This window comes from Hylobates moloch, unplaced genomic scaffold (assembly GCF_009828535.3).
Source record: "Hylobates moloch isolate HMO894 unplaced genomic scaffold, HMol_V3 SCAFFOLD_11, whole genome shotgun sequence".
Classification (NCBI taxonomy): Eukaryota; Metazoa; Chordata; class Mammalia; order Primates; family Hylobatidae; genus Hylobates; species Hylobates moloch.
Window position 1 is genome coordinate 90,805,564 of NW_026652286.1, and position 71,624 is coordinate 90,877,187.

The 71,624-nt window shown below is 46.1% G+C and overlaps 2 protein-coding genes across 3 annotated transcripts in view; one reads left to right on the top strand and one right to left on the bottom strand.

The window, feature by feature from the left end:
- IL10RA (interleukin 10 receptor subunit alpha) overlaps positions 1 to 532 on the top strand; it is a 15,121-nt gene extending 14,589 nt beyond the window's left edge. For both annotated transcript variants that reach the window (XR_004250318.2, XM_032167548.2), the window contains one exon: positions 1 to 532. This exon is cut by the window's left edge. The gene's annotated coding sequence lies outside the window, so the exon portion shown is untranslated.
- Positions 533 to 12,869: 12,337 nt separating this feature from the next.
- On the bottom strand, positions 12,870 to 57,433 carry SMIM35 (small integral membrane protein 35). The gene is made up of 6 exons (XM_032167554.1): positions 57,312 to 57,433; positions 32,932 to 32,948; positions 30,478 to 30,609; positions 14,814 to 14,930; positions 13,828 to 13,861; positions 12,870 to 12,969 (listed from the first exon to the last, which is right to left on the bottom strand). The coding sequence occupies exons 1-6, from the start codon at positions 57,431 to 57,433 to the stop codon at positions 12,870 to 12,872; spliced, it is 522 nt and encodes a 173-aa protein (XP_032023445.1).
- Positions 57,434 to 71,624: the final 14,191 nt, after the last annotated feature.

Sequence of the window (71,624 nt, forward strand, 5' to 3'; positions counted from 1 at the left end):
AGTTCAGTCCACAGGCATGGAAGCTGTGAGGGGACAGGCCTGTGCGTGCCATCCAGAGTCATCTCAGCCCTGCCTTTCTCTGGAGCATTCGGAAAACAGACATTCTGGCCCAGGGAATCCAGCCATGACCCCCATCCCTCTGCCAAAGTGCTCTTAGGTGCCAGTCTGGTAACTGAACTCCCTCTGGAGACAGGCTTGAGGGAGGATTCCTCAGGGTTCCCTTGAAAGCTTTATTTATTTATTTTGTTCATTTATTTATTGGAGAGGCAGCATTGCACAGTGAAAGAATTCTGGATATCTCAGGAGCCCCGAAGTTCTAGCTCTGACTCTGCTGTTTCCAGCAATATGACCTTGGGGAAGTCACTTATCCTCTTGGAGCCTCAGTTTCCTCATCTGCAGAATAATGACTGACTTGTCTAATTCATAGGGATGTGAGGTTCTGCTGAGGAAATGGGTATGAATGTGCCTTGGACACAAAGCTCTGTCAATGAATGATACATGTTTTTTATTCCAATAAATTGTCAAGACCACAGGAATCGTGTGAAACCAGTCAGATTGCTGATGGCACAGTGGCTCATGGAGGACTCGGTTGTTGATAATGAGGAGGGTAATAATGGGTGGGATGTGTGATGTCACTTTAAGGAAACAGGGCTGAGGACTCAGGCTTAAATCTGACAGATCCAGGGAGTCCTCGTGCTACCTGTATTGTGACGTTGGGCCCATTACTTATCTTCTCCAAGTTTTCGACTAATATCACACCATTTCAGACCTGTCACGTGGAGATGACAACTCCCCATGAGGATGTTGTGAGGTTTAAATGAAATTGCACATAAAAAGTTTAACATGGTGCCAGGCATGTGGTGGTCCCCATGTGCCACTAGCTTTCATTGGCTGTTGAGGCTGTAAAGAGAAATGGACAGTTTTTCTTGGAAATAGGTGAAAATGAAAGCAATAAGGAGTGTGCAGCGGGGCTCTTTCAGAAGACAGAAAAGGAAGAGGGGGAAAGCACAGTGCAACGTTTTGGATGTGAGTTCTGACAATGTGGAGAGAAGAACCTGGAAACCCCTCCTTTCCAGGAAGACAGCAACCGGACCTCCCCGGAGCTCTGTCCCCAGAGCCCTGTCCCTGGCTCCCCTTGCCCAGGAGGCATATCCCAGCGGTGGTTCTCCTAAGTGCAGAAGCCATCTGCACTCTATTCCAGAAGCAGCCTGCTCCCTCCATGAAAAACCCCATGTGGGTTTGACTTTCTCCCTGTGCTCAGCCCAGTGGGTAGAACAAACCCAGGCCCACGGCCTGAGCTTCCTGGGTGTGCTTTTCTCTTCATCCTACCTGAATCCCCTAGAAGGTGACTGGGGACACCTCACCTCTTTTCCCCTGTGTCATCTCCAATCTTACCTCACCCTGTTCATTCTGAGAAAATAACTAGTTCTGAGGAAGTGCTGATCCTATCATCTTCAGAGAACTCGACTAATATCACACCATTTCAGACCTGCTCAGGCTTTTGCCCTAGAGCCCTCCCTGTCAATACCGGAAAGAAAAGTAGTGTTGGTCACTTTCTCCTGGAAATGAGGTGTTAGCGACGGCTTATTCCCCATGGAAAAGGCCCCTAAGGTCTAAATATAAAGATTCAGAGAGTAAAAGGAATTACATTCAAGGAACTGCAGCCAGTTCGGTTGGATACGACAGATCAAGGAGCAGCTTGCAGGACAGAAGGAAATCAGAAGGCGCAGCCCTTGCTGCAGGCCCTGCCTGCTCCGTTTCTGTGGAATGAGTAGGAGTTTGCGCTGGTTCACCTCTGCTTTGAGGCTGCTCTGTAACCACTCACCACAGATAGGCCCTTGGGAGAAACTAAGCGAGTCCTTCCAAGCAGCCGGGGCTGATGAGACACTTGCAGGTTTCTTGGGAATTTGGATCACAGTCCCCAACAGAAGGCCCCGGCTCTTCTTCAACTGAGCAATCTCCTTCAAGGGCTTTTCCAAGCCGAGGAATGCGTAATGCTGTCTTTCTGTGAGCTAATGGAACTTCCTGTTAGTACAGAGAGGGGGGTAAATGGGCCACCATGGAGTGAAGAGGAAATTCAATAAACTGTGTTTTCCCAGCTTTGTAAATAGCTATAGTCAGGGTGTGCCTTGTCTACCCAGCATATATCCATCCCCCCGCCTCAGTGTCCACACTTTCACGAAGACACACAGTCCCTAGGAGGCTGGGTCCCACCCCCAGAGCCCATGCTGCTCTGCTGGGTGGAAGGTCTCTGAGCCCTACGTGGGAACAGCACAGCAAGGGAAGCTGTAGGCCGTGACCACCTGGGACCACTGACAGGTCTGCTGCCTAAGTGGCAGGTCCGGGCAGTCAGGGCTGATTTGATCAAGCCTCAACCTAGAGGACCCTAGATACTAGGAAGCTTGACTCATTCATTTCCTGTTGTGCTCATGGGTTAAAAAAGCAAACCCACAGTTTTGGGTTTGAAGTAAACCCCAATTTAAAATTAAATGCATTGTTATTAATGACACACAGCACATTTTCCCACTATCATCTCGATCCTAACTTCACTTAATTTCCCATAAACCTCCGAAAAGGGTGGTGGGACCCAATGAACACTTTGCCAAGGAAGGATTGGGTAGGATAAAACTTGTGTTTTAAGAATATGGCTCTATCCAAAGCATCAGACATGAATCAGAAAGGATGAGGCAGGGGGTAGAGAGACCTGGCTGGAGACTTTTACTGTAGTCAGCATTTCATTTTGTCAAGAAACATTATGAAGCACCTGTTATGTGTTGGACATGCAGCCCTGGGTACAGAGTGGTGAACCAAACAAGCATGGCTTCATGGAGCCTGTCATCTGGTTGTGAAGATAAACACCAAGCAAATAAACACAAAAATGTATTACTACAATCAGTGATAAGTGGTGTGAAAGAAACTAGTATTCCACATGAAGGATGAGGCAGGAGGCAGAGAAACAGGGTAGGAGGCTGTCTTAGGCTGGGCTACTGTAACAAAACACCATGGACTGGGTGGCTTAAACAACAGACATTTATCTCTCCTAGTTCTGGAGGTGGGGAAGTGCAGGATCAAGGTGCCAGCTGAGTGAGTTCCCTAGGAGGGCTCTCTGCCTGGCTTGGAGACGGCCTCCTTCTTGCTGTGGCCTTACACGGTAGAGATAAAGAGCTCTGGTCTCTCTTCCACTTTCTTACAAGGGCACTAATCCTATCATGGAGGCCCCATCCTCATGACCTCATCTAAACCAATTACCTCCCAGAGGCCCCACCTCCAAATACCATCACATTGGGAGTGACAGCTTCAACATGAATTTGGGGAAGACAAAAATATTCAGTTCATAAGAGAGGCTTATACAGTAGTCTAATCAAATGACAGGATTGAGCAGGGGCAGTGGGAACAGGGAGAAAGGGACAGACTCAGACATTGTAAAGGAAGAGTTATCAAGATGGGGCGACAGGCTGGAGTGAAAGAAGAAAGTCTCAGAAGTGCCGGTCACACTTGAACCTGATGATGAGAAAAGCGAGATATGGACATGGAAGGGAGACACAGGTGTGGAGGGAGAGGGGAGATGATGAGTTCTGGCTTAATAATGACAAGTCATCCAAGAAAAGGTCTTTCAGCAATTGGCAAGGCTGGCCTGGATCTGTGAGGCTCAGGGCTGGGGATTCCCATGTGAGAGTGAATGAGCCCATAGCCCTTAGTGTGAAAGTAAGGACGCCGGCTTGGAGAAGATCCCCAAATCCCTGCAGCCAATATGCAGTTAGAATATTCACGCGATGACTTCCTGCCTTGAGGAAAAGCAGGCTGCCATCCTTCGACTCATTGAGTCACAGGAGCCATGGCTGTGTTTGGCATCTGTCTTGCAGAGCCCAGCCAGGAGTCTCACTGGGGCTCCTTGGTCAATCACAGCCCATCATCAAGGGTGCAGCTGAGGGCTCCCTTTAGTAAGTTGTCCAATCTGTAGAGCTAGAGGCTCAGGGAGGGGTACAGGCTAGTACATGATCTGCGAAGGCCTGGGTGTAGGGTGCCACACCTGTCTACCTCTACCCACATGGGGCAGAAGGGCATGGTGGAGATTAAGACCGCACAGTGACCCTGGAGAGAACAGGAACATTCTTCAGGATCCTACTATCTGGTCACCCCAGCCCTGGAAGTGACCCTTGCCTTCCACCTCTGCACATCCCCTCTACCTGTCCCCTAAGGCAGAGTTTCTCAGAAGATTGCCTCTATCAGAATTACTTGGGAGTATTTGTCTTCCTAAGCTGCTCCCCAAGGCCCAGAATTTCTGAATGCCGGTTCCCAAGGACCTGCTAGGGAAACAACTTATAGCGACCACATTGCAGGTGATTCCAGCACACACTGAGTCACCTCTTTAAGGAACAACCTGATGATTCACTGCTTGTTCTGTTAAAATCAGTCCTTTTTCTCCCCACTGCCCCCTACTTGTTATCACCCAGTCCACACCTTTAAGTGTTATCTGGATGCTGGTGGCTTCCAAATGTCCAAACAGGGTTTCTCTCCAGAACTCTATCCAGCTGCCTCATCAGCAGCTCCATCTAGCATACATCTCAAAATTATAGTGTCTACAACAGAGCTCATGATTCCCCCGACACTCCTTCCTCCCCTAGTCTTCCCCACCTGATAAATGGCACCACCCTTCCCCTAGTTCAGGCCAAAAATCCAGGAGTCAGCCCTTCCTGCCCCATCAAACTCCTTAGTAAGTCCTATCAGCTCTACTTTCCAGATAGATGGTGAATCCAATCACTTGTCACCACCTCCCACTGTCATCTGGTCAAATTCATCTTCACCTCTCCCCTGGACCACCATGAGGCTCTGTCCTGCTTCTCTGTATCCACACCTGCTCCTCAGTCTAGTCTCCATACCACAGTCCTCCTGATGCAGTGTACAGGGCTGCATGGGCTTCCCCAGAACTGGAGGAGCTGGGCAGTAAGCAGATGGCAGGCAGTGGGCACTGGAGACGAGACTTTGTCAGGCCAGGAGGACAGGAGGCACCGACTGTACAGGCTGTCATGGGGATGTGCACAGGGGTCGACGGCGTGTGGAGAGCGGGCATTTGGCCCAGCTGGCGCTTTCTGGGAGGGCTCCTTGAGGAAGACAAGCCAAGGGTTCTGAAAACTTCCTGGCCAGCACCACCTTCTCTCCCATCCTTCACAATCAACTTTTTGAAAGAATTGAAAGACTCACTGGCTCCACTTCCAACTGCTTCTGTAGCACTGACAGCTCCAGGGACACCCAGCACATGGTAGGCTATAATATGCGAATGGCCGGATGGACTGCCACAGCAAGCTTGTTGGTCTGGAAATGCTCCAAGGGCAAACAGGAAGAGGCAACAGCCCCAGGGAGTAGAAAGAATGCTCAGCCACTTTCTGTTCTCTCCACATGAAACTGTCATGTCAGTTCTGGGCCTCAGTCGTCTCATCTGTAAAATGGACAGAGTAGTCTTCAAGTTGACTTCTTTAATTAGTGCCCTGGGCACATTGCTATCCCTGAGTGTGCTACATGCAGTACTGACTGTAGGCTCCTGGGCAGCAGAAACCCCTCTGATTTCTCTCTGTGTCCTTTGCACCCAAGCAATGCCTAACACATCGCAATGGGTGCTCAATAAATTTGTATGAATAAATGAATGCATGGATGAATGAATTTCTTCCATTTGTGGGAAGGAACTTGAAGAAGCATAGTATCCAAACATGAGAAGGCAACAGTGCTGATGGTAGCTTGTGACTTACAGATACTTGGGAGGCCTTTTGACTGAGCCTAAAGAAAAGCAGGCTGTACATAACTATTATTTTAAATTTTATCTTCAGGCTTGTCATCTTCCTAGCTGAGTCATATTATACCATGCTGATTCCCTTCCCTGATATTTTCACCCTAAAACTCTTGGGTGTTGTCGGAAGTCAGGGCTATAGATCAAACAGGAAGGCAAGGGGATATGGTCAAGAGACAAGGCAAAGGACCATGAAAACATTCAACACGCATTCACTCTTTGGGCAAACACTCATTAAGCCTCTGTCATGGGCAGGCCCTCCGGAAATACAAAAGGCAATCAGACATGATCCTTCTCCTTCTTGGCTCAGTTGTGTAGTACACACACATGCACACTTGCACACACACATGCACACTTGCACACACGCACACACACACAGGGGTGTCTCCACCCATCTCCTTCTCCACTCCCCACCCCCACCGAGCACTGTGGAACTGATTAGAGTCCATCTGGAGGGAGAAGTAGGTTCTGGGGGCCAAAGATGTCAGAGTAGCTGCCAGTTTGGACTGAGGCTAGAAGTGGGTGAAAAAGGATTATTCAGAGTTACCTGAGCTCTGAAATAGCCTCCCAGCTGGAAGGGACCTCAGAGTCCTCAGGTCCAATGGCAGCCTTATACAAACAAACACAGCATCAGGGGCTCAGAGAGCTTGCGCTCACCAGCTACAAGGGGAGGAAATGGGACTAGAATAGAAGATGTGACTTCTTTTTTCTGAGACTGAGTCTCGCTCTGTTGCCAGGCTGGAGTGCAGTGGTGCAATCTTGGCTCACTGCAACCTCTGCCTCCTGGGTTCAAGAGATTCCCCTGCCTCAGCCTCCCAAATAGTGGGGGCTACAGGCACGCACCACCATGCCCAGCTAACTTTTGTATTTTTAGTACAGACAGGGTTTCACCATGTTGGCCAGGATGGTCTCAAACTCTTGACCTTGTGATCCGCCCACCTCGGCCTCCCAAAGTGCTGGGATTATAGGTGTGAGCCACCGCGCCTGGCCGAAGATGTGACTTCTTATACTGCTCACCATCATTCCCCCAGTGGCTCCCTGCTTATCATGAGAAACCGCATCCTCCTGATTAGGGAGGAGTAGACCAGCCCAATAGCTTTGCAGATAAAAACTCGCCTCCAGCACTGCCCAACCTGTTTTTTTCTTGGTTTGTTTTTCTCTTTCTTTCTTTCTTTTTTTTTTTTCTTTTGAGAGTCTTGCTCTGTCTCCAGGCTGGAGTCCAGTGGCACAATCTCAGCTCACTGCAACATCTGCCTCCAGGATTCAAGCAATTCCCTTGCCTCAGCCTCCCTAGTAGCTGGGATTATAGGCACGAGCCACCACACTCGGCTAATTTTTGTAGTTTTAGCAGAGATGGGTTTTCACCATGTTGGCCAGGCTGATCTTGAACTGCTGACCTCAAGTGATCCACCCGCCTTGGCTTCCCAAAGTGCTAGGATTACAGGCATGAGCCACCGTGCCCGGCCACACCTGTTGTTTTGCTGGCCTGCTGCTACTCTGGGCAGGCAGAACATTTTCACTTCTGGTCTCCAAGTGTGAGAATTCACCAGGCCACTGGCTTCCTGTTTTGTACCAGATCTGTTTAAATATCACGGCTTCTAGATGGTTTTCGATCACTAAGCAGTTTTTAGAAATATAATAATGATCCTCCCATCTGCTCCCACTTTGAGTTTCTCAGACTCCTGGAGCAGAGAGTGGGGCACCATAGACTCTGGCCTCCTGGCTCCTGGCACCAGGCCCCCTCCAATGCCACTGGCATAGGACAAGACCATTAAGACTTGAAGAAGAACCTAGAGGAGAGAAAAGCTCCCTCTTCACCTGCCAGCCTTGTCACGGTTTTGATCATTCCTTAGGTTATCCTTTAAGATAGAAAAATCGTCATCTGTATGCTCTCTCTCAGAAACGTAACTGATCATGAGCACGAGGTTGAATGTAGTCAAGGATGGGGAGAGATCAAAAGTTTTGGTTTTCAGAGCACCTAGGATTGCACCAGGGATGAAGCAATGCCCAAGATGTTCTGAAGAGAGATTTCAACACAATTTCCTGAGAAGTTCCTGGCTGTGGCCAGAGCCATGCAAAGTACCGCGGAGAACTCAGAAGAGGTTTAAAACCTGATTCTGCCTGCAAGAAATGCCTGTCAAATAGGAGAAAGCAAGGTTAATTTCAGGGAGACTGGATGCCCTCATGGTGCCTAGCATAGTTCCTGGCATGTTATGGAAGCAGAGTGAATAAATGAATGCAAAGCAATAATCAATAACAAAGTTATGGGAGCCTGAGACTATCTGTATTTAAAATCAGCAGAACACAAGATCCATGGGTCTTACAGAAGTCTCCCTGGAGAAGGGAAATTTGAGCTGGCGTGAAGAATGGGCAGAATTTGGTGATTTGGAGGTCAAGGAAGGTCTAAAAAATAAAAGGAAGAAAGAGGAGTGGGTCAGTGGGAAGCTCAGAGCTGAGGATGGGGCCTGGGGAGGACTGGGCTCCTGAGCGCCCTTCTCACCACACAAGGAGACCCCAAAAAGAGATTAGAGACCATCAGGAGGGAGGAGTATGTTCTTGGGGGCCAAGGATGTTAGGATAGCTGCCAGTTTGGACTGAGGCTAGAAGTGGGTGACAAAGGATTATAAAGAAAATAGATTCTTGCTTGGCCTTGAACAAATCACTTCACAGCACTCTGGGCCTCTGTTCCCTCACCTGTGAGGCTGTGAGGCTGTGAGGATGAAGACGTGCATCATAAGCCTCTGCCCTGCACGGATATGTGCTCAGCAAACGTTAGCATTTCACCCTACAGGTAAAGAACGATTTGGTTGGCCATGGGCCAGACTTGGAACCTGGTCAGACACGTGCAGAGTCAAGGAAAGGCTAAGTAATGCTTAGAATCCTAGACCACTAGGGAACTGCAGCCATCACCTTTCAACTGCCATCTCCTAAAATGGAAAGATATATTGACACTTTGTACTTGCATCTTTTAATTGTTTACTGAGCACCTACTATGGACCTGGCTATATGCTAAGAACTGAGAATGCAGAGGCTTTAAAAAAAAAAAAAAAGTAGGTAAGGTCTTTGCTCTCCTACAGGTAAGAACCAGGAGAAGCCTTGGAAAAATAGTCCAATCTTTTGATTCCAGATGCTGAAATAGATGCCCAGAGAGGTGGAGTAAGTAGCCCATGACCACACAGCACGTCAGGGCAGGGTCAGAACCAGACCTTATACTACATTCAGTTCTCATCCTTACCCCCTGATGTCAGCTACATCCGTGAGGGTGCAGACTCTGCTCAGCTCTGGTGCAGCCAGTAGCCAGCTGTGGAACTTGGGTAAAGCATGCTGCTTTTCTGACCCAAGTGTCCCCGTATGTAAAACGAGACCAAGAATAATCTCTGTGTCTCAAGCTTGACATAAGGCTCAAAACGCAGTACCATGCAAGAAAAGGCTTTGTGTTCTGTGGACTGTGGACTGTGCAAACAGTCTCTGCTCCTCCTTTTGATCACTAAGCAGTTTTTTAAAAAATAATAATGATCCTCCCATCTGCTCCTACTTTGAGTTTCTCAGACTCCTGAAGCAGAGAGAGGGGCACCATAGACACTGGCCTCCTGGCTCCTGGCACCTGGCCCCCTCCAATGCCACTGGCATGGGACGAGATCAATAAGACTTCAAGGAGAACTTAGAGGAGAGAAAAGCTCCCTCTTCACCTCCCAGCCTCATCATGATTTTGATCAATTTTCTAGGACAAAGCAGCCTTCTGTGGCTACATTGGGTATCTCTTCTCTACTCGGCAAGTAGTTACTGACCTCCTCCAGCACGCTCCAGCTTTAGGAGTTACTAAAGACCTATGGGACATAAATTTGCTGGCAGAGGGCTCAGCCTGGTTGAGGAACAGCACAAATGGAGGACATGTGGCCACCTGCAATTCAGATCAAAATGGGTGGTATCAAGTCTCGAGCCCTGAGCAAAGTCACAGCAAAGACGGACTTGAGCCATCCCACAGAGACTAGATATGGCTTGGAGGGGAAGGGGTGCGGGGACAAGAGGGTACCCAGGCTGGAGAATAGCCCCAGAGAAGGCACCAAAGGGTGGCATGGGAACCGGGACCAGCCAGCCCTTGGGCCCCCAGCCCCCGTGACTGCCTCTGGGCTCTTAGGGCCGGTGGAAAGAAGAACCGTAAAAAGGTAGCGGGAAGGTGTTGGGAGAGGCCCTGGCACAGCCGTGGTCTGGGTCCCAGCCAGTGCCTGGCTCAGCCAAACCTGTGGCTGGGTTTCCAGGCATCTGCTCCCGAATCGTTTCTAAACAAGCTGGAATCTGCCCTTTACAGCCCTCAACAGAAACACGCAGAGTCCAGGGGTAAGGCCCAGGCCCCAAGGGTGAAGAAAGCTGTGCTCGCCAGTAGCCTGCGGAAGTAAGGAAAAGAGGGGGAGGCTGAGGGGACAACGGGTGCGTCAGAGGGCCCTAAAAGAGGAAGTCGCCCAGTATCAGTTCTGCTCCCGAGGATGGGAAATACCCTCCGTGCTCCCAGCCCCGGGCAGCTGTCCCCGTCTCCTCACCTGAAGCCACAGACCTGGGCCCAGGGCCACCTGGGTCCTGGGTCCCATCCTCCCTTTCAAGATTCCCCAAGGCTACTGAGTTCTGAGCACTTCCAGGGGCTTAGGGTGGCCAGGCATGGACTGCAGACCCAGTGTCCCTGCTAGGCAGGGTGCGGATACAGAGTTTTATTGGGGCCGGGCCAGGTGCAGCAGCTCACATCTGTAATCCCAGCACTTTGGGAGGCCGAGGCGGGTGGATCCCTCGAGGTTAGGAGTTCGGGACCAGCCTGGCCAACATAGTGAAACCCCATCTCTACTAAAAATATAAGTTAGTCGGGCATGATGGCGCACACCTGTAATCCCAGCTACTTGGGAGGCTGAGGCAGGAGGATCCTTTGAACTTGGGAGACAGAGGTTGCAGTGAGCCAAGAGCCCGCCACTGCACTCCAGCCTGGGCAACAGGGTGAGACTCCATCTCAAAAAAAGAAAGAAAGAAAGTTTTACTGGGGCCCAAACCTCAGGGGTTAGGAAAGAGGCCCCAGTCCTCAGAATTGAAATTCAAGGAAGGAAGCCGAAGACAACCCATCTCCCCTCCCTGCTATTCCAAGAGGCCTTCAAGGAAGGGAGGGGTCTCAGAACCATTAAGGGGCCTTCCTCACTCCCACTTACTCAGGGGCAGAAGACTCAGTTGAAGACCTCCAAATCCAGAGACTTGGTAATTAAGTCAAAGCCTGGCTATGCTGGGAGAATGGCCTCCAGACCCTGGCAGAAAATGGGGTAAGGGCTGGTGAGGCTCCTCACCTTCCTTCCTCTACAATCTGCTAGAACCCAAAACGAGAAATGAGGCTTCAGGAAAGGGAGTATAGAGAGAGAAATCACACAGCTTCCCTCCTCCTCCCACTTGCTGCACTGGGCTCCTGCATCTGTTGCTGGGCTGCTAGCAGAGGTGCTGGCAGCTGGCTGTTCTAACTGCAGGTTTCAGCAGTGACAGGCTCCCTTCTCTTGCCCTACTCCATCCACAGGAGCCCCGAGGACTCTGCCTCTCTGGTTTGAACAAGTCTGCACTAAGCACCTTCTGAGCTGATGTCCTGTGGACACTCCACCTCCAGTCCAGCAGGGCACAGACCGGAGAAAGGAGTGATGACTCACGAGGGAAACTGCCCTGCTGTCCACCAAACTACAGTGGATTCTTGGTTTCCCTGGTGCATTATCTGGTTTGTTCAGCCTCTCCTGGGTTCCTCTTCACACTCCCACCATTTCCTGCCCACTTTTGCCACAGGACAGGCTTTGCACAAGAAATGCAGAACACGGCAAGGTAGCACTCACCCAGTCCCCCATGCCCACCCCATCGCAGGAGCCTAGGCGACAAGAACATGTTTCTAGACTGTTCTCAGCACTGCACATCAAAATTGGGAGTTGGCCATGTTTGGGAGGCACTGAGGCCTTGAGCAGTAAGAGAACAGGCCCACATTGGGGACGGGGCAGGGGGAGGGTTGAAAGTGCTGGAACCAAGTACAGAGCGGGGCAGGGCAGAGTCAAGGCCCAGCTCAGGCTTCAGGGAAGTTGGCCTCAGGTGGGAATGTTAAAACCATGTCTGGAATCACCTCAGTATAACTTCACCTATTGAAGCTATGACTGGCTTTCCAGCCGCTGGTCAACCCTACAGGGGGAGATAACTGGAGATACCACATAAAGAAGCTCCCCACTGGTGTCTGGAGGCCTCGCCCACACTGGACTGCACTGGGCAGGGCTGGTTCTCCAGGACATCTGTGACCTGTCCTACAGGCTCAGGGGCTTCCCGGGATCCAGCTTCCTCCTGAGGAATGGTGGCCTCTTTTAGTTCTGAGAGAAAGCCGCTGCTGCCCAGCCAGACTCCATCCCCAGAGGCCTGACTCCCCAGGACTCCCATATCATAGGCTGGTGGTGTATCCAGAGGAGACCCCCTCATTCTTCACAGTGAGGGGCCAGGCCAGGCCTTGAAGATCCAAGGGGATGAGGGCAGTCCAGGGGAGCCTGAGAGGGGCAAGAACTGCCCGAGGAAGAAATGGTTTGGATGGGAAAAAGCAGCTGAGATGTGGGGAAGGGACAGGCTTGAAGGCAGGCGAGGGAAGGTGTGGCCAAAGGGTTGGCGGGCCATGAAGCAGGGGAGGCTCCTGGGCTCAGAAAGCTCAGAACTGAAGTGCTAGAGTGATGCTTCTTGGAGATATTGGCCATCTGGAAATTTCATCTCAGAGCAAGAGTTGAGATAAAAAGCTCTGCTCTAGGAGCTTCCACCTTGAATACAAACAGAACCTTCCCAGGAAAGAAAGGCCAGGCATGGATTGGGTGGACAGGAGGAAACAGGGCAGGCCCAGTACCAGAAGTGGGTGGGAGAAAACATGACCCAAGCCTGAGATCAGCACCAGAAGACAGGGGATGAACCAGATAATCTCTTTGGGTTCCAAGTGGTCCTTGGTGCGAGGCTTGGGTGACTGAACCCTCTTAGGACCTTACTTGGACATCAGGCTCACTCGGAAGTTCTCCCAACTCCAACTCACCTCCCCAGGGCTTCACAAGTTGCTGTCTCTGCATCAGACTAGCCCATTGGAGAACTTCCTGTAGCCACCATCTGTGCTGCTGATGTGACCACTGATGGTGAAGGGTGGACCTATCTCCAGATCCTTCAGGTTCCTGAAGAAGATGATCCAATCAGGCTACTGGAGTGATAACCTAGCCTCTCCCTGGGTCCCCATCTCCCTTGACTCCAGGGCACCAATTCACTGACTTGTCTTCCAGAAAAGGAAGTGGGCCACTTACCATATTCATCTCTCAGGGCCAAAGGAGGTACAGCCCTGCCTGTGGCAAGTAGAAGAGATGACCAACGCCAAGAGGACTTCCGGCTCACACTCCCTGAATCCCTGATTTTCTGATATGCTCTTCTTTTTCATACTATCTTGTGCCTGAGATTACATTATTTGTAATCAGACCTGTCTCCAGCAGAGACATGAAATGCTTGAAAACAGGGGCTATGCCCAGTCATCTTTGTACTCTTTGAAACTAATACTGCAGTAGGGGTGGTTATGATAGCATCTTTCTGAATAAATGATAAGGAAGGAAGGAAGGAAGGAAAGGAAAGGAAAGGAAAGGAAAGGAAAGGAAAGGAAAGGAAAGGAAAGGAAAGGAAAGGAAAGGAAAGGAAAGGAAGAAAGGAAGGCAGGCTCTGTCTGCTTGGGGGAGAGATGGATAGATGGATGGATGGATGGATGGATGGATGGATGGATGGATGGATGGATTGATGGATGTTCCCTGCCTAAGGGTAAGTGTTAAGGAGATCATTGTCATCAGGGTTTCACATAGTCCTGTCTGTGTTCAAGTTTTAATTCATGGGACTTTTCTAAATGGATTCTTGTGCCCTTCTTTTATTTTCTTAGGGGCATGAACAGAAGACAGGAAAGGGAACCAGTCAGTTCTTACTCTATCTTTGATTCTTTTTCCATTATATCTACCCCCAACCCCCACCTCACCCAGATATTCCCTGAATTTACTCACTGGATTTGATATAAGTTGAAGACAAAATTAGGCCCTAGGAAGACAATCCAAAAAGAGAGGGTTAGCACCTCCAGGGGAAGCAGTCCATCACCCTTCTAAGAACATCTGGTACTCCCTCATCCCTGTCTGGAGGAGGAGGGTGGCTGGGCTGGACCTCAGGATGGTGTGGGAGCATCCCAGCCTCCTTCAGGGCCCCCCATTAAGGGTCCTGATTATCCTGGGATGAAGGCAGTCCTAGCCTGGACCCCAAAAGAACCAGACCTGGGCTTGAATTCAGACTCCACGTCATTCTGACTCCACGACTTTAGCCTCATGTCCCCATCTATAAAAATGAAGGCTATAATAATGTCTTCCTCATGTGGAATTTCAAAGAAAATCATATTAGACAAAAGTGCATTGGCACATAGTAGGTGCTCAACAAATATCCATGGACTCTGTTAAAGTTAACTGCAGATCTAGGGAATAGTTTCTACCCCTTGGCACTCCAGCACACCCTTCCAGTTTTCCCAGAGTCCAGTGAAAACTGCAGCTATGTCTCAGAGTTGAGAACACCACAGCAAATTCCAGGAGACTCCCAGTGAAGCTGATACCTCCACAAGCTTAGGAGAGGGCCCCAAGACCCACAGGCAGGGGCAGAGACACACGAGGAGCCAGTTGGAGCTTGGCCTGTCTAGGCCATTGCTCTTGGCCTTGGGGGCCCACAGAGACCCCTGGCATGGACTCCTATGGGCTTTGAGGGAGGAGGAAGCTGGCTGCTTGCTGGGATGGGAGGAGCCCCCATTCCCTCGATAAAAGTACCATTGCCCCACCTCACCACCTCAACTGCTCAGCCACCCACTCAAGTCTTCAACCACTGCAACCACCACAGGAAATATTTTTGCATCCCACCATGCTGAAGAGTTTGCAGCCCTGCCAGGCATTGCCAACTGCTATGGGAGAGGAGGAGCTGGGCAGAACTGGGGTGACAGGGCCCAGTGCACACTCACCCTCCCAGCAGTACCCGCGCTGGTACCACTTGGCCAGGCTATAGCCGAGGATGGACATGAGCAGCAGCAACAGCCCCACGCCAAGGATCAGGCCCAAGGTGCTGATGGAGTCCTCACCTGCAGAGAAATGCAGCTCTGCACCCTCCCACAGCCCACAGCCCACAGCCCACTGCACCGACCCACCTGCACCATGTTTCAAAGCTCTCCTCCATTCCCACTGCCTACCAACATAACTGTCCCCTGGGAGCCTTGCTCTGAGCCCAGTGATTCGGCCCAGCTATACTAAGATGAAAATGTCTGACACCTGAATTTTTAGAGTGAGCCTATCCAGTATTTGGAGCTTGTTAATCCAAAGGAATAATCCTCTGATAGTAGAGATTGTTTGAGGTCTTTTTGAAGCCACAGGCATATTCTACCTGGAAAAAGCTCTGCCTGTGTGGGGGAGAGCCTGGGAGGTCCTGCCTCAGCATGAGCCAGGTGGTCAGGGGCCACCTGGAGGGTCCAAGAACACAGACCAGGGAGCCTCAGTCCCCCCACCCCTTTGCAAAGCCCATGCACCCAGTGGCAGCAGGGTGTTAACCCTTGGACTCTGTTTGCTGCCTGTACTTACCATTTCTTCCCTTTTTGTGGTATGAGCTCTTAGCTAAATTTATATTTTATTTGTAAAGCCAAACCAAGAAAGAGAGAGAGAGAGAGGTTGGAAACCTGCAGGGAGATGAGATAGGCCACGGTAGAAGCAGAAAGGACAACCAGGTTCTGAGGAAGAGGCTGACAGTGGGGGCACCCTAGGGACAACCCACCTCTGCTGGGGCAGGGAATCAAGAAGGCCAGCCCCACTGCTGCCTGATGAGGAGCCAGGAGTGTGAAAGAATGGAATGATTCCCCATTTGGTGTCCTGAGGCTCTAGGGATATTGCCAAGAGGCCAGGAGGTACAGTGGTTGAGCTCAGGCTTTAGATGCAGGCTAGCATCTGAAGCCTAGATCCACTATTTGCAAACTGTGAGACCCTGACACACACAAGTCTCTTTACCTTGCTGAACTTCAACTGCTCTGATGGAAAATAAGACTAATATTAAATATACATAGATTTGTTGTGACAAAAGAGATAGCATATGTAGAGCGCACTTAGGAGAGGATCTGACATACACGAAATGCTCAATAGATGTAAATTATATCATTATTGTTGTTGTTGTCATTAGTATTATCAAATGGTACAACTGTATTTTTTAAGTATTTCACAATTCTCTCATTAAAAATGGTATGCCGATGCTACGCCCCTTGGTCCTTCCTCTCACTGGCAACCAGGTTATTCTTTACTCAGTGAAGAGAATCTGATAGCCAAATGCAGAGGGAAGGGGTCTCTCCTTTCAGTTTTAAGTTACAAAAACCCAGGCCCTTAGGGAAAGAATTCACAGCATAGACAAGAAGTGAGCCAGAACAAGAATTACCCTCCGCATCATACTAGGAAAAAATCTCCAGCCCAGAGAGATGAAAGAGATAAAGAAAAAGGCCAGGTTACAAAGATGTCGATGGGTCCCAGAGAGAGCAACCTTGTTCCCTGCTCCAAAGTCGAGCCCCAGGAAGGCAATAGAATTCCCAGATGGAGTTGTGGGATCCAAGAGCTGGGCTGAGCTCCAAGACAGCAAGAGTCCAGGTAAGAATAGTTGCATATGGGTGCCTTGCCAAATGGAGCCTCACACAGCCTTGAAGAGTTGCTGTCATGGCATGAGAGTAACCAAATGATTCCTGTATCCACAAGAGAGGCAGGGAAGTCATAGAGAGCTCCTCCAGTGAAGGGAGACAGGCAATAAGCAAAATAAAGAAATTAATTAAATAGCATATTAGAGGGTGGTAAATGCTAGAGAAAAAATTAAGCAAAAGAAAGCATTGTGAAGGGAGAGAGCAGTTTTAAATAAAGTGGTCAAGGAAGGTCTTATGACAAATGTGACAATTGGGGAGAAAAGACCTAAAGGATGTGTATTCGTTTATTCTCACACTACTAATAAAAGCATACCTGAGACTGGGTAATTTATAAAGGAAAGAAGTTTAACTGACTCACAGTTCAGCATGGCTGGGGAGGCCTCAGGAAACTTACAGTCAGGGTGGAAGAGGAAGCGAACACATCCTTCTTCACATGACGGCAGCAAGGAGAAGAGTGCCAAGCAAAAGCGGGGAAAGTCCCTTATTAAACCATCAAATCTCACGAGAACTCACTCACTATCACGAGAACAGCATGAGGGTACCCACCCCCATGATTAAATTACCTCCCACCAGGTCCCTCCCACAACACATGGGGATTATGGCAACTACAATTCAAGATGAGATCTGGGTGAAGACACGGCCAAACCATATCAGGAGGTGAGAGAAGAAACAAGCCTTAGAGGTATCTAGAGTGAAAATGTCTAGGCAGAGGGAGCAGTAGGTACAAATGAGGCAGGAGCATGCCTAGCAGGTTTCAGAAGCATCCAGGAGCCCAGGGTGATGAGCAGGAAGGCAGCAGGAGAGGAGGTATCAGGAGCCAAATAATGTAGTGCTCTGAAGACAATGAGGGAAGCTTGGCTTTTCCTCTGAGCGAGATGCGGAGTCACTTGAGGACTTGGAGTAGAGAAGGGGCATGACCCAATGTTTTAAAAGGATGTCTCTGGCTGGCTACTGTGTTAAGAATTGATGAGGTAGGGAATGACCCTGGAGAAGGGGGACCAGTCAGGAGGCCACTGCAATATCCAAGCAAGAGACAGTAATTGGAGGAAAGGAGTGCAAGGAACTAAGAGGCCAGGGTCAAAGAAGATCATCTCTGTGGATGACAGAGAGAGGGACAGTGACTCGAGGGCTCAAATCTTCAAGAACTAAGGGTTAGTGACTCACAGGTGGACGGACAGATGACAACACAGCGTCATAGTGATACTGGTGGTGTTTGTGGAAGCTGGGGTTTGAAGGGTTTCATCAAAGAAAAGTCTGTCCAAAAGTAGGAAATACCAGTAGGAAAGCACCAGCAGGGAAATCACAGGCCTTCCAAAGACCCCGAGGTGAGGGAAGAAGATGCTATGTCTCCGTTGTTATTTTTTTTGTCTCCTCTACACAGTGTCTTCTGACTTAGGTAGCTTGCAGAAACAATTACTCTATTTTACCTCTTGATCTTTCTGGGATGCTCCTTTACCTAATATTCCTTAGTCTTCTTTTTAATACTTTTACATTTTTATTATAAAATATTTCATTCATACAAGAAGTATATAAAATAGCATGAAGAACAGCCATGTGCCTACTAATTTTTCAAAGAATTCTAAAATGCTGCCATTCTTACCTATAAAGTAGCTCAATTTCAGAGTAGTCCTCTCCTATCTCTCCCTCCAAGTAAATACCCTTCCAAATTTGGTGTTTATCTTTCCTATACACCTTTTTTATACCATTACTTCATATTTTTAATAAATTCTTTATCTCTATGTAGATACAGAGATATATACCATTGTTTTACATGTTTTCAAACTTTATGAAAATTATATTAGGACCACTTCCACTTCTGGCCATGGTGGAATAATAGGGACCAGGTTTACTCTCCTACTTTAATAACTAGAAAACCAACAAACCATCTAAAACAATGGGCAAAGGTAGTACAGAATAGTGATCCCTGAAGGAAGGAAGTAAAATGAAGAGCTCTCTAGGATTGCCTGGCTTATTGCCTAGGTGAGTTCCCCGAGTTCCAGCACAGAAGGGAAAACCCAGAAAGAGCCCAGCAGTCAAATTGAGGAGTCAGAATTTAAGTTCAGGGAAGCCCAGGAAGCCAGAATTTATGGACAAAATACCAGAGAGAAGGGAGCTGGACAGAGACAAGGACTCTCAGAGATCTGCAAAAGGGTCCCCCAAAGTCTTTGGTTGTGGCTTGCCTTTTAAGTTTGCTTATAGTGTCTCTTTTGAGCAGAATTTTAACTAATATTTTAATCAAATTTATCTATTTGTGCTTTTAAAAAATCTTATTTAAGACATCCATCTCTACTCCAAGACATACGCCTTAATTTTTTTCTAAAAGTTTTAACGTTTTGTTTTTTACAGTTTAGGACTTCAATCAACCTGGAATTCATTTTGGTATACATTATCTCCATAATTTTTATATGGAAATTAATTTTCCATCCTTTTCCCCTTCATTGCTGCTGCTTTCATACATCAAGTTATACCGATGTGTCTGCTTCTTTTTCTAAGCTTTCAACTGTCTTCTATTGGTCTATGTGTCTGTCACTGGACACTAGACATGTAATGACAAACACTGCTACATTATCTTAATTACTATGGCCTCATAATAAATCTTGGCTGGGCGCGGTGTCTCACGCCTGTATTCTCAGCACTTTGGGAGGCCGAGGTGGTCAGATCAACTGAGGTCAGGAGTTCAAGATGACCAGCCTGGTCAACATGGCGAAACCCCCTCTCTACTAAAAATACAAAAATTAGCCGGGTGTGGTAGTGGGCAAATGTAATCCCAGCTACTTGGGAGGCTAAGGCAGGAGAATCACTTGAACCCAGGCAGCAGAGATTGCAGTGAGCCAAGATCGCACTAGTGCACTCCAGCCTGGGCGAGAGAGTGAGACTCCATCATAAATAAATAAATATATAAATATATAAATAAATCTTGATAGTTGGTAAAATAAATGCTCCACTCTATCCTCCCTCATAAGCATGTTAGTTATTCTGAGTACTTTGCTCTTTCTTGTGAATTTGGGAATTCGTTTTTCAAGGTCAGTGAAAATCTCTATTAGAATTTGATTGAGGTAGCAGTAAATGTATAGGTTTATTTGGATAAAACTTACATATTTGAGATACTGAGTCTTCAAACTTACAAGTATGGCAAATGTTTTCATTTATTTTGGGTCATCTTTTGTAGACTATCATATGTTTTATAATTTGTCCTTTAAAGGTTTGGTACTCTTCTTGCTAGATTTATTCCTCAGTACTTTATGATGTTGTAAGTGTGAATGGGAGCTTGTTTTGTGTACATTGGTCTTCCATGTAATAGCGTTGCTGAATTCTCTCATTCTAATCATTTTCTTCTGGTCTCCCTTGGATATGTAGACTATTATATTGTCCACAAATAAAGGCCGTTTGCTTTCTTACTTTCTGTTCTTATATGTCTCAATTTATTTTTCTTGTCTAATTATATTGGTTAGAACTTCCAGTATAATGTACTTTGATATATGTATTTGATGCTCTAAATTTACCCCTAAACATCACTTTAGCTTCATTTTATAAGACTTGATATGTAACATTTTTACCTTTGTCTAATCTAAATGTTTTGTAATTTCCACTGGGATATCCTCTTTAACCCTTGAGGTATTTGGCAGTGTCTTTTTAGTTTCCAAATTCACAGGGTAAATGTTTTGGTTTTTTTTTTTTTTTAACTACTTATTAAGATGGACATGAGTTATAGAATTATGGCTGGTATAGGAAAAGAGTAACAGTTAATTTAATTTTAATACTAGCTCAATGTTTTCATCTAACTCGTGAAGTCAAAGTAAAGCCTTTAGAAGCTTACTCTGTAGGAGGTAAAACTTCGGAAATTATTGTGAATGTTACTGAAAATTCAGCTTAAAAGTTTGACATGAACAATAAAATTGTTTTTTCTTTTTACTTACTTTTGTCACTCTAAACTTCAGTCTTAGATATTTTTTTCTGACCTGTCTTCTAGCTGACTAATTCTTTCTTCAGCTGTGTCTAATCTGCTATTAATCATCCTTAGTGTTTTAATTTGTTATGGTGTTTTTCATTTCCATAATTTTAACTTAATTCTTTTTATAATTTCCAATTATTTGTTAAATTTTTCCATTATATCTAATTTTATATCATTTGCTATACATCTTTCCTATAGTTTCTATTCATTATTCTAGGGTTTATAAAATGTATCTTTAACTTATTACATTCACATATAAAAGGGAAAATAAAGATATGCCATATAAAAACTAATCAAACAAAAGCTGAAGTGCCTCTGTTGATATCAGACAAAAAAGATTTTAAAACAAGAAATATTACCAAGGGTAAAGAAGGACATTTCATAATGATAAGAGGGACAATTTATCAAGAGGACATTTCATTATATAGCTTTAAAATTTAAAAAGAAAAAATGAATAGAACTGAAAGACAAACTTTAAAAATTCATAATTATTATTAGAGAATTCAACTCTCTCAGCAATTGATAGAACAGGAAATCAGGTAAGGATATAGAGGCCACAAACAACACTGCCAGCTAACTTGACCTTGTAGACATTTACAGAACACTACATCCAACATCTGTGGAATACACATTGTTCTCAAGTATACATGGAGAATTCATCAAGACAGATTATATGCTAAACCATAAAACAATAAGTCTTTTTTTTTTTTTTTTTGAGATGGAGTCTTGCTGTGTCACCAGGCTGGAGTGCAGAGGCGCAATCTCAGCTCACGACAACCTCCGCCTCCCTGGTTCAAGTGAGATTCAAGTGATTCTCCTGCCTCAGCCTCCCGAGTAGCTGGGACTACAGGTGCCTGCCACCATGCCAGGATAATTTTTGTAATTTTAGTAGAGACGGGGTTTCACCATGTTGGCCAGGATGGTCTTGATCTCTTGACCTCATGATCCGCCTGCCTTGGCCTCCCAAAGTGCTGGGATTACAGGTGTGAGCCACCGTGCCTGGCCCAACAATAAGTCTTAGTAAGTAAATCTCAATAAATTTTTAAAAGTTAAAATAATATACAATATGTTCCCTGACCACAGAGTTATATTGGAAAATAAAAACAAAAAGATATCTGGAAAATATCCCAGTATTTGGAAATTAAACAACACACTTCTAAAAACATCCTGGATAAAAGAAGATATCATAAGGGAAATTAGAAAATACTTAGATCTGAATGATATTGAAAACATGACATATCAAAAATGTAAGTTGAGGAGACAGTCCAAGGCAGCTAAAGTTCACAAGACAGAGGAAAGAGCTGCATTGGGTAAAAAATCCAGCGATGTGCAGAGGGACCCCCTCAAGTATTCGATAAGTAACGAGTGCATGTGTGTAAAGGAGTTACCTGAGACCAGAGAATCATCTGAAAGCATTCGTTGGAAACAGCGTCTAGCATTCAAATAGGGCTAGAAGCAGTGCCTATTCTCATAAGCCAGACTAGAAAAACTCGTAATTCACAGGGTATTGGATAGGGAACTCAGGAAGTTCTTGCCTTAGTGGTGAGAATAATTAGCCTTAGACTGTTCAGCCTAAGGCTAATTATTTCCACCACTTTGGGTCTTGGTTTTATGATTTGTCTACTGCTCTGAACCCATCTAACAAATCGTAAAACCAAGACCCAAAAAGGTCAAACTGCTTCCAACTAACTTAACTGCTTCCCAATATATTTATAGGCAAACAAAAATATCTAGCACTCAGCAAAGTAAAATTTACAATATCCTCATTCAATCAAACATTACCAGGCACTCAGAGGCAGAGCAAAATGACCCATAACGAACAGAACAATCAACAGCACAGGCCTTGGAATCCTGCAGCCTGGGGCTGAATCCTATTCACTCATCCGTCTGAGGCTTTCATCAAGTTATTTAATCACCAAGAGCCTCAATTTCATGTGTGTGTGAAAAAAAGGGAGAGGGAGAAAGAGAGATTCAATAAGTCTCAAATTATAAAAGACCCCAATTATTTCCAGGGATGAAAACTACAACATCTGAGATGAAAATTACATTGAATGGAATTAACAGCAGACTAGGCGTTACAGAAGAAAAAAGTAGTGCGCTTGAAGGCGTAGCAATAGAAACTATCCAAGATGAGACATAGAGGTGAAAAAAAAGTGATAAAACAAATGAAAAAGCTGGGCGTGGTGGCTCATGCCTGTAATCCCAGCACTTTGGGAGGCCAAGGTGGATGGATCACTTGAGGTCAGGAGTTCCTGACAAGCCTGGCCAAAATGGTGAAACACTATCTCTACCAAAAATATAAAAAAAATTAGCCAGGTGTGGTGGCGTGTGCCTGTAATACCAGCAACTCGGGAGGCTGAGGAAGGAGAACGCTTGAACCTGGGTGGTGGAGGTTGCACTGAACTTCAGCCTTGGTGATAGAGTGAGATGCTTTCTCCAAAAAAAAAAAAAAAAGAGAAAAGAAAAGAGTATTCGTGAGGTGCAGGACAACTTCAAACCACCTAATATATGTGTAATTAGATTCCCTGAAGGAGAAAACCAGGGAAAGCAGAAAAAAAAAATTTGATGAGATATGGCCAATAATTTTCCAATGCTGAAGAACCTGTCAAGTTATTTGTTCAAACAAGACATTTTTTTTCCTATGAGGAATTCTGGTGCCCATGATTGATATCATAACTCTTTATTACATCAAGGAAGGCCTAAACTATCCTTGGGAAGAAATAGACTACATTTCCTTTCAACCGACCCTCCATAAGAATCATTCTTTTTAACTAAACCATATGTATAGGTTGGAAAATATACAGGTCAAGAGTATGGTGTCTGGTAAGGTCCTGAGCTACGTGTTCACTGTATTGCTTATAAGGGGTGAGGCCGGTTTTGTTTTGGTTTGGTTTGGTTTGGTTCTTTTTTTTTTTTTTTGGCAGAGTCTCTCTCTGTTATCCAGGCTGGGGTGCAATGATGTGATCTCGGCTCACTGCAACCTTGACCTCCCAGGTTTAAGCGATTCTCCTGTCTCAGCCTCCCAAGTAGCTGGGATTACAGGTGCCCGCCACCATGCCTGGCTAATTTTGGTATTTTTGGTAGAGGTGGGGTTTCACCATGTTGACCAGGCTGGTGTCGAACTCCTGACCTCAGGTGATCTGCCCAGCTCGGCCTCTCAAAGTGCTGGGATTACAGGCATGAGCCACCGCGCCCAGCCTCAACTTTTATTTTAGATTCAGGGAGTAGATGTACAGGTTTGTTAAATGAGTATATTGAATGATGCTCAGGTTTGGGATACAAATGATCCCATTACCCAGGTAGTGAGCATTACTATTACCAATAGTTATTACTTCAACCCTTGCTCCTCTCCCTCTCTCCCCCATCTAGTGGTCCCAGTGTCTATTTTTCCCTGTCCATATGTACCCAGTGTTAATCTTTCACTTGTAAGGGAAAACGTGGTATTTGGTTTTCTGTTCCGGTGTTAATCTGCGTAGGATATTTTCCAATGATTAGTGATGTTGAGCATTTTTTCGTGTTTGTTGGCCACTTGTATGTCTTCTTTTGAGAAGTGTCTGTTCGTGTCCTTTGCCCACTTTTGAATGACCTCTAGCTTCATCAATTTTGCTGCAAAGGAGAAGATTTTGTCTTTTCTTATGGCTGTGTAGTATCTCATGGTTTATATGTACCACATTTTCTTCATCCACTCCACTGTTGATGGGCACCTAGGTTGATTCTAAGTCTTTGCTGTTGTGAATAGTGCTGCAGTGAACATATGAGTGCATGTGACTTTTTGGTAGAACTGCTTATTTTCTTTTGGGTATATACCCAGTAACAAGATTGTGGAGTCAAATGGTAGTTCTGTTTTGAGTTCCTTGAAAAATCTCCAAACTGCTTTCCACAGTGACTGAACTTTACATTTTACATTTACATTTTAATTTACATTTCAACCAACAGTGTATAAACGTTCCCTTTCCTCTGCAGCCTTGCCAACATCTGTTATTTTTTGACTTCTTAATAGTAGCTTTTCTTGCTGGCATGAGATGGTATCTCACTGTGGTTTTGATTTGCATTTTTCCAAAGATTAGTGATGTTGAGCATTTTTTTGTGTTTGTTGGCCACTTGTATGTCTTCTTTTGAGAGTGTCTGTTCATGTCCTTTGCCCACTTTTTAATGGGGTTATTTGGTCTTTGCTTGTCAAATTGCCTAAGTTCCTTGTAGATTCTAGATATCAGAACCTTGTTGGATGCATAGTTTGTGAATATTTTCTCCCATTCTACAGGTTGTCTGTTTGTTCTGTTGATAGTTTCTTCTGCTGTGCAGAAGCCCTTTAGTTTAATTAGATCCCGTTTGTCAGTTTTTATTTTTGTCGTAACTGCTTTTGGGAACTTAGTCATAAATTCTTTGCCAAGGCCAATGTCCAGAATGGTATTTTCTAGCTTTTCTTCTAGGATTTTTACAGTTTTAGGTCTTACATTTAAGTCTTTAATTCATCTCGAGTTAACTTTTGTATATGGTGAAATTTAGGGGTACAATTTCAATCTTCTGCATAGGGTTAGCCAGCTATCCCAGCACCATTGTTTGAATAGGGACTCCTTTCCCCATTTCTTATTATTGTAGCCTTTGTCAAAGATCCAATGCTTGCAGGTGTGCAGCTTTATTTCTGGGTTCTATATTCTGTTCCATTGGTCTAATGTGTCTCGTTGTATCAGTACCATGCTGTTTTGGTTACTGTAGCCTTGTAGCATAGTTTGAAGTTGGGTAATGTGATGCCTGTGGTAAAGCCAAATATTTTAGAACTAAACATAGAAATGAATAAGTTGGGGATGAGGGAGTATTTCCTCAATAGAAATGGAGAAGCCTGACCCTTTTTCTCTCCTGAGCAATGCCTATACTGAGGTGGGCCAATCTTCAGGCATAGCCAGAGTTTTTCTCAGAAGTAGGTCTAGGATATCTCTACTATATGAATAATTAAAGATGATTTCTTTGTGGTTAATATATTCCAAACAGATATGTTATCTTGGGGCTCCCACTAGAACAAATGGCTTTAGAAAAATCACTCTTGGTGATCTTGCCAGAATAAATTTCTTGCTTGATTAATTAATATATTCTAATTACTGGCCAAAATAATTGGGACATCAGATGGGCACATGAATCCTTACCTAGGATTTTACAGAGGGAAATAATGTATCTACCAATTTTGCATTCATTAAGATGCAGGTCTTAGGCTGGGCGTGGTGGCTCATGCCTGTAATCCTCAGCAATTTGGGAGACTGAGGCAGGAGAACTGCTTGAGCCCAGGAATTTGAGACCAGCCTGAGCAACACAGTGAGACCCTGTTTCTTTTTTTAAAAAATAAAAATATAAAATGCAGGTCTTATATAAGTCTTGGTAGCCAAGAATCTATGGTAAACTGATATTCCCCTTCACAAAATCCAAATTTAAGAAAAGGTCAATAAAACCTTTGCCCCACAGATGTTGCTACAGGTGAAAATTCTCAGAAGTTTCTCCAACAGGCTGTCAGCTATGTGAATTTTTTAAAAATCCACCACCACTTTTTTTTTTGCTTGGTAGTTTTCAGTTTTTTAGACTACATTATTATTGCCCATCATTTTGCAGTTAAGGAGACTGTAAATAGAGCTCCTAATAGTTAAGTAATCACCCAATTCACAGAGCTGTATATGCCAAAGCCACAGTGAGAACTCAGTTCCTTCTGGCACCAAAACCCATGTCCTTTCCATTATTCTCTATTGCTTAAAATTACTTGTTCTATAAAACAATTAGACAGAAATAAACAAATTTTAAAAGGCATCTCTAGAACTATGCTATGACTTTTAGAGCAGCCTATGTGGAGCTTCTTTATGTCAGCAGTTAGATAACCATATCAACTGATTTCCTGAAGATGCCCCTCATCCAGTCCACCCATTGTCATCAGCCTACCTAAGTACTCACACTTCCAACACCTGTGGCAGGGAGGCACCCATCCACATTATCCAAAAGCAGTTTCAGACCACAAAGGTGTTTGAGAGAATGAGGTTCTTCAAAACGGAGTCCTGTTTTGTGTCACTCACAGTAGTATTTGGCCTAGGGGAAGCCATTTCTCCCAGCCTCCACTCTTACCATTAAGATGCAAGTGTTGCATTTGGATCCGTAACCATGTAGTCAAAGGCTCATGAAGGGTAAATATAACTGTGATCTTCTATTAGTCCTGATCTCAGAAAGCAGCATGGGGCTCTAGGGCAAGAGATGCATTCAAGACGACCATTTACATCCCCTTTTCTCCCCTGCTTCACTGTCTCTCTAGAGTCATGCCAATTGGGCCAAGTTTACTGATGGGCAGGATCAACATATATTCAGAGGTGGTAACTATGGCCCTTCTATTCCATTGCCTCCTTCCATATAACTGGAGCAGTAGGGAGCCAGTGTAGACACCATCGTCTCCCCGCATTTACACACAGGCATGCTCATTATGACAGTTTCCTGCTCCTGTGGACCAAAGCGTGGTAAGACCCAGGATTTGGTGCTGGGCTAAGGAGGAGAAAAACATGCCCTAAGGCTCTTTAGCCTTGGTCATTGCTCCAGTCAAGTTTACAAGACAGGCCTGTGGGGACTTGGGATATGAGTCCCATGATATGTTATTTTTCCTTTGATATTTATCTCCTGTTTCTTTATGTGTCTCTCCCTTAGAGGTTTTGTGTAGTCGATGACAGGATTCCAGTACTCCTGGGTCTGGCCAAAATACTATCTTAATTCTGTAAAAACCCCTTTTAAAAAAATTACAAATTGATTTTACAAATAAAACTATGCTTATTCATATATAAAATGTTGACATGGGAAACTTGGGTTTTCAGTTTGTAAAGAAGAAAATTGGCATAAAATTTACTTAGAATGATGAAGCAAGAGGAAAAGGTGGAGATGGAAAAAGTCTAAAAACAAAGTAAGGTCAAGGGGTAAATTAGGAGGTTGGGGAAGGAGATGGAAGAAGAGAAACTGAGAAGCAAAAGGAGGAGGAGGAAGAGAAAAAACAAGGAGGAACAAGAGAAGTAGAAGGGGAAGAGAAGAAAGAGGAGGAGGAGGAAGAAGAAAAAAGGTGGGGGAGAAGAAGGAGGAGGGGAAGGAGGACAAGAGGAGGAGGAGGGGAAAAATAAGAGGAAGAGGAGGAGGAGAAATTCTTGGCTATGTTGTTTGAGGTAAAAATAGTAATTTCACTTTTCAAAAATAGAATCAAGACACAGGAGAATAGTCTGTCATCAATGTCAGACAAATAGAATGTCTGGACTTAGTCACTCAAATAAAGGACATAGCAACCACACATGTGAAGTATAGCATAAATAATAAAACCAAATGCAAAACAGGGACAAAGAATCTGACCTACAATAAAATGTTACTCAAGAGGCCAGGGCAGTGGCTCACACCTATAATCCCAGCACTTTGGGAGGCCGAGGCAGGCGGATTACTTGAGGTCAGGAATTCAAGACCAGCCTGGGCAACGAAACGCCATCTCTACAAAAATACAAAAAGTAGCTAGGCATGGTGGCACACGCGTGTAGCCCCAGCTACTCAGGAGACTGAGGTGGGAGGTTAGCTTAATACTCAAGACCAAGATATAGTTTAGTTAAAGTGTTGTTCCAGTTAAGCTATTGTTTCTCAGTTTCAAACCCACTCTCTCTATTTGGCTTTGTGATGTTACAACGAGGACTCTGCAAAAGTTTCTTCTTGCCAGCTGGGGGAAGTTCTGCCAATAGGAGGCAATAGAGAGAGGCTACAAGGCTGGAGGATGAAGAGGGGACTTACCCCCTGTCTGCTTCTTATTGTCATATCACTGTCAGCATCACCCAGTGTTTCTTTTTCATCCCAGCAGTTTCTTCTAGTATCAGTTGGGTCTAGTTTGCAATTTTTCCAAATTCATGGAACCAGTCTCGTTACACCCTACCTTCTACCCCAGAAACACCAGCACAAGACTGCCAAAGCCCCCTTTCCCAGAGGTCTGAGGTCCTCCCCCAGGCTCTATGTTTTGATACTTCCAAGTTCTTCCCTTTGTTTCCCCAGTCTTAATGCTAGCATCTGCCTCCTGCATTGCTACCTCCACATCACCAAGTGTTCTGTATCTGTCTTTTCAGTTACCTAGTTAACAGTTCTCTAGAATAAATTCTCTCTGGTAAAATGATTGTTGTGGCTTATGTTTCCTAACTAGACCCTGGTTATCCATGCAGAAATACAAAAATATCTTGGGGAATGGGCAGGGGGATAGAAATATTTTTTTTTTTTTTGAGACAATGTCTCACTCTGTCTCCCAGGCTGGAGTGCAGTGGCGTGATCTTGGCTCACAGCAACCTCTGTCTCCCAGGTTCAAGTGATTCTCCCACCTCAGCCTCCCGAGTAGCTGGGATTACAGGCATGCATCACCACACCCAGCTAATTTTTGTATTTTTAGTGGAGATGGGGTTTCGCGATGTTGGCCAGGCTGGTTTTGAACCCCTGACCTCAAGTGATCCACCCACCTCAGCCCCCCAAAGTGTTGAGATTACAGGCGTGAGACACCACACCTGACTTGCAACATAATTTATGTTGGGCACAGGCTTCTTCACAGAAATGTAATGCTGGGAGACAATGGAGCACAATCTACAAGGTTCTAAGAGAAAAAGAAGTGAAATCCAAATATATTTTAACAACCCAAGATGTTCAAATATAAAGATAAAAGACAGATATTTTCCAATGTAAAAGAACTTAAAGAATAGAACATCTACATGTTCTTTCTTGGGCCCAGGCGCCGTTGGTGGTGGAGTGGAACCATGGTGGTCCTGAGCAGTGTGAAGCGGGGTCCGTGGAGGAGGGCTGCTCAGCACAAGATGCCTGATCCCAAGCTGGGGGAGGAGGGTGTCCGTGAAGATGGGAAGCCTGGTGTGGGCAGTCAGGGCTGAGAAAGAAAAGGAAGGCATAGGGAATGAGGTAGTCTAACCTGGAGCATCAGAGCCAAAGCAGGATGACGAGGGTTCTAGGTGGAGGATAGCCTGGTATGTGGAGTCAGAGACTGAATGGGATTAGGAGGGCATCCATGGCAGTGTTGGGGGTTACGGCCCAGCAAGTGGAGTCAGAGCCCAACAGGGCAAAAAGAAAGGCCATGATGGCGCAGCCCAGCATAAAGTATCAGAGTCCAGGTAGAAGAAGACAGCCATTAGTGCTAGAGGGGACATGGCAACAGAGATTGGATATTGATACTGATCAATCAATATCAATATTGATGTTGATTACATACAAAGGATTAATTAAGTAGTATGTTAAGACTAATGGAAGCCAGACTTCACACTGTTGGAAAAAAGAGTTACAAATACAAAAAGAGAGACACCTAGAATAAATCTTGTGGTGTTAGATGGGAATTGAAGTTATTGGTGTGAACTACAGTTTAATACACATATAAATAGATATAGAAATGAACATAGACCTGTAGGGATGGATGTAGCTTTGTCCACTAAGAGGGCTTGAAGCAGCAATGTCCCAATATCAATAGACACATCTACCACCAACATCTTGGCTTCTAAACGCCATTTTCCACCCAAAGGAACCAGGGTCCCTTGGAGAAATGGCTGATTTCAGTACCAGCAGGGAAAGTAAAAGATGAATTTGAATCATCTTTCTGTGCCAAAGCAACAACAGCAACAATAAGGAAGGTCCTAAACAAAAACAGGGGCATGTCAAATGACATATAAGCTAGCTTCTGTTGGACAAAGCAATGGCTGTTAGGTTTTGAAGGGAAGGCGAGAGTATCAAAATTTGATTTGATATTTGAGTATCAAAATAAGTGATGGTGGGAACAACCCACTGAATAAAATAGAAACCATGAGTCCAAAAGACATTAATTAATTAAAAGTTTACTGCACAATGGCATAGTTTCAAATTCCTCTCCACAAAGTACTTATTAATTACAAAGAGAAAAAAATAATAACTTTACAGATGGGAAGCTTGGCAAACACCACCTTAATCAAGTGACCAGAGTGAGCTTCATCAGTAATGAGATAAACAGAAATGGCATACCACCTGAGGGGAGGTGAGGAGAAGAACCCAGCATCGGCCAGGCACGGTGGCTCACGCCAGTAATCCTAGTGCTTTGGGAGGCTGAGACAGGAGGATCGCTTGAGGCCAGGAGTCCAAGACCAGCCTGGGCAACATGGCAAAACCCCATCTCTAACAAAAAAATACAAAAAAAAAAAAATTAGCTAGGTGTGGTGGTGCATGCCTGTGGTCCCAGCTACGTGGGAGGATGGTTTGAGCCCAGGAGGCAGAGATTGCAGTGAGCCAAGATCACACCACTGTACTCCAGCCTGAGTATAAAGAACATTCAAAAGAAGATTGAGAAAATGCTCCAGACTGAAGCAGAATAAAAAGACATGACAACTAAATGCAATTTGTGATTCTGAACTGGATCCTTTTGCTATAAAAGCCACTATCAGGGCAACTGACAAAACTTGAATAATGTGAGAATTAGATGGGAGTAGGGTATTGTTATTAATTTTCTGATTTTGATCACCGTGTCATGGTTATGTAGGGAAATGTCTTTGCAGAGAATACATCGTAGAGTATTCAGGTGTGATGGGGCATCAGGTCAGTAACTTTCAAATCACTCAGGAACATTTTTGTTGTTGTTGTTTTTTAATACACAGTAGTTCTAACTTTTCTACAGGTTTGTAATCATTTCAAAATGGAAAATAATAACTTTTAAAATGCAATTGGTCTCTATTTGCTGGTTTATAAAATCTCCAAGACATTATATATGAAAAAGCAAAGTTTAAATGGATATAGTAAAATCCTTTTAAAAGACTATATTTCATGATATGCATCTCTCTCTCTCTCTCTCTCTCTCTCTCTCTATATATATATATATACACCTTATTTTTCTGGACAGATGCAGAAGAAAAGTAATGTACTGATCTGGGAGAGGGACTGGGTGGTGGTAGGAAAGAGCTTTTTTCATTTTATATCTTCCTGCATAGTTTTTTTTTTTTTTTTAAATCAGGTACATGTATTACTCTGATAAAAACAAACACAGGAGGCCAGGCATGGTGGCTCACACTTGTAATCCTAGCCTTTGGGAGGCCGAGGTGTGGGGATCACTTGCGGTCAGGAGTTTGAGACCAGCCTGGCCAACATAGTGGAACCCCGTCTCTACCAAAAAATACAAAAATTATCCAGGCATGGTGGCAGGCACCTGTAGTCCCACCTACTTGGGAGGCTGAGGCACGAGAATCACTTGAACTCAGGAGGCGGAGGTTGCAGTGAGCCGAGATCATGCCACTGCACTTCAGCCTGGGCAACAGAATGAGACTCTTTCTCAAAATAAAAAACAACAACAAAAAAAGGAGTTTTCTGGAGAGTGAGATTATGTGTCATTTCTGTTTTTCTTATTTTTTTACATTCAAAAAACTAATACATAATAATGTTAGACATTTGCATGCACACACATTGAAATTTTTATTTTTCTCTCTATAGTTAAGGCAAAAAGTGAATAAGGATCAGCTTTCATCAATTAAGTTAGGCTTTGAACAATTTTGGTAGCAGAAAGTCTTTACCTGGTGTTTTATTTAATTTAGGCTTTTTAATTTAAAGATCTGTATGAGGGATTGTTCTTGGTTACCAATTAACAAGGATTCTAGAACACATAGATGGACTTCAAAGCAGTTTTGTCAGGACCACGTAGCTGTTTATTAATTTAGGTCTATGTTTCGATGACTTTTTTCTCATCCAAACCTTACCCTGTAGAATACTTTTTAAAATCTACCCTTCTGTTTTGGTCAAAGTCCTTTGACAAGCATCAGACTTAGAGCCTTTGAACGCAATCAGTTTAAATAGAATTTAAATTTGATAAATTCCTGTGTATTTTCTTTCCTATTTCTTTACAAACTGCCTTTTCTGTATAGTCAAGGGGCTTTTTCTGTTGTTGTTGTTGCTTTGGCTTCCAGAAAATGTCCCTGTAAAATCAAGAAAGTTTAGGGCAAGGCCTGCACTTACTCAAACATGGAATGGTGAACACAGATTTTGGGTTTCGGTGATCTCCTGATATCGAAAGAAAAGTGCCTCCCTCCCTCAGGGGCACCTCAAGATGACAGTTTCAAAAGGCACTTCAGGTGAAAGTGTAAATGAAATTTCAAAATACCATCAGACAGCAAGAAATCATTTATAGAATTCTACAATCCTTTGGCAATATAGAACAAAAGTTAAGTGTTTGGGTGCTTGTGCCAAACAGAAGTGAACTTGAATCTCAGTTTTACCAGTTACTTACAATTTGTCCATGAGCAAGATACTTAATTTCTCCAAAACCCAGTTCATTTATCTATGAAATGGAAATAATAAAAGTACCCTAACACCTGGAATTACCATAGATTTATTTAAAATAGGCCAGGCACGGTGGCTCACGCCTCTAATCCCAACACTTTGGGAGGCCGAGGCGGGTGAATCACCTGAAGTCAGGAGTTCAAGACCAGCCTGGCCAACATGGTGAAACCCCATCTCTACCAAAAATACAAAAATTAGCCCAGGCATGATGACAAACACCTGTAATCCCAGCTATTCGGGAGGCTGGGGTAGGAGAATCACTTGAAACCGGTAGGTGGAGGTTGCAGTGATCTGAGATCATGCCATTGCACTCCAGGCTGGGCAACAACAGCAAGACTCCATCTCAAAAAAAAAAAAAGAAAAAGAAAAAAGAAAAAAAGAAATAAAATAAAATGATACATATCTACTACAAATAAAGCACTTAATAAATATTAGTTGTTGATTACTTTTTTAAAAAAATTGTCACTGTCTCAATTTATATTCCCAAACTCACCATTCCAATTATGGGTTACAATAGGCTGAGGCAAGTGGCCCGTGACTATAATCCCAGCACTTTGGGAGGCCGAGGCAGGCAGATTGCTTGAGCTCAGGAGTTCAAGACCAGCCTGGGCAACATGGCAAGACCCCCATCTCTACAAAAAATACAAAAATTAGCTGGGCGTGGTGGTTCACACATGTAGACCCAGCTACTTGGAGAATCGCCTGGGAGGCAGAGGTTGCAGTGAGCTAAGATTGTGCCACTGCACTCCAGCATGGGTGACAGAGTGAGATCTTGTATCAAAACAAAGAAATAGGCTCAGTGTCCACAATGTGAAGGGTGAAAGTAGGAGGGAAATGGCTACTTTCTATATGCACCAAGCTATTCACCCAAAGAATGACAAGGGGGACGAGGAGCCAACCACCTTATTATGACACTAGCCCAGGATGGAACTCTCAGGGAAGCTCCCCTTGGAATATGTGTCCATTAGACTTGCCAGTTAGTAAGTCCACATTGCAGTTATGAATACAAGTGGTGAGCAGTTTCCCTCTGAATTTATTTATTTATTTTTTGAGACAGAGTGTCGCTCTGTCACCCAGGCTGGAGTGCAGTGGCACAATCTCAGCTCACGGCAACCTCCAACTCCCGGGTGCAAGCGACTTTGGTGCCTCAGCCTCCTGAGTTGCTGGAACCACAGGCGTGCACCATCACGCCCAGCTAATTTTTGTATTTTTAGTAGAGACAGAGTTTCACCATGTTGACCAGGCTGTTTTTGAACTCCTGACCACAAGTGATCCACCCGCCTCGGCCTCCCAAAGTGCCCATCTGAAATTTAAACAACTTTTCCACCAGTTTCACATTAGCTCTAGGTAGAGCCCCAGGACTTTCTCCCTGCCCACCTCCCATGCCAGCCCTTGAATTCTGTGCCCCAAAGAGCACTAATTTCCACACTCAACAAGGATTTATGGAGTTCTTACTATGTGCCAGGCCCTGTACCAGACACCGGGCATAGAGTGGTCAAGGCACACAGGAGCCCTGCCTTCATGGAGCTCATGTTCTATGACGAAGTATGTTTAACAGATCAGCACCCGAATAATCAGTTGCTCAAAAACTTATGTTCTATGAAAAAGTACAGGGGGTCCAGGTGCCATCAGAACAGAGGGACTTGCACGGGTGGGGCATGCCTGCCCCCTGCCAGTCTCTAGGGGGCATGTTGGCCAGGCTGGTCTCAAACTCCTGACCTCAAGTGACCCAACCGCCTCGGCCTCCCAAAGTGCTGAGATTCCAGGTGTGAGCCACCATGCCCGGCCAATATGTGGTGATTTTTAAAAAACCATAAAATTGATTCAGAGTCCACTGACCCTTACAGATCTAGATATACCCTTACCAGAGAGAGAACTATGATGAGGAAATGCTGGTAAATCACCATTTTTCTAATTGCTGGTGAGTCTGACACTTGGTGACTTTTCAGCCAGTTTGTTAAACTTTTAACTAAGTTTTGTTTATAATAAAAATATAAATGGATTTGAAAGTTTCCATTTTTTAAAGTTACCCTTGTTTTTCAAAGGTATTTTCTAAACAGATCTTTAATGGACTATTTAACTGAATTTAAGGAATTCACACATGACAGTTGACAGGTCTTCATGCAGGCTGATTGGTAACGTGCTGCCAGCACAGGGCTGGATAATGCATACACCCTAAGCTGGGGGTGCCTAGGGATGTAGGGCGCTCCTTGGAGTGCCCCTCCAGCCACAGGACAGTGAGGTGCCACCTGTGTGAGCTGTCAGGGGAGTGGCTGGCCATGGGGGCAGAAGGTAGCAGGAGCATCATGGGACCTTTCCATCTGGGCTGGCTCTCTGTGATGGTGGCATCATGCTCGCCTCTGCTCCTTTTTTTTGTTTGTTTGTTTTTTTGTTTTTTTGCAGTTGCAAGATTTAATAGAGTAAAAACAGAGCTCCCATACAAAGGGAGGGGACCCAAAGAGGGTAGCCATTGCCGGCTCGAATGCCTGGGTTTATATCCCAATCATTGTCCCTCCCGCTGTGCTCTCAGGTAATAGATGATTGGCTGTTTCTTTAACTCCTGCTTTTGCCTAATTAGCATTTTAGTGAGCTCTCTTTACTGGTTGGGTGTGAGCTAAGTTGCAAGCCCCATGTTTAAAGATGGATCTGGTCATCTTCCCAGCTAGGCTTAGGGATTCTTAGTTGGCCTTGGAAATCCAGCTAGTCCTGTCTCTCAGTCCCCCCTCTCAACAGGAAATCCCAAGTGCTGTTGGGGAGGTTGGCCGAAGACCACTCTAACTGCTTCCTGCTGAATTGGGGCGTAGTAGGGGTTGTGCAGTTGAGATTTCCTCAGGAGGGTGCCTTCGATGTCATTAACATCAGAGCATGGGCTAGCAGGCCGGTCCAGGGGTCCATGGACTGCATCTGGGGCTCCATTTGAAGAACCATTTGTAGCTTTACAGCTTTGATACTGGAAGAGACAAACTTAACAAGGAGGTTAAAGATACAGGGTCCAAAGAGGAGTAACAATATTATAGCTGCTAGAGGTCCTAAGAAGGGGAGAATCCAGGGCATCCATTGGCTGAGGGGGCCCCAGAGTCTGGTGTTTTGAAGCTCCTATGCTCTACGTTGTATTTGATCTCGAATTTTTTTAACTTTCTCAGTAACGATTCCGGATTGATTAACGTAATAACAGCAGTTTTCCCCTAAAAATAAACAAGTTCCCCCTCTTTCGGCGGTTAGCAAGTTTAAAGCTCTTCAGTTTTGAAGGCCTACTGCTGCTAAGGAGTTAAATTGATCTTGCAAGGTGACCAGGGTGTTGGTGACCGGTTCCATGTCACCATTTAGTTCTTGAGATACTTTGTAGTAGAACTGAGTAGAGGTCGTAATACCGCCAATGCCAGTACCTAGTCTGCCTAGTACTCCTGCTCCAATAACAAAAGGAAGAATGGGTACTCTTTTGTTGTCGCCTCCGCTCCTTTCATCTAGAAAGAAGCTGCTGACCCTGACAGCACACCTAGGGCACACTGAGTGGCTGCATTGGTGCTGTTACTTTTTTAAAGCTTTCTGTCCAGACTTCAACTCTGGTTTCTTTTCAGAGTTTCAGAGGACTGATGACTTCCTCAACACCCTTGCTGTGGGGCTGAGGGTGATGGTCATGTCCATTTCTTATGTATTAAAAGGCCTCAGTGATTCAAATATTGTCCCACTGCTCCTGTAGGGCAGCTTCTAACAAGCTTTTTTCAAGGGGAGAGGAGCAGTGACAAGTCATGTGTCAGAAATGGATTTGAGAATGCTCTGAATGATCCCTGGAGGCCGAGGGGGCAGGCTTCGGGCATGAACTGAACTCCAAACCCCTCTTTGTGTTGGTCAGTGTCGTCCTGCTTATAAACTGTAAGACACGTTTTCTTTTGTGTTTGTTTTCATTTTTGTTCTTTTGCAGCACTCACACCTTTGACAGTCTTTGGGAAAGAATAACACCCACGTAAAGAATTTGTCACATCCAGTGTAGCGCTGTTCTTTAATACTGGCATAACAATTCCAGGAAGTTTTTCTTTTTTATATTTAAAATGTTACTTTTCTATATGATGTGCAAGCAAGTTTGTCATAACTTTTCTTAAACTTTTTAGTGCCATTTCTAGTATATTCCTGTAAATGTCAGTTACTGCAAATGAGTCCAATGTAAGTAGTTTTAGCTTGTTTATTGCAATGTTGGCCTCAACACAACAGAATAAAAATGGTAGAAAGCACTCTTTGATGTTTCTGGTAATCATGGACCCTTCTCATGGGGCATTTGTTTTGTTTTCATAACAGAAAGAAAAAAAAAAAAAAAAAAACAGGAGACCTGAACTACTCTGAGAGGTTAGGAAAGCCTTTCCTGAATCTGACATTTAAGCAAGACCTGAAAGATGATAGGAATCAGAAAAGAAAACAATAATAACATTTTAGGCAAAGCAAACAACATGTGCTAAGGGCTCAAAACAGGGTAGAGCATGATACTTAGACAATAAAAATTTGAAAGATTCATGTGTGGCTGGAGTACATACAAGGTGTGGAGTGAGGAGACGGGGTGGAGCAGAGAGTGGGGCACAGAGAGAAAGGGGCATGAGAAGAAGTAGGAGAGATAAACAGGGTCTTATCATCCATTTTAGGGATTTGGGGCATTATAATAAGAAAAATGGAAGACCACTCAAGTATTGAAGCAGTATAACGTCTGACCAAATGTGCCCTTTCTAAAACAACTCTGGCTGCCATGTGTAGAATAAATTAGAGCAGAGCAAAAATGAAGGGAGGAAGACCAACTGGGAGGCACGAGAAGGTGGTGACTTAACCTTGAGGAATTACTGTCTCTGCCATGGAATACATGGAATAAGTACCAAATACCCAGTTATCTCAACAAGTAGCTTTGGTGGGAGACATATAACATTAAGGCTTATATTCAGTTAATTAGGAAACTGGATCAGACCAACACAGAATTTTATTGCCCTGGCCCAGGAGTTCTGTAATGGCCTCTTTAAGGCTGTACAAGAATAGAGGAGCTAGTGGCCTGGCACAGTGGCTCACTCCTGTAATCCCAGCACTTCGGAAGGCTGAGGTGGGTAGATCATTTCAGCCCAGGAGTTCAAGACCAGCCTGGGAAACATGGCAAAACTCCATCTCTACAAAAAATACAAAAATTAGCCGTGTGTGGTGGCGCACACATGTGGCCCCAGCTACCTGGGAAGCTGAGGTGGGAGGATTACTTGAGCCCAGGAGGTCAAGGATGCAGTGAGCCATGATCACACCACTGCACTCCAGCCCAGGTGACAGAATGAGATCCTGTCTCAAAATAATAATAATAATAATGGCAGAAAACTTATCAAATTTATTGAAAAACAATAACCTGGCCAGGTACAGTGGCTCACATCTGTAATCCCAGGAATTTGGGAGGCTGAGGCGGGACTCGAAAAAGGAGTTTGAGACCAGCCTGGCCAACATGATGAAACCCCATCTCTACTAAAAATACAAAAATTAGCTGAGTGTGGTGGCACATACCTGTAGTCCCAGCTACTAGGGAGGCTGAGGTGGTAGGATCACTTGAACCAGGGAGATGGAGGTTGCAGTGAGCTGAGATTGTACCACTGTACTCTAGCCTGGGTAACAAAGCAAGACCTTGTCTCAAAAAAAAAAAAAAAAAAATCAGCCGGGCATGATGGTGCACACTCGTAATCCCAGCTACTTGGAAAGCTGAGGCACGAGAATCGCTTAAGTCCAGGAGGCGGAGGTTGCAGTGAGCCGAGATCATGCCACTGCACTCCAGCCTGGGCAACAGGGCAAGACTCTGTCTTAGAAAAAAATAAGTAAATAACCTCCACATCCAGGAGCTAAATAATCTCCAAGTAAGAAAAACTAAAAGAGATTTGCAAACAGACACGTAATAGTAAAAATGCTGAAAGTAAAAGACAAGGAGCATATCTTGAAAGCAGCAAGAGAAAAACAATGCATTGGGAACTTGTAAGAGGACCTTCATAAGATTAGCACTTGGCTTTTCAGCAAAAACATATAGGTCACAGAGAGTGACGCGCAAAGAAAAAGAACTGTCAACCAAAAGTCCTACATTTAGCAAAGCTATCTTTCAAAAATGAAGGCAAACTAAAGACTTTCCCAGATAAACAAATGCTGATGGAATTTGTTGCTAGCAGACCCACTTTACAAGAAATACCAAAGGACATCCATCAGGCTAAAAGCAAATGATCTCATGTTAATTTGAATACATACACACAGAAAAACAAAGGCGACTAGTAACAATTTTTTTAATGTGTAAGTGCATATTTCTCTCCTCATAACTGATTTAAAAAGCAATCATACAAAATTATTTATATATAAAATACATAATGTAATGTTAGGTCTATAACATATAGAAATGTAATATTTTTGTTAATAATAGCACTAAGGGGTGGATGGGAGCAAAGCAGTATAAGCAAAGGACATGACTGTAGTTGATAAAGTAATAATTATAACAATATATTGCTGAGTTTGTAACATTAATAGATGTGACATATGTATAACAAAAATATATTGCATAATATAATATATAATGTGTACCATATATAACAGTAATACACAAAAGAGGAGAAGAGACTAGAGCTACACAGGAGTAATATTTCTATACATCACTGGTATTAAGCTATCTGAAGTGACCTCTGGTAAGCTAAGATGTACATGGTAAATCCTAGAGTAATAACCGCTTAAAAATGGTGAAAAAATCATTAAAACATTAAGCATCAAAATACATGAAGCAAAAACTGGCAGAAATGACGGGAGAAATAGAAAACTCAACAATAATAAGTGGAAGCTTCAAAATTCCACTTTTAATATTGGATAGAATAACTCAATAGAAGATCAAGGAAATAGAAGATTTGAACAACACTACATACCAACTACACCTAACAGACATCTGTAAAACACTCCTTCCATTCAACAACAAAATATGCATTCAAGTGTACATAAAACATCCCCTGGATAGACAATATGCCAAGCCATAAAACAAACCTCAATAACATTTAAAGAATAAAAATAATATGAAGTATATTCTCTGACCACAATGAAATAAAATTATAAATCAATAGCAAAATAAATGTGAATAATTCTACAAATATGTGGAAATTAAACAACACACTCCTAAATATGACCTATAATCAATGGATCAAGGAATAAATCAAAAGGGAAATTTAAAAAACTTGGAGATGAATGAAAATAAAGACCCGGTACACCAAAACTTGTGGGGTGCAATGATCAGAGAAAAATTTATATTTGTAAATGCCTACTTTACGAATGAAGGAAGATCTCACATCAATCGCCTAATCTTCCAGTTAATCTTCTAAGACGCTAGAAAAAGAAAGACAGGCCAGGCGCAGTGGTTCATGCCTATAATCCCAGCCCTTTGGGAGGCCGAGGTGGGTGGATCACTTGAGGTTGGGAGTTTGAGACCACCCTGGCCAACATGGTGAAACCCTGTCTCTACTAAAACTACAAAAATTAGCTGGGCATGGTGGCAGATGCCTGTAATCCTAGCTACTCGGGAGGCTGAAGCAGGAGAATCATTTGAACCTGGGAGGCGGAGGTTGCAGTGAGCCAAGATCGCGCCACTGCACTCCAGCCTGGGCAACAGAGTGGGACTCAGTCATAAATAAATTTAAGAAAAGAGAGAAAGTGAGAGAAAGAAAGAAAGACAACTTCAACTAGAGCAAGCAGAAGAAAGGAAATAATAAAGCTTAGAGTGGAAACTAATAAAATAGAAAATAAATGATAGAGAACACTAACAAACAAAAAATTGGCATAAGATCAACAAAACTGATAAACCTTTAGCTAAGTTAACCAAGAAAAAAAAAGACTCAAATTACTAGAATCAGAAATGAAAGAGGGGACATCATTGTCAACATTACAGAAACAAAAATAATAATAAAGAAATACAATGAACAATTGTACACCAGCAAAATAGATAACTTAGATGAAATAGACAGATTCCTAGAAACACACAAACTACCAAAACTAACTCAAGAAGAAACAGATGATCTGAATAAGTATAACAAATAAAGAGACTGAACTAGCAATAAAAAATAATACCCACAAGAAAAACCCAAGCCCAATTAGCTTTCCCACTGATTCTGCCAAACATTTAAAGAATTAATATCAGTTATTCACAAACTCTTCCAAAAAATAGAAGAGGCTAAACACTTTCCAACTCATTTTATAAGGCAAATATTACCCTGATGTCAAAACCAGACAAGGACATCACAAGAAAAGAAAACCAGAGAAAAAATATCTCTTATGAATATGGATGCAAAAATCCTCAACAATTGGGAATGATTGTATGTGGAAAAAGAATAAAGAATCTTCAACAAAATACTAGCAAACCAATTCCAGTAGTATCTAAAAATAAGTATACATCATAACCAAGCTGGATTTCTCCCTCGAGCGCAAGATTAGTTCAGCATCTGAAAATCAATTCTTGTAATACTTCATACCAGTAGGATTTTTTAAATCACACGATGATCTCAATAGATGCAGAAGAAGCATTTGACAAAATCAAACACTCTTTCATGATAAAAACACTCAACAAACCAGGAACAGAAGAGAACTTCCTCAACCTGACAAAGAGCCTTTATGAGAAACCCACAGCAATCACACTCAATGGTAAAAGGCAGATGTTTTCTTCCTAGGATCAGTAACATGACAAAGATGTCTGGTCTCACCACTTCTGTTCAACATTGTACTGGAGGTTCTAGCCAGGGAAATAGTCAAGAAAAAGAAATAGAAGGTGTCCAGATTGGAAAGGAAGAAATGAAAATATCTCTATTCACAGATAACACAGTCTTATTCATGGAAAATCCTCCTCCTTGAAGTCTGGGTATTTGGTAAAACATTTTTTTTTTTTTTTTAAAGAAAATCTTAAAGAATCCACAGACAAATGTATAAACAGAATGTGGTATATCCATATAACAGAATATTCAGTCATATAAAGAAATGAAGTATTGATACATGCTACTTGAATAAACCTCAAAAACATTATGCTAAGTGAAAAAAGCCAGTCACAAAAGTCCACATATTATATGATTCTATTTATATGAAATATCCAGAAAATCTATAGACAAAGAAAGTAGAGGCTGAGCGCAGTGGCTCACACCTGTAATTCCAGCACTTTGGGAGACCGAGGCCGGCCGATCACGAGGTCGGGAGTTCAAGACCATCTTGGCTAACACAGTGAAACCCTGTCTCTACTAAAAATACAAAAAATTAGCCGGGCGTGGTGGCCCGTGCCTGTAGTCCCAGCTACTCTAGAGGCTGAGGCAGGAGAATCGCTTGAGTGAGCCAAGATCGCACCACTGCATTCCAGCCTGGGCGACAGAGCGAGACTCCGTCTCAAAAAAAGAAAAGGAAAAGAAAAAGAAAAAGAAAGTAGATTATGGGGGGCCAGGGGAGGTGGGGAGAAAAGGAGGGGGTTATCTTAGCTAAAGGGTATGGGGTTTTTTTGGTGATGAAAATTTTCAGAAATGGACTGTAATGGTGGCTGCAGATATGCATGAGTATATTAAAAGCATTAAATTATATACTTCTAATGAGTGAATTGTATGTGATGTGAATTATATCTAAAGAAACCTGTTAAAAAAGTGATAAAATGCCAGCCTATATTTATCTCTGTCTAAATTATCCCCCGGAGAGAAGGAGTTCCTAAATCCTTAAACTTGAAGAAGTGCATTGAAATGCATTTTCTATAATCCAGTTTTCCTGCAGATATGTAACACTCAAAACCCATGCAAAAAGAAGAGGTATCAAGATCCTTACACTTAGGTAAGAATCTACCCTAATTGTACTTATCTATCCATCTACTCACATTCCGGAAACCAAACCTTAGTCACTGAGAAGTCTGGCAGAATTGAAAAAAAAAAAAAAAAAATGCAGCTGTGAGTACATGCCAAGCAGCATGAAGGTAATAGTGGCATTATGCACCTTACTCTTTACCAAGCCATTTGGACGAACTGACCTAAAGCCAGAAGATCTTGCAAATGGTCATCCCACCACCCATCTAAATCATGATTTCTCTCCAGATGCCCCTCTAACTCCCATTTAAAGTTCCTTCTAAGATGGGCACGGTGATTCATGCCTGTAATCCCAGCATTTTGGGAGGCTAAGGGTGGGCAGATCACTTGAGGTCAGTGAAATCCCGTCTCTACTAAAAATACAAAAATTAGCCAGGCATGGTGGCGGGCACCTGTAATTCCAGCTACTCCGGAGGCTGAGGCAGGAGAGTTGCTTGAACCCATGAGGCAGAGGTTGCAGTAAGCCAAGATTGCACCACTGTACTTTAGCCTGGGCAAGAGTGAGACTCCGTCTCCAAAAAAAAAAAAAAAAAAAGTTCATTCTACCAAAAAAAAAAATCCTAGTTTGATCACTTAGAAGAAACCTCCAGCAGGTGATTGGACCTCTCTGGCTTTTAGATCATACTGACAAGGAACTTTAAAACAAAACAAAACAAAACAAAAAATGAACAAGCAAGCAGCACAACCCCCTGCAAAATTAGCAACACATCAAACAAAATCAGAAGGAAGTTCTAAAACTCAAAACCTGAGTACTACAGACCCTAGTGGGAGGCCAAAGGCTTTACTATTAGGATCAATGGTGGAGGCAGATGTGGAGGTGATATTGCCCAAGGTCCAGGTTTGGCAAGAAAAACGGAACATTTTCATCTCCATCGGCTTCTAGGCCCCCTCACCCTCAATACATCAGGTTTTATGGAGCCTACACTTTTCTCCAGCTGGAATCAAGAATTCCTCCTTTGTTGCGCATTTGTTGCTCATCAATGCCACATTTTAAAGATCAGTTCAAGTTGCAGAAGAATAGATATCACATAATTCTAGTTATGGTATACACACATGCACACACACACACACACATGAGAGAGAGAGAGAGAGAGAAAGGCTCTCACCAAGTTGTGGTTCTCCCTATGATTAAGGCAAGTCAGGGCAGGTGTAAAGCAGGTGATGATAGGGTTTATGAAGAACCAGGGGACTGGAGTAGGGAGTAGAAGTAAAAAGAGCCTTTCAAGTTTTGCCTTAGTATTAGCTTGAACCATATAAAAGTGTCATTTTTAAAGGTCAAAAACAGGTATTATCAATTTCATATGATTTTCATCTTTTGCAATAGAAATATTCGTGTGATGAAGAATATTGCTGAAGAAAACAAACCAATCACATAACAACAGTAAAAAATCAAGTATCTCTTGTTTGAAACTAGACCCATTGGTTTGTTTTCTGCTCTCTAAACTTTACCCTCACTCTCTCTCTCTGATAATGTACAGCTCTGAGTCTTTCAATCCAGTATAATGAATGAACAGACAGCAGATTTCAGGCAGATCTTTTTAACTCTTGACCATCAGGATATTTGCTTTAGCAGTGTGTGATGATGGAAAGAGACTTGGAGCCAGGCCATCCGGAAGCTAAAATATCATTACTCTGGGCAAGATTGAGTTTTAATCCTCTCTTATGTTGAAATGGGGATTAAAATATTAACTTCACAAGGTTAATGTGAAGATTAAGTGAGACGTGTATGTGAAAGGAGAGTTATAAGGCTCCCGACACACGGTAGATATTCAATAAGTTATTTTCCTTCACTTACAGTGAAATTTTCTAGAACAGCATAAGATTTTTGGCAGCTCTTCATTAATTTATCAGTAGCCTTTGTCCTCCTCTGGACAGAGACCGGTTAGGCACCAAGTTACATGAGCCCATAGAGATCTCCACCTACTGATGACCAAAAGTCTGCCTTTGATCTCTAATGCAAGAATGAGGTGGACAGAAACAGCCCCTGACAGATCACAATTTCCTGTGACATAAAACAAGGCTCAGAGTCAGGCCCCTTTCTCTTTAAGTGATGATGCCACATTGGTCTGATACCACATTAGATTAGATGGATGTGTGATCTCCTTCCAAGCACACAGGAAGATTGGCATCAACTTTGCACTGATGATAGGGCTTATGAAGAACCAGGAAGCCTCAAGGAACTGTAAGTCCTGGTGCCTGGCTATGTCAGAAATGCAGTCTTTAACTCAAGTAGTTTCCTGCCTGCTCAGCCCTCAACCTCAACAGACCCCTGGATATCAAGAACCTTGCCTTAAGTCTGAGCCAAGTTGTCCCTACAATTAAGGCAAGTCAGGGCGGGTGTAGAGCAGCTGTTCCCAAATTCTTCAGAGTTCCCTACAGATCTTTCAAAGAATGGAGTGCCTGGGACCCACCCCAGACCTATCCAAGGAAACTCTCCAGAGGTGGGCCCAGGAATCTGTAATTTTCAATAAGCTCCCCAGGGGATTCTTTCACAGCCAGACTGACACCATTTGGGTCTGGAGGACAGAGGAACACGTCCATCAAAGTCTATTCATATAAGAGTCAGTATAGGGAGTTTCCCAAAGTAATTAGTTCTGGTTATCTCACATTCAGGAGGAAGAAAGTGAGAGTCATACTGAATATACTTAAGTTTAGAGAGAAGGATGTTTAGATTTGAAAATGTATTGTTTTGAGTAAAGGAGTTTAAGATAAATAAACATTTTAAATTTCTTTGTAGAAGCCAGTCCCAAGATTACTTAGTTTTATTACTTCCCTAAGCAAGATAAAGTCAAGGAATAGAAGTGAGCCTGCCTTCTACTGACTGAGTTTTAGGAGTAAACCAGCTGCTGAGAGTCAGCCACCACCCCAATGTGGTGACCTTGGGAGAAATGACACACACTTTGTCCTTGTGTCAGTGGCCCACATGTGTGCATCTGCGAAGGTCTAAGGGGGTTAGCATATTGTGACGTGTTTACACGTGGCCTGTGATGTGGATTTATCAGTGATCTCATCTGGTTTTAACTAAATTAACCAATTAACAAGGATTCTAGAATACATACACTTGTTGTGTGTCTGAAAACAGAGAGAAAGGGAGAGAGACAGAGACAGAGAGAATATTCAAAGAATGAGCCCTGGCCCCAGTCGGGGCTTTGGAGGTTGGCATTCTGGGGCATTCTTGACATCTGACACCCTGAAGCTCAGCTCTTCTGCCCTGGCTCTTCCTCAACAGAGTCTTAGTGGTGGCTCAGGACAGCCAAAAGGTCATCTAGGAGCAGGCATGGGCAATACACCCACAGCCAGCCACAGCCACCTCAGAGGATCCCAGACCTTAGACTGTCCTGTCCAGAGGCTGAGGGCTGGGAGAGATGGAGAAGACAGTGCTTCTGTTTGAAGGATTTAATGGATGGAGAAGCCCCATGGACAGAGAAGCAAATAAGTTATTTCAGCAGCCAAAATGAGACTTTGAGTATGAGCTATGGCCACTCACCTTGTGGGGGAGTCAAGGCAAAGCTTCCTTTACAGCAGTCTACGCGAATGCCTTCTGTGGGCTGGGGATCTCTGTGACCCTCCACATTTGTCCCAGGGTACTGGCTTGAGTGCCTAAGCTTTGCTCGGCAGGGTCTGTGTCTTGGGAAGAAGGAGATGCAGACAGCAGCCCAGAGCGTTTCAAGTGGCTTGTTGACAGCCTCTTAGGAGGTGTCTCTGGGGCTCAGATGGAACCTCGCCAAGGCCTCTCTCTGCATGCCTCCCCATCACTGCCCCTAGAGTGGGGGTGCATCCATTGGTAACATGGGAGGTGATCATAGTGGTACCCAGGAGCCATTTATTGTTTTAATAGCTATGCATTTATTTTCACATTTTTAAGAAGAGACATAACTAGCATATCAAATCTTGATTTTGTGGATTTTATTTCTTAGAACAAGGTTAAAGGAAGTAATTAATTTTAAAAAGTGAGTCAGATTTAAGAAAAATATTAGGCCGGGCACGGTGGCTCACACTTGTAATCCTAGCACTTTGGGAGGCTGAGGCGGGCGGATCACCTGAGGTCAGGAGTTTGAGTCCAGCCTGGCCAATATGGCGAAACCCAGTCTCTACTAAAAATACAAAAAAAATTAGCTGGGCCTGCTGGCGTGCTCCTGTAGTCCCAGCTACTCGGGAGGCTGAGACACGAGAATCACTTGAACCTGGGCAGCGGAAGTTGCAGCGAGCCGAGATTGTGCCACTGCACTCCAGCCTGGACGACAGAGCGAGACTCCATCTGAAGAAAGAAAGAGAGAAAGAGAGAGAAAGAAAGAAAGAAAAAGAAAGGAAGGAAGGAAGGAAAGAGAAATTAAGTAAATAATGGTACAGCTGGCTCAGGAATGACGCAAAAGTCATAAAGTATGGGGAAAAAAAACAACAGAAAACAAAACAAAAAACACGGCTCTAGATTAAACACATGAGTAATAGCCAAACAGCAGGCCATCCCAGAAGAGATGGAGGTGCTTTCTGGAAAGGACATGACCTAAAGGAGTGAAGTGTCACGGGTCCTGGGCCAGGATGGGGAAGGGGAAAAACCTGCCCTTCAGCTTTCCTTCCTCCTGCAGCCTCATGCCTATGGCCCAGGCTAAAGAGCTGCAAAAAAAAAAAAAAAAAAAAAAAAAAAAAAAGAGCAAGTGAAAACGATAATGATTTTGCCAATAATCATAATGTACTACTTTTGCAACCAAAAATATATTTTTTTAAGTAAGAGTGCTATTTCACTAAACTTCCCAGGGACGTTGCCAGCATGAGCTTTAGCAGCAACATCAGGGGTGGGCAGGGGTCAGGGCTCTTTTCCAGGCCTCCACAGGGTAGCCACTGCCCTGGCACCAGGGGCCACAGGAGACAATGCCACACAGAGCCAGAGAGGGCCAATGGCCCCTGGCAAGAGTAGCCGGGAGGCTGGTCCAAACATTGAATCTGAGACACCGGCTGGGGACCCCAGAACCGTCTGGGAGTGATTTGAAGGGAAGCAGCAATTCTCACATGTTTGTTCCACCCTTAATTTTTTTTTTTTTTTAGACAGAGCCTTATTCTGTCACCTAGCCTGGAGTGCAGTGGCGTGATCTCTGCTCACTACAACCTCCACCTCCCGGGTTCAAGCAATTCTCCTGCCTCAGCCTCCTGAGTAGCTGGGATTACAGGCACACACCACCACGCCCGGCTAATTTTAGTATTTTTAGTAGAGATGGGGTTTTGCCATGTTGGCCAGGCTGGTCTCAAACTCCTGACCTCAGGTGATCCACCCACCTCGGCCTCCCAAAACGCTGGAATTACAGGCATGAGCCACCGCGCCCGGCCCATCCTTAACGTTTTTAATTTAATTTTTGCATGTGTGCTTTATAATGGCCATATATGTTCGAGTATAAATACAAATATACTTCATAAATACATAAATATCAGAGTGCATGCACAAAATTGTTTACTGATGGGAGGCATGATCTAAAGAGTTTGGCAAGGGTAAGTGCACGTTCCTCACTAACTAGTCCTGCCTTGGATTGCTGTCAATGTGTCCGCCGTGCAAACCGTGCCTCCCACACTAGATGCTGAGGGAGGATAGTCAGGGAGGTGTTGTGGAGACCTGTGCCACTGAGTTCAAACCACCTCATGCCGTAGTGGAGTCACTGGGGCCTAGAAGGTACCAAGGGGCCCAGGATCCTTGTGGGGAGTGGATATAGAGAGGCTCTTTGAAGTCTCTCAGTACTGGAATGAGCACAGGGCTTGCCTTCAGAGGAGCGCGTGCTGGAGCCCCCGCCCTGGGACACACCGGCCGCACAGTCTCAGGTGAGCCACTCTGACCTTCCAGGTTGTCTTCCAGCAAATGAAGAGGCAGGTGAGTGACGTATGCCTCGTGCTATTGCTGTGAGAGTCACATGAAGTAATGGAAGAGGTAAAGGGCTTTGGGGAATCATAGAACATCTTCCTTCACCCAGGCAGCATCCCAGGCACAGGTTGCCCCACAGGCCTCCTGGGTTCCTAGGTCTGCAAAGACGGGGGGTCAGCTGGGGGAATCCTAAGCCAAGGCCCCTTCCCAGACAAAGTCAGGCCTCTGCTCAAGTGGGCCAGAGTCATGCACAGCCCAGGTGAGCTGGGCACTAGCACCCAGCCACTGACACCAACCATCAGCTGCCCCTGCCATCTGCAGACCCAAGGCAGCTTTGGCTCTCCGTTTATCCCCACCAGACCTTGGGCAAGAAGGTGAGGAGCAGAAACAACTGACACATACAAAGTGGCAGTAACCCATCCTGAGCACCCCCGCGGTCCTCCTGCCTCAAAGCCTCCATTTCACTCACTCTTCTAGCCCCACCCTTGCTTCCTCACCGTAAGTGCTGGCCGATGCATGCATGTTGCAGAAAATAGGAGAAATCAGGGTTTCTTTGATTGTTTGTAAGTTCAGAGGCTTTGGGGTTTTGTAGATCTGCCCGAAGCATTGAAACACCTAAATACTTGGATGATTCCTCTCTCCTTTGTCACCTCTGCCACAGGGATGCATCTTGAATCCCAGACCCAGGACTTCCAAACCTTTGAGCATCCTTTGTAGAAAATGGCCCCAGTGACCTCCCCCAATCCATCCCCACCCCATCTGCAAAAGAGCTTCTCTGGGGGCAGGGAAGATGCCTTGACCCATTCCATTCCCCTACTTCTGATTCTCATCCTTCAGCAAAGCAGGAGAGACAGAAGGGATTGCTCTGGGCTTTTGTGAAGATGTGTGAGGGAGGTAGAGGCAGGCTCATGTTTGCCTGTATGCAGAGCCAAGAAAGGACCAGTGGATATCAGAGGCAGTGTCTTTCGTTCTAACTGGTGGCACAAGAAGCAGAGAAACTATCCTTTCAGTTTTGTACAGACGATGCTATGCCTTGTACTGTTCTCTGTGGATTTATAAGAAAGGCTGACATCCTGAAACAGAAGGGAGCTTCTCACACTCAGGCACACAGCTTGCTCACCCACCCCTGGGTCTCCCACAGGCCAGCTCACTGCCTGGCACACAGGAGCCATTCACGGCTGCTGAAGTGAGCCACAAGGACAAGGCCATGCCTGATTCAGCACTATCCTAGCACAGTCTAACACAGGTGGATGCTCAGTTCTCTTTATTTGATTAAAGGCTACTGAAATTAGTGGCCACCTCTCTCCTCCCCATGCCCTGGATGAGACCCTCAAATTGAACACCCAGCAGATCTTGCAAATCAGTGCTAAGTCTCAGCAGTCCATTGCACTGGTGACAGCCTGAAATTGAGGTTAAAGCCAGGTGAGAGCTCTCCCAACAGCCCAAGAAGGAGGTAAGGGTGAGAACTCTCACTACAGTGCAGACAGTGTAACAAGGGCTGCCAGCTCCACCCCACCTGTGCACACCCTTACCATCAAAACGCACCACAGAAAGGGGAGAATAACAAAGCCAGCCATGTCATCTGTGGTTTCACCTCTATGGTGACTCATTTTCCTGCACTGGTGCCCCAGCAGGGCAATCTTAGGATAGGTTGATACTAATACTAATACTAATACTAATACTAATACTAATACTAATACTCTTGGATTGATTGTGAACAAGAGACACGGGTGACGCAGGGAGAGTGCTAGGTGTGAGGTCCCACCCGCCAGGTGTCTGAATTGTGAACCTTCTGCAGAGGGAACAGCACTGCCTGCCTCCCTAGAACATGGCACAGATGACATGAGAGGCGTGAAAGTGCCTGGCAAAGAGCGAGAACTCTTCCACACTGTGCGTTGTTTAAAGCACGAATAAGAGTTGCTGGCCAGATTCAAAGGCAGCTCTTGGAACAATGCGGGTAGCAGGTGCTGTTTGCATAAACGCCATAGAAAAGGTCATCACCACCCATGTCCCCCAAAGGCTGTGCAGCTCTGCCTCCCTTTCCCCAGAGGAAACCTCAGACTCCAGTTTCCCTTGTCCGGCCTTCCACAGCTGCTCAGGACTCCAGGGGACCAAAGAAGGGCAAGAGGCAGGGGTGAGAGGGAAGTGGTTTGCTGCGAGCGGGGAGCTGCTGAGGACGGGCTGGGGCCCTGCAGGGAAGCAGGGAGATTGTGGAAGATGTGTCTCCCATACAGAGGAGGATTCGCCAGGAGGCCAATAAGCCAAGCCTCAAGCCGCTCACTTGTACGGACCCTTCCAAGCCCCTCTTCCTAAGTTTGTATTTATAATTTTGTATTCTTCATCTGAGAAAGCCTCAAAGCTATGTAAGCTTCAGGCCCCCACAGAACCTGAGTCTGCCCTGGCTCCCACATAGAATGCTTCTCTCCTCTGAGATAAGCCCCTAGCTCTTCCCTAACGTGATCGCCTACGCCCCCTACCTTCCAGCCACATCCCACGACCCCCACCTGGGCATTTCCCTGTCCAGCCAAACTTAGGCATTGGCTTATAACGTGCCCCTGCCTGCCTGTGCCAGAACCTCTCAGCCTGGGGCACTCCTGCTCACCCTCCGAGACCCACAGCAAATACTTCCAACAATAGGAAGCCTTCCCCCAGGTCCCAGACACAATCAACACTTCATCCTGGGCGCTGCCACCACACTCAGCATGTCCCTCTGTCATAGCACAAATACCCTGCAGGGGACTGCAGTGTTGAAGGTCCACCTCCCAGCCCAGGCTGTGGTTCCTCCAGGGTCCAGACAGGCTTATCTGATTCTGCGTCTCCAAAGCCTACTAGCTCACAGCCAGGTGCAGTGGCTCACACCAGGAATCCCAGCACTTAGGGAGGCCAAGACGGGTGGATTACCTGAGGTCAGGAGTTCAAGACCAGCCTGGCCAACATGGCGAAACTCCCATCTCGACTAAAAATACAAAATTTACCCAGGCATGTTAGCAGGGCGCCTGTAATCCCAGCTACTCGGGAGGCTGAGGCCACAGAATCGCTTGAACCCAGGAGGCAGAGGTTGTAGTGAGCCGAGATCATGCCATTGCACTCCAGCCTGGGTGACAGAGCAAGACTCTCTAAATACATACACACACACACACACACACAGCTTACTAGCTCAGGGCTCCCAGGTACAGGGCAAATGTTCCTTGAATAAATGAATTAATTGATGGCCTCAGCCAGGGATAATGGCAGAGTGATTGAAAAGGTTGGACTTCAGTCCTGGAGTCCCACCTGCATGGCTCCCATGCTCCGGCCACCCTTCCTTAGATTCCTTACTCAACTCCACGCAGCAGTCCTGAGAAACCATTCCTGCAACCTGAGCGCCCTCTGGTGGCTGAAATGGTGCCTTTCCCCCAAGAACTAGAGGCCACAGGTGGGGCCTTCCTTGGACATCCAGCATAGCTCTTTAACTCCCTAAAGCAATGTGCTTACAAGGCTTTTATTCACTTGGAGACTCAAGTCCTACAATTTCTGTTATTCTTTAGCCTGGAAGGAGCTTTGAGAACTCATCTCATTCAAGGTTCCAAAGACCCCCCACCCCAGCCCCTGTTCCTCTGACAGTGATGTGGTCTCCACATCTGCCTACAAGGTCTCAGAGAGGAAAAAGAGGAGCTGGACCAAGACACAGTCGCAAACACTGTAACCTCAAATGTTAAAATCCTGAAAGATTATAATCTCTAAAGTCTAAACCCCTAACATCTAAAATCCCAAAAATCACAATCACAGGATAGTTTTTTGTTGTTTTTTTCCTTCCTTTTTCACTATTTTAAATTTTCAGCATTATTTTTTACAATTCCCTATGCTAGGTATTTCATCTTTGCGTCATTTGCAAGACTGGAGGTATAAGTTGTATAGACTTTTAGAGAGTTCTAATTTGTTTTATGCAGGGTTTTGGGGGTTTTGGGTGGTTTTTTGTTTTTTGGTTGTTTGTTCTTGTTTTTTTGTTTGTTTGCTTGTTTGTTTTTAAATTTGGCTCCCTGAAAGTGCATTATCACAATGTCAACTTTGTGTGGACGGATTGTGCATGTACAGAAAAACATTGACATTTTCTCGTTAGATAAAGAGATGTCCTTTCTGTACATCTGCCTTTGTGAAGTTAAATTTTCTTGGAATCTCAGCTCCGTGCAGCTTGGAATGCAGCTCCATGCATAGACAGCTGCATTTTTGGTGATGATCCATCGAAGTTTTTGATCAAACTCATCCAAAGACTTTGGTTCCTCATCCTGTTGTTTCAGAAGACCGGTTATAAAGCTGGGTGCACACAAGTACCAACCATGGTGACATGCCTTTATGTCTTGCCCTTTTTTGACCTATTTCTTTATGAACATAGTTCATCTGCTCATAACTCTTATACCCATGCAACCGTCATTACCTGTTTATGCTTGCAAAAATAGTATGTTATCACTGCCTATTTTATTGTGTAATGTACACTATAAAGTGTTCTGTTGTGTTTTTATATGTTTCCAATATAAATCCCCTTTTAAATGTAAATAAATATGTTTTAATGAATGTTTTTATTATTTTTTCCAGAATTATATTTTCAGGATTTTTTTTTTTGAGACAGGGTCTTGCTTTGTTGCCCAGGATGGAGTGCAGTGGCATGATCTTGGCTCACTGCAATCTCCACCTCCCGGATTCAAGCGATTCTCCTACCTCAGCTTCCTAAGAAGCTGGGATTACAGGTGCGCGCCACCATGCCTGGCTAATTTTTGTATTTTTTGGTACAGGCAGGATTTCACCAAGTTGATCGGGCTGGACTCAAATTCCTGACCTCAAGTGATACATCTGCCTCAGCCTCCCAAGGTGCTGGGATTACAGGCATGAGCCACTGTGCCTGGCCTGTCTTTTGGGATTTTGAACTTTCAGGATTTCAACATTCAGGATTGTGTCTTTTGGAATTATGATCAGCTCCAAAAAGGGAAGGCCATCCCTGCTTCCTATGTCTCTGGTATGACATTCCTGTTTGTGGCTGCCAAGGCCAGTTTGGCAGTCTCTGAGTGGATCCCTCAAATTCCAGGGCCTCCAAGATACCCGGATTTTCTGCCAGGGCCAGGATGAACTATAGAGACCCCATCTTGCAGGAAGTCATGAGCTATTCCTGGTTTCCTAAGGACCCCACCAGCCGTTCCATTTCAACAGCCTTACTCACTATATGCCACACCTGCCACCACCACCCCGGCCCTGCCACCTCCAACCAAGACACGCTTTATTTGTGCTTTTTTGGCCTCTGCAGTGCTGAATTCGTACCTGAATGTGATGTCTTTTGGTGGGGCATGTCTTCTGCTGGGGTCCCCCATTCCTTGTTAAATATATCTAGTCATTTCCCTCAGTTTCCCCTGGCTCTTGAAGGACTCTGAGTCAGAGACTCTACTCTATGCAATTCATTCTCATCCTCCTCTTCACACCAGCTCGTGTCTGCCTACAAAACACCACCTAATAGCTGCTTCTTCTAGGAAGATTATTGATTCAATAATCATATACTATTGTTTTCCTACATAGGCCAGGCATCTGGAAACGGGAGAAAGAGCTGCAGACCTCTGGTGGAGAGAAAGAGGGGCTGAGATAGCACACAGTGACAGGTAATCTGTGCTATAAGAGGTAAACGTGGGGGCTTGGAGAGCACTGGGGACAGCCCAAAACCCAGATTTGAGAGTGATGTCAAGGAAGCATCCCTGGACTATGTGAGGTCTGCGATGAATTGTGAAGGATGGTCAGTAGTCAGTTGCCAAGCAGAGGAGGTGGTGAAGGAAGAAGAGGCTCCAGGCTGAAGGTGGAGAGGCAGGAGAGATCATGGTTCCCTGAAGGTTCCGTGTGGCCAGGTAGTGGCTGACGATCAAGTGGTGGACGGGGCAGGTCATGGAGGTCTTGCCGCTCCTCAAGGAGAGGCAGGATTCTATTGGCCTCTGAGAGGCTTACTTCGGCCAGGGTTGGGACGTGCTGGGAGTAGTGAGCCCAGGCTAAGGTGGCCCTCCAGGCAGCCAGAAGGGTCATCCTGGAGAGATGGTGGGAGCCTGACCCAGGGCAAGGGACAGGGGAGAGGTGGATAGGACATTGCAAAGGGAGGGTCAGCAGAACTGGGGATCAATTGGACATAGTAAGTTAGGGAGAGAGGGGAGGCCTGGTGACTCCTGGGTGTTGATTAGGCAACAGGGTGGATGGCAATACCACTGATCAAAATGGGGACATGCAGGAAGGCAGTTCCATCATCCTGTTGAGCAAAAGGTACCTGCCAGAGCCCATGAGGAGATGTCCATGGGGCAATGGAGATCTAGGTTTAGAGCTCAGGAGGGTCTTCTGGGCCAGAAAGCTGAATTTGGGAGATATCAGCACCCAGGTGATAGGTGCAACCGCAGAAGGGGATGAAATCCCCAGGAGGAGAATAAAAGCAAGAAAAAGAGAGGGAACACCGACATACAGAGTGGAGAAGACGGAGAAGATCCAGACAGAGAAGACAGTCACGGTGCGAGAAAGGCTCCAGGAAGACAGGCCAATTCTGCAGAGAAGGCAAGTAATGTCATTGAACACCATGTGCAGAAGTAACAACGGAGGTCATCAGTGGCCTCGGCAAACACAGTTCCAGTGAAATGAAGGGAGCAGAGGCCAGACCACCGAGGGGCGTAGAGTGGACCGAGGTGAAAGGAGGTGGTGAAGAAAGGAGAAAAATAGCCAGGCCACACATTTCCACGAGAACTGGAGATGACAAAATTTGTCCGCTCACTCCCCAAACTGAATGGCGAGGAGAAGGAAGGAGGTCTGACCACAGAGCTAGAGCAGCTGGGAGCCTCAAGGGAGAGCGGTGCGTTGGAAGAAGGGAGATGTGGGCACAGCTACCTGCTGGAGAAAGCGCGGCACTGAAGGCGCAGAAGGAACTGCCAGCTGGTGCTCTCTCTTAAGAAGGAGGAATAGAGTTCAGAAGGCTTTGAAGGAATGGAGACAAACCTTCCTGGAAACTGAAGTGCACTCAGGAAGGGTTTGGATGTAGCTATGTATATGGGAGTGGGAAGGATAAGGAGAGAAAAGACATTTGGCATTCCTGTCTGAGGACCTCTGCTTCCTCTGTGCAGTAGGAGGTCAGAGCATCTGATGAGAGCATTGGGGGATGGGAGGCATGATGGGGACCTTGAAGAGGACTCTGAAACACAAACAGAGCCACTGTGGGGATAGAACTGACCGTGGGCATCTAGGTGACACACTGCTGGGGGTGGGAGACTCTGCTGGGCGCTGGAGGCAATGCCATTGCTGTGGTCACCGCTCTGTGGCCAAAGGACTTTTCAGCACCCAGGTGCAGGGGTGGTGTGCGTGGATGGCTGGCCTGCCCCAGGGCTGCAGTGTTGCTGGCCAGGTATGGGAGAAGAACAAGGATGAAGGTATTATATTTGCAAGTGAGTGGTATGTTGAGGGGATTAGCCTCAGGGGCTGAAAGCAAAGCCAGGAGGGAGCTGATGAAGTGAGAGAAATCGGAGGGGTCGGGAGCTGGGATTCTTTATGAGGCAGACAGCAAGCAGAATGCAGGCATGAGGGTGGGAAGCCTGGAAGGATGGCAGTGCAGGACTGGAGGATGACTGACCGGAGACTGAGCTTGATGATGCCAAGAGGCAATTTTTGTGGAATGAAACACAAACAGACATTGTTGTTCAAAATAAACGATGACATTCATCTCCAGTTCATCCAAGCCTATAATTTGATACCTGGCTGCAGGGTAGGGTAACCGCAGGCAGGGGATTAAACTCTGTTGGCCCTGTGACCTAGTTGACATAGGGTCATACTGACAGCTAATTAGTTGTCCTGCCTAATTAGAGCAAGTTTTGTAATTGTTTTAAAAATTTGTCTCAGGTCCCCGTGGCCTGGGGGCTGGTCACCCTGTTGTGGGACTGTTCTGCTGGACCAGGAGAGCAGGGTCCCTGAAGCGGAGCATGCATTGGCTGCCACGCACCTCTCAGGACTTCCCTGCAGCCCCCATGGTGATTGGCTGTCTCCTCTTCCTGGGCTCACCCCTCCTTGCACTGAGCTTTCTCTCCTCCTATCCCAGTCTCAGGTTCAGTATTCACCCCAGGGCCAGGAGCGTGGGGAAGGGGCTAGAGCTGCACATGGACCCAAGGCAGGAGGGGCGCAGGCCTGGGCAGGTGGGCAGCTTTGGATGAGGGACCAGCAAGCAGCTGCAGCCTGGGCACAAGACGAAATGACGGGGAGAGGAATGGGGTGCGAAACCACAGGGTGAGAGGCATGTGCCAGGGACCAGGCTTGGAGTAGAAGCGAAACCAGAAATCCGGTTGTAAGCACAAGAGAAAAATCAGAACCTCAGGGAACTCAGGGAAGGTGCCTCTCTATCAAAGCAGGGGTGGTGCAGACTGGGAACCAAAAACCCAGGGCACCCCTCTGGGTCCACCCAGGACCCAAGGGCTGCAGTGCAGAGCACGTCCTGCCTCCAGGCCAAACTGCTCTGGGAGGTGACCAAGAGCCCAGCTCGGGGGGCCTGGGGAAGAAATGGGGTGGGAGCCGTCCTTCTGCAGAAGAGGAAGCCGCAGCTTTAGAGCCTCTCCCCACCTTCCGATCCCTAAAGCAGCAAGCGCTTCTGAAGCTTTGCTGGTAACTACAGAGGAGCAGGAGAGAGGTCAAAAAGGGCAAGAGAGACAAGTAACAAATGCGTCAGAAACGTCCCCAGAGCACGGTGGCAGAGCTGGGGGAGGCCTCCCACCAGGCCAGGGTCTTGTCCAGAGACAGGGGCCTTCCCAGTTCCTCTACACTTGGGTTTGTCCCAGGCTGGCATCTGCACACAGCCTCAGTGTGAGTCACCAGGCACTGCGGGCACCTACCCCAACATTAGGGTCTGCAGGAGCCAGAGTGTGTGATCGAGAACATCTTCAAGTCCCCAGCCATCCTGAAGAGGATTTATAACCTGGGGGGCGTGGGACTTCCTATTCACAGTCAATATCATCCCATGACACTGCTGTGATGTGAGAAGTCTCTAGAAGAGGCGAGGTCACGTGAAGAACGCTGTCACCTGTGATGCTCAGGCATGGGGGCGGGGACAGTTCTCAGTCTGGGAGGGGGAGTGGTGCCCCTCACTCCTCACACAGGTGCTGAGAGGAGGGAAGAGCACCCAGCATGGAGCCCACAACCCTGCAGGGGTCTGGGCTCTGCCACTCACCGAGGGCTCCCCTCTTACTTGGAACATGAGCAGCCTCATAGACACATCTCAGAGTGCAGAATGTGTGAAAGGTCTCTGCCAACTGTGAAGCATGACACGTGAAGCATGACACATGTGAAGCATGACACATGTGAAGCATGACACATGTGAAGCATGACACACAAGTTGGCTGCTGTTGTTAAAAACCCAAGAGCACGCAACACGCAACAGGGGCTCTGGGGCCCAGGCAAGCAACTAACTGATAGGCTTTGGGGTGCCCTGGGGTCCGTCAGGATCCTTCAGTCTCGGTAGGTCTCCCCACGTAGCTCCACCTCCATTCGTTTGCCGCCTCACCTGGAAAAGCAGCCTGGAATCCCAGAGCCCTGCCTCACTCTGAGCCCAGATGAAACCCCAAACTGCTATTACAAACCCCCGTATCTGAGACACAGGGTGAGGTGCTCAATCCTACTGGATAAACTTGTCTAGAATTCTGGCTCTCACGCCGGCCTGGGGATCCTGGGGATCGGAGGCCTCCCACTCCCTCCGTGACAGGGAAGATAAGGACCAAAGCAAGCTGGGAACCTACAGGCAGGGAATGATTAGCATTTTATCTCATAGCCTTGAGCCTGGGAGCCAGTGGAGGCTGCACTGCCCTGGCAGACACACCTGCAGACCCACCTGTGAGGGCCCAGGAGGAGAGGAGTCTGAGTGGGGTGCCAGGAGGCAGCCAGGGCTGTGCCCAAGCCCAGTCCCCTTATCACAACCCAATTCCCGTGCTCTAGGGGCTCCCTCAAACCATATCTACTCACATGCCTCTCCTCCAGTTCCCCCACCATTGTGGCCTGCCTACAGTCTCTGCCCAGAGCCCAGACCACTCCCCATCCCACCACCTCTCAGGTAACTGGGGATGGGGTGGGAGGCTGAGGTCCTTCTCGCCCGACAAGAGTCTCAGCCCCATTTCCCATGCTGTGAGTGTGAGCACCCACTCCCACCTCCCCACACGCCTCTTGCAATTAGAATAGCTCTTGGTGCTAATGAAAGTGCTGGGAAATACAAAATCAGGTCTATTGGCATTGGAAGGCATGAGTCAGGGTTTTGCTGTAGTCTGTTTCGATTCGGCCTTTTCTTCCCAGGCCGGCCGCGAGGGCAGGACAGGGGCCAGGCAGCCCCGGGAAGCCTTAGTGGAAGAAACCCAGGGACGGCTGCCACGCTCACCTGGGAGACTGTCCTCGGCAGCCTTTCCCTTCTAGGCTTAGCATCCTGTGTTCCTCTGGGCCCCCCGGGGGTCTGGGAGAGCAACCGCAAATGGCTGTCTGGGACCCCCTTCTACAGAGTCCAGGGCGTCCCTCTGGCTGTTCCCCTCCCCACCCCTTTCTCTAATTCCCTGCCAGCTCCAGATTCCCTGGAATGCTGGTTCTAATCTGGCTTCCAAGTCTCTCTTAGCCAGCCAGACATGGGTCCTCCCATCACCCCTCCCACATGGCTGCCCTCATCCTTTGGATCCCCAGGCAGACACCCACCCTGGCCCCCTTTTATTTTCCTTTTTTGATCTATAAGTAAGAGAAGGACAGAGAAAGCACTTCCATGCTGCGCCTCTCCAGCCTCACACCACAGTGTCCTGGTTGCAGGTTGAGGAACTCCAGTGGGAGGCGTCCAGGCTGGCAGAGGCTCCCAGAGGCACAGCTTCTGCTGAGTCACCCATTCTAGCATATGGTCACGGCCCTGCTTGTTCCGAGACGGGACACCTTGCACTGCCACTCGTGACAGACACATGACACCCACAGTGGGAGTGACTGAGAGGCTATAGACAGGCCAAGGCATCATTTTCAACCCCGCCTCCTCCAAGAAGGGAGGTGGTTAAGACCCCAAGCTTCAGCTGCAGAGAGACCTAGCTTCAAACCCCAGATCTGAGCATGTTTCTCTGTAGGTGAAACGGAGAAAATAATGCCCACCTCACAAGATTGAAAAGATTGGATGCTCGATCCACAGAAGGCATTTAGCAAGTGCTCCCTCAATAAGTGGCATTTCTAGCTACTTTTATGCCAGTGTCTTACATTTTTTAAGTAGTAAATTATTTCAGGGACTAGAGTGGCAGGTCCCCAGCTGGAGCTACCTTTTTCTTGGCATTAGTGCTCCAGGGAAGCAGAATCAGTAACTAGGTTACCAGATGAACACAGTCGGATCAAAGGAAGTGGGAGGGGTGGGGGATACTTCACCTGAGCCCTGGGAAAACCTCACAGATCCCGCTGGCCTCCACAGAGGCAACCTCTGTTAAGCAGAACCTGCTCATGTTCCCCACAGCCCTTCCTGCGACCTGGGCTGCTGGACACTGATTAGCTTGGATCTACGGGGCCCATTTCCTCTGCACCCAGGACCCCTCTTTGGTGACTCTTTCGCTAGATATGTGGGTGTCACTGACTAAGCCAGCATCAAGCCTCTGACCCCATTATGAGTTGACTTCACAAAACCAACCCTCCCTGCTCAAGGGATTCCCACTTTTGCAGCCCACAGCAAAAGCATTGGCATGTAAGTAATAATGCCACTCACCACATGGGGCAGAACCCCACCAACTGCCTCAGTCCAAGTTTATTACAACTCAGTCTCCCCTTGGAATTGGAAGGTCTTGACCTCCCACCAACTAAGCTTCCAATTTTGTTTAATCAAAAATGAAAGTGGGGCCAGGTGCAGTGGCTCATCCCTGTAATCCCATCCCTTTAGGAGGCCAAGGCAGGTGGATCACCTGAGGTCAGGAGTTCAAGACCAGCTTGGCCAACATGGTGAAATCCTGTCTCTACCAAAAAAATACAAAAATTAGCTGGGCGTGGTGGTGGGTGCCTGTAATCCCAGCTACTCGGGTGGCTAAGGCAGGAGAATCGCTTGAACCTGGGCGGTGGAAGTTGCAGTGAGCCGAGATTGCGCCATTGCACTCCAGCCTGGGCAACAGAGCGAGACTCCATCTCAAAAACAAACAAACAAAAGTAGGTCAAGAGAGGCACCCCCGAGCTAATACATCAAGTCAGGCTTCCCTTCAGTTTGCAGGGGCCAAGACCACAGGCCAGCCCAGCTCCTCTCCAGACCCTGCTGGAAGGCTCCTTCCCAGCCAAAGCAAAGGTGACAGCTGCCTCTGATGCTACCCAAAGCCCAGCTGGGTGTCAGCAATGGAGACAGGTGGTTCACTTGGGCTCTGGCTTCTTCCATTTGCGACGGAGAACAGGGCATGTGGATGGGGAAAGAAGGAACCCAGGACAAGGGCTTCATCCCTCCCAACCCTCTCCCCACCCTCCCTCCACACCCCTGCACCCTTGGCTTCTTTGTGTCTCTGAGTTTCTGCCTCTTCATTGACTTCCATCTGTTTTTCTGTTGTCTTTTTTATTTTCTCTCTCTCTTAATTCTATCAGAGGCGTGTGAATCACTGCAATTCCAGCTTGAATAGGAGCTGGGTCAAATAAGGCTGAAACCTACTGGGCTGCATTCCCAGACGATTAAGGTATTCTAAGTCACAGGATGAGATAGGAGGTCAACACATGGTACAGGTCATAAAGACCTTGCTAATAAAACAGGCTGCAGTAAAGGAGCTGGCCAAAACCCACCAAGACCAAGATGGCGACAAGAGTGACCTCTGGGTCGTCCTCACTGCTGCACTCCCACTAGCGCCAAGACAGTTTACAAATGCCATGGCAAAATCAGGAAGGTATCCTATTTGGTCTAAAAAGAGGAGGCATGAATAATCCACCCCGTGTTTAGCATATCATCAAGAAAAAAACCATAAAAGTGGGCAACCAGCAGCCCTCGGGGCTGCTCTGTCTATGGAGTAGCCATTCTTTTATTCCTTTAGTTTCTTAATAAACTTGCTTTCCCTTTGCATCGCAGACTTGCCCTGAATTCTTTCTTGGGTGAGATCCAAGAACCCCCTCTTGGGGTCTGGATGGGGACCCCTTTCCTGTAACAGTTCTACTCTTCTGTTTCTTTCAGTGGATGATTTTCTGCTTACATTTCTACTCTTCCTGTTTACTGTCTCTCTCATCTCCATTTTTCTGTCTTTATTTCTAAATCTTCTTTACCCTCTTAATGTTGAATCTTTTTGCCTATTGTGATAAATATATTTGGTCCTCGGCCCCATTTCCTGGCATACAACTCCTAAGTCCTTAGAAACTCCAAAGGTTGTCTTTTTGTGTGCTAATGAGCTGACTGAGGCCTGGAAGCGTCTAGGTGGCTTCAGGTAGATCAGGGGCTGATCACCAGAAAGCCCAAGGCAGGATTAGAGGGTTGGGTTTTAAGCCCCACCCCTAACCTTAGGGAAGGGGAAAGGGGCTAGAGGGTAAGTTGATCACCAATGGCCAGTGGCTTAATCAATCATTCTTACGTAATGAAGCCTCCAGAAAAGCCTAAAAAAGGACAGATAGCTGAACAGGTGGAGGTTTCCAGAAGGGGACGCGACCAGGGAGGGCATGAAAGCCCCGTGTCCTTTACCCCTATCTCACCCTACGTATCTCTTCGTCTGTATCATTTGTAATATCCTTTATAGTAAACCTGTAAAGGTAAGTGTTCTCCTAAGTTCTCTGAGTCACTCCAGCAAATGAGGGAGTCGTGGGAACCCCAAATGAAGAACAATTGGGTAGAAGGTCCAGAGGCCTAGATTTGTAACTGGTGGGAAGGGAGTTGCGGTCTTGTGGCAATGAGCCCTCATCAACCATAGGATCTGTTGCTATCTGGTAGATAGTGTTGGAATTGAATTGACTCGAAGTGTCAGCCAGGGTCTGCTGCAGAAATGATTGCTTACTGGTGTGTGGGGAGAACCCCCAGGCATTTGGTCACAGAAGTCTATTGCGTTGATGATTGTGGCGTGAGAACCAAGGGGAAAATTGAGTTTGAGTTTTTTCCTAACACACCAATCTATATCACTTTTCTTTTCTCTTGCAAAGAAAAAATTTTAAATGGGAGATCAGATAGGCACCAACCTGCCATTGATTTCATACACCTTGTTCCCCATCCATATGGACCCCAAGGTCCCACCGGAGGTTCAGGTTGGTGGTTCTGGGTGTCATCCTCAGAGTCATCACTAATACTAATGGGTTTTGTTTGTTTTCTTTTTAAGAGAAGAAATCTCCCTATGTTGCCCAGGCTGGCTTCAAATTCTTGGGCTCAGGAGATCCTCTTGCCTCAGTCACCTGAGTAGCTGGGACTACAGGCATGTGCCATCATGCCCAGCTTTTATTATTGTTATTTGTCTGCCTTTTCAGGGGTGGAGATTTTTTGTTGTTTTTTTCTATCACTATTATTATTATTATTATTATTATTGAGACAGGGTCTCGCTCTGTCGCCTAGGCTGGAATGCAGTGGCAAGATCTTGGCTCACTGCAACCTCTACTTCCCTGGTTCGAGCCATCCTCCTACCTCAGCCTCCCAAGTAGCTGGGACTACAGGCATGTGCCACCATGCGTGGCTAATTTTTGTAATTTTTAGTAGAGATAGGATTTCGCTATATCACCCAAGCTAGTCTCAAATTCCTAGACTCAAGCGATATGCCCACCTGGCGGAATTGTGCTGGGATTACAGGTGTGAGCCGCCATGCCCAGCCTTCATCACTAATATTAAATGCTAGCCTTCTCTGGGTCAAGCCCCAAGTGAGCTCTTAGTCAAGCACACCCTGCCCTGGGGTGGTCCAGATATCCCAACTCAGAAATGACCAGATAAGGCCAGAATGCATATTCCTGTCCTAAAGCGTGGCCCTGTAGAACCCTTCTCCGTGGTCAAACACCCATCCCTCCCCAGCCTAGACAGCTGCACAGCACCCAAACCTGCCCTGCCCCACCCACTTCTCCACTGCATTTCACTTTGCTTATGTCAGCATTCAATTACAGCAAGGACACTCCCAGCCTAATCCGGCTTTCCCAATGCTTTGGCCTAGAGCACCATGAAGAAGTAGCCTTGTCACGTCCACGATGGCTCAGCGGAGGAGGAAGACAGAGTACCTGCATTTTGAGCAGTTTTGCAAAAGTGAAATACACAGAGTGATCATGAGGCAGGAGAATAGGGCCTGAAGGCAGGGAACCTAATGCCAATTCATGCTGACCTCCTAGAACTAAATCAAAAGGAAAACCCCAACTTTCACATCCAGATAACAAAAGGACCAGAGGCTACTCCCTTTGCAACCACTCCCGACCCTACCTTTTCTGTGGCAGATGAAAAACTGAAAGTACCTCTAGTTGGTCCCTTCCTGCAACCAGTCAGGCTGGTCACTGGCCAAGTTTTCATTTGCATAGGAGTATAACTTTGTAACTTCACTTTAGCCTCTGGTCACTTTCCACGACCAATCAGACATTTGCATAAGGTGTAACTTCGTAACTTCACTTCAACCTCTGATTGGTCCCTCTCCACAACCAGTCAGACTGATTGTTGCCCTCTACTTCGTTTACATAGGAGTGTACACTAAGTAATCAATGGGAAACCTCTAGAGGGTATTTAAACCCCAGAAAATTCTGTACCCAGTCTCTTGAGCCACTTGTTCGGCCCACTCCCACCCAGTGGAGTGTGCTTTCGTTTTCATTAAATCTCTGCTTTTGTTGATTCATTGTTTTCTTGCTTTGTTTGTGCGTTTTGTCCAATTGTTTGTTCGAAGCACCAAGAATCTGGACACCCTCCACTGGTAACAATCAGGGTCTGATTGTTGCAGCACCCAGCGACCAGGCTAGAGTCAGGAGATCTGGACAGAGGACACCATTACTGCCTGATTTACTCATCATGACCATGATCCAGCCCACTCGCTCACCTGGGCCCTGCTGGGGAAGATGTGGCTGCAGCCCCAAACCAGCCACAGGACGCCCGGAAGTATGACCTCCACCCAGGGCTCTCCCTGGCACCTCTGCCTCAACCTGTTCAGTCCCAGACTCTTCATCTTTCTCCCCAAACCCACCTCTGTTTGCCACCTTGGTAAGTGGTACTATTATTTGCCTAATCCCCCAGACACCTGGAAACACCCCGGGATTGGATCTCTTCGCCCTTGTTTTCCAAATCTAGTCAGTCACCGAGTCCAACGTGCATGTGAAATTGCGCTGCCCTCCTGGCTGCCCTACCCTGGGTTTGGGATCTCATCTCTCACCTGGACCTCTGCATGAGTTCCCTACTATTCTCTGTACCCCAGGCTCTCCATCCACACAGCTACCAGAGTGATCTTTCAAAATAAAACAAAAATAAACAAATCATCCTCCTGCTTAAACAACTCCTATGGCTCCTTATTGCCCAGAGCTGTGGTCTCCAAAGTTCTTTGATCCCTGTCAATAACAAAAGAATTTTAGCACACATCTCTAATGTATGTCTGTTTATTTATGTATAAATTATATTTACATACATTACCATAACTAACCAATATCTGAAGCCATAATACGCCCTGAGAGACAGAGTAGTACTAACATCAGGAGACTTGAGACTGTATTTTCAATTATCTTAGCCAGGCATGGTGGTGTGCCTGAGTCCCAGCTACTCAGGAGGCAAAAGGATCACTTGAACCCAGGAGATCAAGACTGCAGTGAGTCGTGATCCTGCCTCTGCACTCTAGCCTGGGTGACAGAGTGCAACCTTGACTTAAAAAAAAAAAATCAAAACATTATCTTGATAATTCTGGATTTTTTTTTTTTTTTTTGCCAGCTTCTATCAAGTAAAATGAGATTGTTACAATTTTGCACTCAAGATAGAAAGATAATGGGAGCCCACTCCAAGGAGCGGAGCAAGAGCCAGGCCATTTGCTTGTGCCTGCCTGCATTACTGGCCTTCTCTTAATCCCCGATATCTTTTCAGGAAATTTGCTAAATACCTTGTCCATTGTGTGAGGATTAATCTAGTTAAAACCAGATGAGATCACCAAGAAATCACTTCACAGACCACGTGTAAACATGTCACAATATGCTAACCCCCTCAGACCCTCACAGATGCGCACAACATGTGGGCCACTGACACAGGGACCAAGTGCAGACACGAGGCCAACCCGTACATTAAATATTAGAAATACACCAGGTGCGGTGGCACATGCCTGTAGTCACAGCTACTCGGGAGGCTGAGGCAGGAGGATCACTTGAGTCCTCAGTTGAGTTCTGGGCCTCGGTTTGCTATGTTCATCAGGTGTCCACACTAAGTTCAGCATCAATATGGTGACCTCTTAGGAGCAGGGGACCACCTGGTTGCCTAAGGTAGGGTGAACTGGCCCAGGTGGGAAATAGAGCAGCTCAAAACTGCCGTGCTGATCAGTAGTAGGATCAAGCCTGTGAATAGCCACTGCACTCCAGCCTAGGCAACACAGCGAGACTCTCTCTCTTAAAAAAAAATTGGCTGGGCGCAGTGGCTTATGCCTGTAATCCCAGCACTTTGGGAAGCCAAGGCAGGCGGATCATCTGAGGTCAGGAGTTCAAGACCAGCGTGGCCAAGATAGTGAAACCCCATCTCTACTAAAAATACAAAAAATTATCCAGGTGTGGTGGTGCACCTGTAGTTCAACTTCTCAGGAGGCTGAGGTGGGAGAATCGCTTGAACCCGGGAGATGGAGGTTGCAGTGAGCCAAGATCACGCCATTGCACTCCAGCTTGGGCAACAAGAGTGAAACTCCATCTCAAAAAACAACAACAACAAAAACAAACATATATATATGAAAAGTTTAGTTGCTTTGTTTTTAGTTAAGAAATACACAGAAATAGAAGTTTCTCTACTTTTTCTCCTATCCCAATGGTTTGTCTTGCATAATTTCTGGGTCCAAGAATTCTAGTTTAGGGACTTCCAGTACATAAGGTCTGTGTCCAAATTCCTTACTTGTGAACAGATCCTTCAAAAGAAAATGTCTATTGCAAGAGTTTCTCATAATTGGAGCCATGCATGATTCATCTCCCCGGCCCCAGCACCAAGCTGCCACAGAAAGGATGCTCAGTATCTGTGGGTCAGTCACCATTTCCCCAGTGCACACAGCCTCCTCTCTGGACTGGATGCTCTTCCTCCCATTGCATCCCCGGTTTTCCACCTGACAAAGTCCTGCTCCTCCCTGTAAGCTCAATCCAAATGCTCCCTCCTTGGGGAGGGAGCCCTCAGACTCTGTGTGCTCTTTCCTCTTAGAGTTTGCCAACAGGATGACAGCACGATCTCTGTGTCGCGTCTCCCTCCCGGCCTGTGAAAGAGCTGCAGACAGCGCCTTATTCACCTTTGTGTCCTCGGTGTCCAGCACACTAGAGGTGCTCATAAACGTTAGATGAACGAGAGGCTTTTACAGAGACGGGGGTGAGGCCAAGGGACAGTCTGGGCCCAAGGATTTCAGTTTCAAGAACTTTCATTCTCAGCCTGAACCCACCCCTCTGCAGGCAGCCTGGGGAATGAGCCGGGGCGGGGATGAAGGAGGGAGGCCGAGGGAGGGTGAGCCAGGATGGTACCCGCGTGTGGAACCTCACAGCGCTGTTGCCTGCTGGCCTTTCAGGCTGCAGATGAAGTCTATTGGGAAAAGCGAGAAACCGGGGTAGCGGAGTGACCTTCCACCACCTGGCGGCGCTGTGTCTGCATTCTCGGCCACCCCACAGAGGCCCAGCGGCATTCAGGAGCCATGGTCTCTCCCCGCGCATCACTCCGTGGCCAAAAGCACTCAGTTAAGCCAGAGGCACCAGCATTATCAATACATTATCATCCGTGGGATTTGGCAAGGCCTAACCACGACAATCTAAAAGCATTCTCTCTTCCAACAGGGTCAACCCAAAGAACTCATTTGTTAATGGACCACCATTGACTCATCACCCTCATGGAAAACTGAATCATCCCCAGGTCTTCCCCCCGCTAGTCCTCTTGATTCTGCATCAGCAGCATCTGTGAATGCCAGCACCCCAGCATCCCACACCGCACCTGTGCTCTGGGTCTGCCTGCCAAGTACAGGCTGTGAGGTATCGGGCCACCCCCTCAGTTCCCTCATCTGTAAGATGGGAACGTTAAGACTTTGTTTGCAAGGTTATTAGATATCTTATATATGCACAACACAGATTAGAATGTCAGTAAATAATATTCATCTTCCTTTTCTCCGTCTTCATGCCGGCGGACCAGGCCTTAATTAAGATCTTCTCCATCTCTCGCCTGAACTATTGGCACTGTCTCTAACCCCCTCTCCCTGCCTCGCCCCCACACTACTGCCAGAATTATCTTCCTCTGTGGCAGGAGTTATGTTTTAAACCAAATTCACTCTACCAACATTTACACACCTTTCGTTTGCCAGACACTGTGCTGGTGCCACAGATATAAATAAAGGAGAGATCTCCCAGGGAGCTCAGTACAGGGGCTTCATATACGCTTTAGAGACTGTTTTAGTTAGAATACTGCCATGGTTTCAGTGTGTGTCCCCAAAAGCATGTGTTGGAAACTTAATCTCCAATGCAACAATGTTGGGGGGTAGGGCCTAAGGAGAGGGTATTAGGCCATGAGGGCACAGTGAATGGATTATTCTGTTATCTTGGGAGCTGGTTCCCTATAAAAGGATAGAAAGAAGTTCATACAAGGCTCATGCCTGTAATCCCAACACTTTGGGAAGCTGAGGCGGGTGGATCACCTGAGGTCAGGAGTTCGAGACTAGCCTGGTCAACATGGCAAAACCCCGTCTCTACTAAAAATACAAAATTAGCCAGCGGTGGTGGCAGGCGCCTGTAATCCCAGCCACTCGGTAGGTTGAGGCAGGAGAATCACACAAACCGGGAAGGCGGAGGTTGCAGTGAGTCGAGATCATGCCATTCACCAAGGCAATACAGCTGGGAGGCAACAGAGCTAAGATTTAAAGCTATGCACGGAGGTCATTCCAAGTATATGTTGTTCATTATCTGGATACTGAGAAAAATAAATGGGATAAAGTAAATCTATACCATTTACTTTCTAGCCAGATTCTTTTCTTTTCTTTTTTTTTTTTTGAGATAGAGTTTCACTCTTATTGCCCAGGCTGGAGTGCAATGGTGTGACCTCGGCTCACTGCAGCCTCCGCCTCCTGGGTTCAAGTGATTCTCCTGCCTCGGGCTCCCCAGTAACTGGGATTACAGGCTCCCGCCACCAAGCCCAGCTAATTTTTGTATTTTTAGTAGAGATGGGGTTTCACCCTGTTGGCCAGGCTGGTCTCGAACTCCTGACCTCAGGAGATCCATCTGCCTCAGCCTCCCAAAGTGCCGAGATTACAGCCGTGAGCCACCGTGCCCAGCCTCTAGCCAGATTCTTATTAAAAACACTGTCAAAGCACTGTATGTTCATGGTCTGGAGTTTATAGTGCATGTAGGATGGAAAGCAATATGTCCCAGCTCCACTGTCCTTCCTGTGTCTTCTAACCCTTGTGCTGCCCAAGGATGAAATTAAGAGTATCCTGGAGAGACAGATGAAAAGAAACAGGATGGACTCACAAGTAATCTGAAATTGGTTCCTTGCCTAATTAAAGGGGAGAGGACTGAGTGAACAGGATGTTCACTGAGACTGCCAGCAAATTACACCGGCAATATGGAAACCGCCCCCCAGAACTGAGGCAAACCCAGGCAGGACTCTGGTGCTACAGGAACCTGAATGGTCTCCAGAGGTCGCTGGTGGGCTGCAGAAGCCAGTGTAGGCTCCCTCCAGGATCTACGCAGGGCCCACCGTGTGCATGGTCTAGGGCAAAAGGCCTAGGCATCCTGGGTTACACCGACCTGGATCTCAACCCTGCCTGAGCCTCAGGTTACTCCCTTGTGAAACAGAGGTAATAGCAGCACCCACATTATAGGGTGGCTGCAAAGACAAAATGAGACAATGAGACTTCTTTCCACAGGCATAAGAGCCTGGCACATGGGAGCGCACATTATATAGTAGCTATTTCCTTACCGTGTGTGGCTTATTTGGAGCAAATGTGTCCTGCCATTCTATCAGACTCATGCCTGTCTTCCCCTCACCCCTACCCTCAGCCTTAAGTCAGGCATGTGGAAGGGAACACCTATTCATCCTGGCAGGGGCCAGAGGAAGGTCAGCTCCCACCGAACAGAGGTGACTAGGGCTCAGGGTTGGGATCCAGGTTTGGGATTCTCAATTGCCCCGGTTCTTTGGTACAGATAATTGAGGCTCAATTCATCCGCCTCTGAGCCTAAACGATGTCTTAGGAGAAGGATTGCTAAGCAGTAGAAATCCTTTCTAGAAAGCTAGTGAATCAACAGGGAGCCTGCTTTGCATCCCCTCACAGTGAGCCAAGGTGCCCCCTGTTGGCCTCTGTAAAAGAGACACTGGGTTCCCTCCACGCTGCATTCCAGAGCTGCTTGGTATGAGTGAGCCTGGGCTGTCGCCAGCTCATGCCCACCCACTGCGCCCTTCTCTACCTAATTTCTTGGAAGAGATGTGAACAAACAAGCCAGTCACTGAAACTGATCTCAATTTACTTGGGTTCAAAGGGAAGAACCATAGGCTCTGCTGGCTGGAAGGAACCTCAGGGGTTCATCTATGTCAAGCTCCAGTCTCTGAATTCAGCTCCTTTCAGAAATAACAGCCTCTACCCACTCCTGAGCGTGGGAAGAGACCTAGAACAGCATTGCTCAAACTTTAAGGTGAAAATCACCTGGGGATCTTGGAATGCAGACTCTGACTGAATAAGAGCGGGGCGTGCTGAGATTCCGTGCTTCTAACCAGCTTCCAGCACTGGTGGCATTGCTGGGTCCATGGGCACACATACCTTGAGCAGGAAGGATCTACAGGGCTTGCTGCCCTCAGAAGCTCCTAGAAGGGAAGCGCAGTATATGGGCAGACTGAGCTCTTCAAGGCAGGAGATATTTTATCTTCCCCAACCACAGTGTCTAACCACATTGTCTGATATCATCATAGAAAATACTTGCTGGCTGGCTGGATGGATGGGTGGATGGATGGCCAAGCACATATAGACGGATGAGTGGGTGACTGCTGATACTGAGATCAAATGCACAATCAGAAACAACTGGCAGCCGGGCACCATGGATCACACCTGTAATCCCAGCACTTTGGGAGGCCAAGGTGAGTGGATCACCTGAGGTCAGCAGTTCAAGATCAGCCTGGCCAACACGGCAAAACCCCATCTCTACTAAAGTAAAAAAAATTAGCTGGGTGTGGTGGCAGAGACCTGTAATCCCAGCTACTTGGGAGGCTGAGGCAGGAGAATTGCTTGAGCCTGGGAGGCAGAGGTTGCAGTGAGCCAAGATCGTGCCATTGCATTCCAGCCTGGGCAACAGAGCTAGACTCCGTTCTTCAAAAAGAAACAACTGGCAATTGATATGACCATCCTACAAATTACTGTAGCTAAGTAAAAGTATCTAGGGGAAAAATGAAGGCAAGAAGAAAGAAGGAAATCAGTCAAGGAGGAAAGGAAGGAGGAAGGGAGCAGAGAGAACTGTAAAAATGAAAAAAGGTTTCCAAACCCCCAAGTGTTCTCTTTTTATCTCTACTAGAATGCTTTTTTAAGCTTACTGTGATATATGGATGTCTCCTGTCTCCTTCAGCAGACTGTAGGGTGTATGTATTCAGAGCCTGTGTTTTATCTCCTAATCCACAGCGCCTCACACAAGAGGTAGTCCTAGCATGAGCTCCATAAACACACGTTTTGTGAAATGTATGGGGATAACAGTGCCATTTACAACGTCTGTCTTAGGCACCAAACACTTCGCATGGAAGTGAAGGTTTTGTGTTTTTTGTTTGTTTGTTTGTTTTTGTTTCGTTTTGTTTTTTGAGACGGAGTCTCACTCTGTCACCCAGGCTGGAGTGCAGTGGCACAATCTTGGGTCACTGCAACCTCCACCTCCTGAGTTCAAGCGATTCTCCTGCCTCAACCTCCTGAGTAGCTGGGATTACAGGCGCCCTCCACCACACCTGACTAATGTTTTTGGTATTTTTAGTAAAGTAGGGTGTTCACTGTGTTAGCCAGAATGGTGGTTTGGTATTTTTAATAAGGGTTTTGCCATGTTGGCCAGGCTGGTCTCAAACTCTTGACCTCGTGATCCACCCGCCTTGACCTCCCAAAGTGCTGGGAATA

What these genes read in the sequence shown, in the direction of transcription:
- SMIM35 (XM_032167554.1), bottom strand. Translation starts at nt 57,433, where the DNA reads ATGATATTGACTGTGAATAGGAAGTCCCACGCCCCCCAGGTTATAAAT. An exon ending in GCGCGGGTACTGCTGGGAGG is followed by an intron (nt 13,862 to 14,813) that starts GTGAGTGTGCAC and finishes TTGTCTTCCTAG; the next exon opens with GGCCTAATTTTGTCTTCAAC. An exon ending in TTCAACTTATATCAAATCCA is followed by an intron (nt 12,970 to 13,827) that starts GTGAGTAAATTC and finishes CATCTTCTTCAG; the next exon opens with GAACCTGAAGGATCTGGAGA.